This window comes from Salvelinus sp. IW2-2015, linkage group LG18 (assembly GCF_002910315.2).
Source record: "Salvelinus sp. IW2-2015 linkage group LG18, ASM291031v2, whole genome shotgun sequence".
NCBI lineage: Eukaryota > Metazoa > Chordata > Actinopteri > Salmoniformes > Salmonidae > Salvelinus > Salvelinus sp. IW2-2015.
The window spans coordinates 34,411,756-34,483,844 of record NC_036858.1 but is presented as its reverse complement, the minus strand read 5'-3'; the positions used below and the strand labels follow the sequence as shown (position 1 = coordinate 34,483,844).

The 72,089-nt window shown below is 42.1% G+C and overlaps 1 protein-coding gene across 1 annotated transcript; it reads left to right on the top strand.

The window, feature by feature from the left end:
- Window positions 1-15,015: 15,015 nt before the first annotated feature.
- Window positions 15,016-65,560, top strand: LOC111977816 (V-type proton ATPase subunit B, brain isoform). The gene is made up of 14 exons (XM_024007515.2): window positions 15,016-15,285; window positions 45,969-46,024; window positions 46,595-46,693; window positions 46,774-46,867; window positions 47,421-47,498; window positions 48,198-48,337; window positions 50,717-50,818; window positions 53,113-53,210; window positions 53,384-53,507; window positions 60,217-60,367; window positions 61,025-61,107; window positions 61,323-61,427; window positions 62,894-63,023; window positions 64,657-65,560. Exons 1-14 carry the CDS (start codon window positions 15,180-15,182, stop codon window positions 64,797-64,799), a joined length of 1,509 nt encoding a protein of 502 aa, XP_023863283.1. The 5' UTR covers window positions 15,016-15,179; the 3' UTR covers window positions 64,800-65,560.
- Window positions 65,561-72,089: the final 6,529 nt, after the last annotated feature.

Genomic DNA, 72,089 nt, shown 5'->3' with positions numbered 1-72,089 from the left:
TTGTGTTGGATAGTCATAGCCAGCTAGCTAACATTGCATCCCTCTGTTTGAGCCGGGTGTTTGAGTAACTAACCTATCCGTGCAAGGGTAGCATTCCAGAGAGACATCAGAGACTGTAACGTTCTTTGCTTCACGGAAACATGGCTCACTCGAGAGACGCTAACGGAGTCGGTGCAGCCAGCTGGTTTCTTCACGCATCGCGCCGACAGAAACAAGCATCTTTCTGGTAAGAAGAGGGGCGGGGGGGTATGCCTTATGATTAACGAGACGTGGTGTGATCATAACAACATACAGGAACTCAAGTCATTCTGTTCACCTGACTTAGAATTCCTCACAATCAAATGTCGACCGCATTATCTACCAAGGGAATTCTCTTTGATTATAATCACAGTCGTATATATTCCCCCCCAAGCAGACACATCGATGGCCCTAAACGAACTTTATCTGACTCTATGTAAACTGGAAACCACACATCCTGAGGCTGCATTCATTGTAGCTGGAGATTTTAACAAGGCTAATCTGAAAACAAAACTCCCTAAATTCTATCAGCATGTCGATTGTGCTACCAGGGCTGGTAAAACCCTGGATCATTGTTATTCTAACTTCCGCGACGCATATAAGGCCCTCCCCCGCCCTCCTTTCGGAAAAGCTGACCACGACTCCATTTTGTTGCTTCCAGCCTACAAACAGAAACTAAAACAAGAAGCTCCCGCGCTCAAGTCTGTTCAACGCTGGTCCGACCAATCTGATTCCATGCTTCAAGACTGCTTCGATCACGTGGATTGGGATATGTTCCGCATTGCGTCCAACAACAACATTGACGAATACGCTGATTCGGTGAGCGAGTTCATTAGAAAGTGCATCGGCGACGTTATACCCACAGCAACGATTAAAACATTCCCAAACCAGAAACCATGGATTGATGGCAGCATTCGCGCGAAACTGAAAGTGCGAACCACTGCTTTTAACCAGGGCAAGGTGACCGGAAACATGACCGAATACAAACAGTGTAGCTATTCCCTCCGCAAGGCAATCAAACAAGCTAAGTGCCAGTATAGAGACAAAGTAGAGTCGCAATTCAACAGCTCAGACACAAGAGGTATGTGGTAGGGTCTACAGTCAATCACGGATTACAAAAAGAAAACCAGCCCCGTCGCGGACCAGGATGTCTTGCTCCCAGACAGACGAAATAACTTTTTTGCTCGCTTTGAGGACAATACAGTGCCACTGACACGGCCCGCTACCAAAACCTGCGGCTCTCCTTAACACATTAAACTGGTTAACCCTCGCAAGGCTGCAGCCCAGACGGCATTCCAGCCGCGTCCTCAGAGCATGCGCAGACCAGCTGGCTGGTGTGTTTACGGACATATCAATCCTTATCCAGTCTGCTGTTCCCACATGCTTCAAGAGGCCACCATTGTTCCGTTCCCAAGAAAGCTAAGGAACTGAGCTAAACGATTACCGCCCCATAGCACTCACTTCCGTCATCATGAAGTGCTTTGAGAGACTAGTCAAGGACCATATCACCTCCACCCTACCTGACACCCTAGACCCACTCCAATTTGCTTACTGACCCAATAGGTCCACAGACGACGCAATCGCAACCACACTGCACACTCCCTAACCATCTGGACAAGAGAATACCTATGTGAGAATACTGTTCATCGACTACAGTTCAGCATTTAACCCATATACCCACAAACTCGTCATCAAGCTCGAGACCCTGGTCTCGAACCCCCCTGTGCAACTGGTACTGGACTTCCTGACGGGCCGCCCCCAGGTGTGAGGGTAGGTAACAACATCTCCACCCGCTGATCCTCAACACTGGGCCCCACAAGGGTGCGTTCTGAGCCCTCTCCTGTACTCCTGTTCCCCACACGCTCGTGCCAGCACGCCTCCAACTCAATCATCAAGTTTGCGGACGACACTACAGTGGTAGCGCTGATTACCAACAACGACGAGACGGCCACAGGGGAGGTGAGGGCCCTCGGAGTGTGTGTCGAGAAAATAACCTCACACTCAACGTCAACAAAAAACAAAAGATGATTGTGGACTTCAGGAAACAGCAGAGGAGCACCCCCTATCCACATCACGGGACTAGTAGGAGGAGGTAGTAAGTTTTAAGTTCCTCGGCATACACATCACGGACAAACTGAATTGTCCACCCACAGACAGCGTTGTGAAAGAAGGCGCAGCAGCGCCTCTTCAACCCAGGAGCTGAAGAAATTCGGCTTGTCACCAAAAGCACTCACAAACTTCTACAGATGCACAATCGAGAGCATCCTGTCGGGTTGTATCACCGCCTGGTACGCAACTGCTCCGCCCACAAACGTAAGGCTCTCCAGAGGGTAGTGAGGTCTGCACAACGCATCACCGGGGCAAACTACCTGCCCTCCAGGACACTACACCACCCGATGTCACAGGAAGGCCATAAGATCATCAAGGACAACACCACCCGAGCCACTGCTTGTCACCCCCTATCATCCAGAAGGCGAGGTCAGTACAGGTGCATCAAAGCAGGGACCGAGAGACTGAAAAACAGCTTCTATCTCAAGCCATCAGACTGTTAAACACCACCACTAACATTTAGTGCTGCTGCAACATACTGACTCAACTCCAGCCACTTTAATAATGGGAATTGATGAATGTATGTAAAAATGTATCACTAGCCACTTTAAACAATGCCACTTAATACACTGCTCCAAAAAAATAAAGGGAACACTTAAACAACACAATGTAACTCCAAGTCAATCACACTTCTGTGAAATCAAACTGTCCACTTAGGAAGCAACACTGATTGACAATAAATTTCACATGCTGTTGTGCAAAAGAATAGACAAAAGTGGAAATATAGGCAATTAGCAGACACCCCCAAAAAAGGAGTTATTCTGCAGGTGTGACCACAGACCACTTCTCTTCCTACTTCCTGCGGATGTTTTGGTCACTTTGAATGCTGGCGGTGCTTTCACTCTAGTGGTAGCAATGAACGGAGTCTACAACCCACACAAGTGGCTCAGGTAGTGCAGTCATCCCGGATGGCACATCAATGCGAGCTGTGCAAAAAGGTTTGCTGTGTCTGTCAGCGTAGTGTCCAGACATGGAGCCTACAAGAGACAGCCAGTACATCAGGAGACGTGAGGAGGCCGTAGGAGGGCAACAACCCAGCACAGACCGGCTACCTCGCCTTTGTGCAAGAGTCACTCCAGAGCCTGCAAAATGACCTCCAGCAGCCACAAATGTGCATGTGTCAGCATATGTCTCACAAGGTCTGAGATCATCATCTCGTACCTAATGCAGCAGTGCTACCTCTGGCGAGCACATGAGGGCTGTCGCCCCACAAAGAAATGCCACCCCACACCATGACTGACCCATCGCCAAACCGGTCATGCTGGAGGATGTTGCAGGCAGCAGAACGTTCTCCACGGCGTCTCCAGACTCTGTCACGTCTGTCACGTGCTCATGTGCTCAGTGTGAACCTGCTTTCATCTGTGAAGAGCACAGGGCGCCAGTGCGAATTTGCCAATCTTGTGTTCTCTGGCAAGCCAACGTCCTGCACGGTGTTGGCTGTAAGCACAACCCCCACCTGTGGACGTTGGCCCTCATACCACCCTCATGAGTCTGTTCTGACCGTTTGAGCAGACACATGCACATTTGTGGCCTGCTGGAGGTTCATTTGCAGGGCCTGGCAGTGCACCCCTTGCACAAAGCGAGTAGCGGTCCTGCTGCTGGTTTCCTGCCAACGCCTCCTCCACGTCTCCTGATGTACTGCCTGTCTCCTGGTACGCCTCCATACTCTGGACACTACCGTGACAAGACACAGCAAACCTTTTGCCACAGCTCGCATTGAGTGCCATCCGGATGAACTGCACTACCTGAGCCACTTGTGTGGGTTGTAGACTCCGTCTCATGCTACCACTAGAGTGAAAGCACCGCCAGCATTCAAAAGTGACCAAAACATCACAGCCAGAAGCATAGAACTGAGAAGTGTTGTGTCACCACCTGCAGAATCACTCCTTTTTTGGGGTTCTTGCTAAGCTATAATTTCCAACTTTTGTCTATTCTATTTGCACAACAGCATGTGAAATTTATTGTCAATCAGTGTTGCTTCCTAAGTGGACAGTTTGATTTCACAGAAGGTGTGATTGACTGGGATTACATTGTGTTGTTTAAGTGTCCCTTTATTTTTTGAGCAGTGTATAATGTTTACATACCCTACATTACTCATCTCATATGTATATGTATATACTGTACTCTATATCATCTACTGCATCTTGCCTATCCGTTCTGTACCATCACTCATTCATATATCTTTATGTACATATTCTTTATCCCTTTACACTTGTGTGTATAAGGTAGTAGTTGTGGAATTGTTAGGTTAGATTACTCGTTGGTTATTACTGCACGGTCGGAACTAGAAGCACAAGCATTTCGCTACACTCGCATTAACATCTGCTAACCATGTGTATGTGACAAATAAAATTTGATTTGATTTGATCCAGCTGCATTTACTGCTAAGTAAGTGAAACTGAAAGTGAAAAAAAAGTTACGAAATCTCTCTTGCTTCTCCTTCATTAAAAAAAAAATTGATTTGTTGAAAACTGTTAAACTATTGTGTTTCTCTCTCTTTGAGTGAACTACTCACCACATTTATGCACAGCTTATGCTTTAAGTACTAGATTCATTCTCCGATTCTTTGATTGGGTGGACAACATGGACGTCCTCCAGAAATTGTCATAATTACTGTTTAAGTCTATGGAAGGGGGTGAGAACCAAGAGCCTCCTAGGTTTTGTATTGAAGTCAATGTACCAAGAGGAGGACAGAAGCTACCTGTCTTCTGGCTACATCATGGTGCTACCCTACAGAGTGCTTTTGAGGCTACTGTAGACCTTCATTGCAAAACAGTGTGTTTTAATCAATTATTTGGTGGCGTGAATATATTTAGTATAGTTTTATTTAAAAAGGATATATTTTTCCAATGTTTCACAATTGACATTTTTATGAAATTCACTGAGGAGGATGGTCCTCCCCTTCGTCCTCTGAGGTGCCTCCACCGCCTTGGGGATAGTGTATACCCCAAAAAGTAGACTTCTAAATATTGTGATGTTGGTGAAATAAAGCAAATAACAGACGTTATGGACGTTACATGACATTTACATTTTTGGGGAGACTGAACATATTAGAAAATGTCTGTGAGTTTGTAAGTCTTAGGTAAAAACATGGATAACCATTACGAAGGAAAGGCTCGGCAGAACAATTTGTTGACATCTGGAACATTTGTAAGTGTCAGCAGAAGCCATAATACCTTAGAACTAAATAAAGGTAGCTTGAACTGCATACTGCATAGGCTAAAGCCAGGCACCACATCTGAATAGAGCATATTCACTTTTTCCATATTTTGTTACATTACAGCCTTATTCTAAAACGGATTAAACTTCTCTAGGATATGTGGGACGCTGCCGTCCCACTTGGCCAATAGCCAGGGAAAATGTAGAGCGCCAAATTAAAAAAAATGATATAAAATCAAACTTTCATTAAATCACACATGTAAGATACCAAATTAAAGCTACACTCGTTGTGAATCCAGCCACCATGTCAGATTTCAAAAGGGCTTTTCGGCGAAAGCATAAGATGCTATTATCTGATGATAGCACAATGTCAACAAAGAGAGAGTAGCATATTTCAACCCTGCCGGCGCAACTCAAAACACAGATATAAAATATAAAACATGCATTACCTTTGACGAGATTCTTTTGTTGGCACTCCAATATGTCCCATAAACATCACAAATGGTCCTTTTGTTCGATTAATGTTGTCCATATATATCCAAATTGTCCATTTATTTGGCGCGGTTGATCCAGAAAAAAACAGCTTCCAATTTGCGCAAAGTCACTACAAAATATCTAAAAAATTACCTCTAAACTTTGCCAAAACATTTCAAAGTACTTTTGTAATACAACTTAAGGTATTTGTAAACGTTAATAATCGATCAAATTGAAGACGGGTCTATCTGTTTTCAATACAGGAGATCAACAAACTAACGCTACTTTTTTTAGTCTTGTGCAACTCTCAAACAGTACACATGACGTTACACTGCTTCCTGATGGCCTTCTTCTTCATTGCACAAATTAATAACCTCAACCTATTTCCTAAGACTGGTGACATCCAGTGGAAGCAGTAGGAACTGAGAACAGAGTGATTAGAAATCTGGCTTCCCAATGAAATCTCATTGAACAGACAGTGACTTAAAAAAAATAAAAAAATGAATGGTTAGTCCTCGGGGTTTTGCCTGCTACATAAGTTCTGTTATACTTACAGATATGATTCAAACAGTTTTAGAAACTTCAGAGTGTTTTCTATCAAAATCTACTAATAATATGCATATCTTATATTCTGGGGATGAGTAGAAGGAAGTTGAAATTGGGCATTTATCCAATAGTGAATTTGCTGCCCCCTATCCTAGAGAAGTTGTTAAATAGTATTTTCCCCTCATCAGTCTACAAACAATATCACATAATGACAAAGCAAAAACAGGTTTTTAGACATTTTTGCAAATGTATTAAAATAATGAACTGAAATATTACATTTACATAATTAATCAGACCCTTTACGCGATACTTTGTTGAAGCACCTTTGGCAGCGATTACACAGCCTTGCTTCTTCTTGGGTATGACGCTACAAGCTTGGCACACCTGTATTTAGGGAGTTTCTCCCATTCTTCTCTGCAGATCCCTTCAAGCTCTGTCAGGTTGGATGGGGAGCGTTGCTGCACAGCTATTTTCAGGTGTCCCCAGAGATGTTCAATCAAGTTCAAGTCTGGGCTCTGGCTGGCCCACTCAAGAACATTTGGAGACTTGTCCCGAAGCCATTCCTCCATTGTCTTGGCTGTATGCTTAGGGTCATTGTTCTGTTGAAAGGTGAATCGTCTGAGGTTTTGAGCACTCTGGAGCAAGTTTTCATCAAGGATCTCTCTGTACTTTGCTCTGTTCATATTTCCCTCAATCCTGACTAGTCTCCCTTTCCTTGCCACTGAAAAACAACCCCACAGCATGATGCTGTCACCACCATGCTTCACCGTAGGAGCAGGTTTCATCAGACTAGAGAATATTGTTTCTCATGGTCTGAGAGTCTTTAGGTGCCTTTTGGTGAACTCCAAGCGGGCTGTCATGTTTCTTTTACTGAGGAATGACTTCCATCTGGCCACTCTACCAGAAAGGCCTGATGGTTGTCTTTTGCTGGTTCCAAACTTCTTCCACTTAAGAATGATGGAGGCCACTGTGTTCTTGGGGACCTTCAATGCTGCAGACATTTCTTGGTACCCTTCTCAAGATCTGTTCCTCGACACAACCCTGTCCCGGAGTTCTACAACAATTCCTTCAACCTCATGGCTTGGTTTTTGTTCTGACATGCACTGTCAACTGTGGGACCTTATAGAGACAGTTGTGTGCCTTTCCAAATAATTTCTAATCAATTGAATTAACCACAGGTGGACACCAATCAAGTTGTAGAAACATCTCAAGGATTATCAATGGAAACAGGATGCACCTGAGCTCAATTTTGAGTCTCATAGCAAAGGGTCTGAATACTTATGTAAATTTATGTTTTTATTTATTTGTAATACATTTGCAAAAATGTCTAAAAACCTGTTTTCACCTTGTCATTGTGGGGTATTGTTCCTTGAGGATAATTAGGAAAGTGGTTCCATTTTGATGAATCCCCAAAAAATCTCAGATTGACATGGAATTGCCCTAATACCTACATAGTTTGTTTAAAATGTTCTCAAATTTGGACAATTTGGACCAAAAGGTGACCACTGCATATATTCTTACATGGTGTCCCCCACACATCACACTTTGTAAGAAAGTTAGAACCACTGGGGTTGGCTATAAACAACGTTCGCTCTAAGCTGCGCAAGGGGAGAACACAGAAGAAATATCAGCCCGCACAGAGAAGAACGATTACTGACCTTCACTCAACTTATACCTTCCCTATATATGTCACTCCCTGTGGTTCCTTCTCCAGGCGTCATAGTTTCTGTTTCAGTTTCATGTGTGTGCGTTGTTCATGTTTCGTTTATTGATTAAATCACTCACTCCCTGAACTTGCTTCCCGACTCTCAGCGCACATCGTTACAGAATGATGCCTCACCTAAGGGAAGCATCAGGGAGTGTTTTTTTTCTTTTTTCGGTGGGGTCCGGGAGCCGCTACAGGCTCTCATGCCTCAGACAGATCGCCAGGCACCTCGGCCTCCGGCGGTTCGTCAGGCTCTCATGCCTCAGCCTGCTCGCCAGGCTCCCCTGCTCCCACAGGCTTGTCAGGCTCTCAAGCCTCAGTCGGATCGCCAGGCTCCCCTGCATCAGCAGGGGTGACCGGTCCGCCACTGATCCCCGGGATCGTCCCTTTGTTTGGCGTCCTGCGACGGGAGCCAAAAACGCCTGGGAGGGGGTACCATCATGTATGCTCTCTCTCTAGCCTCTAGGTCACCAGGCTACTCGTTATGGCGCACACCTGTCACCATCATTATGCGCACCTGCACATCGTCAGACTCACCTGGACTCCATCACTTCCCTGATTACCTTCCCTATATATGTCACTCCCTTTGGTTCCTTCCTCAGGCGTCATTGTTTCTCTTTCAGTTTCATGTCTGTGCATTAGTCGCACATCGTTACAGCTTTAAACATTTTCAAGGAATTCTGTGTATGTCAATTGGCCTTGAGGTACAAGATTATAGATATCTTTGTGTAGTCATATCAATACATATTAGTCAAATGAACTAATACAAGTGTGGTCACTAACAGCCATTATGCCTTTATTGTTTTATCCATTGCACATTTTTCATTCAGACTCATGGCAAAATGTGTAGAATATCAGGAAATTAGCTAAATTAAATAAAAAACATTTAGTGTTAGATTTAACATCAACTAACTCTAAAAGTTGTGATCTTATATATCAATTACCACAAAGTGTTGGTTTATCTAACACCAAATGTGCAGTGGCCTCGTCTTTAAAGTAACACAATAAGCCAGACAAAATATAACAGCACTATAATTGCATCTACAGTATGAAGATTCCAGGTAGCTTAGGTAGGTAATAAAGGTGTTTGCGTGAAATCATATCTGATAAATGAGGGCAGTGCTCCTGTGGGCGGGAGCCCTTCAGTAGTATTAATGTGCTATTTTTTGCATGCAGTCTAAAACTTTTGGATAGGCTCTCCAGGGACTACGGGAATGGGTTGTGTTGTCAGATTCCCCACTGTAAAGCTTACCCACTTCAATTTGTAGTGCTTTTTCTGCCATCAGAGAGCTGGAGTGAGTGAGTGAGAGTGTGTGTGGGGGGAGGTGGGCAGTTAAGAGCGCTGGGCCTGTAACCGAAAGATTGCTGGTTTGAATCCCTGACTCGACTAGGTGAAAAATCTGTTGATGTGCCCTTGAGCAAGGCACTTAACCCTAATTGCTCCTGTAAATCGCTCTGGATAAGAGTGTCTACTAAAATGTAAGTGTGTGTCGGTTGGGTAGGAAGCAGAGGTTCAAAACCAACTTCAAACGTTCACTTTTTAACCAATTGTGCTGGATGTGCTGCTTTAAGTGAAACAGGATCAGTGATGTTTTTACCTGGCACTCAAAATAAGTGATAACGCACTCACCAGGACAACGTGTCAGTGTGAGACACATGTGGTTTCAGAAATCTGGAGCAAATACTCAAGCTAAGGTCACAATGCACTAGCAGGTCACCGATTTTGATAGATCACTAACTCGTGTACGGTAACAATAGGTTATGTGGAATATACAGACAAAGCCTCTCACTTTTGCCATACATTATATCAAACTAAATTACAAGGTGAGAAGTCATGATTTTCATTCATGACTCATGAGATTCTAGTGGGCATTGCATTTTGCTGTTCTCTCATAATTTTCTAATATAGTACCTGAAAAAACAAAACATCATAGGGAAAAGCAAAAAAGTTCAAATAAAATAATTTTCACATGCCTAAGATATTAGACATTGAACGTTCAGTGAGGCTTTACTGCCACACTGGCGGTGAGAAGTCATCCAATTTGGGTATTTTGTAGCACTGTTTTAAAATGTAATTTTTAAATGTAACCTTTTATTTATCCAAGCAAGTCAATTAAGAACAAATTCTTATTTACAATGATGGCCTGGCCAGTGACGACTTGGAAGTGCGGTTCAAGAAAGGTGTTCAGGTATTCAAACTGAAGTAGCCTACTTTCAAGGACCTTTTAAACTATATGCACTCAATATACAAGTACCCTTGCCCGATCCTGGCCGTTCTACTGCTGTAGGCTAGGCAAAAAAAACGCCACTCTCCTATACCCTGCAAATCTACAATGGTCCCAGTAAGCAAAATGTCATTGAAAAGATGTCTAAAATATGTATTTTCCAGATGTTGAAGTTAGGTTCATTTTAGGGTCTGAATGAAAGGTGAAAAGACGTATTTTACAGACGTTTAAGACACAGTAACAGTCAAACGTTTGAACACACCTACTCAGGGTTTTTCTTTATTTTTACTATTTTCTACATTGTAGAATTATAGTGAATACATAAAAACTATGAAATAACACATATGGAATCATGTAGTAACCAAAAAAGTGTTAAACAAATACATTTTATATTTGAGATTCTTCAAAGTAGCCACCCTTTACCTTGATGACAGCTTTGGACACTCTTGGCATTCTCTTAAACAGCTTCATGAGGTAGTCACCTGGAATGCATTTCAATTTACAGGTGTACCTTGTTAGAAGTTAACAAACGTAATTTAATGCATTTGTGCCAATCAGTTGTGTTGTGTCAAGGTAGGGGTGGTATACAGAAGATATGTCACGCTCGTCATAAAGATTGGACCAAGGCGCAGCGTGGTATGTTTCCATCCTTTTATTTGGAATAGAAAACTCAAAGGGAAAAAACGAACAAACGAAACGTGAAGCTCAAAATAGTGCTCACAGGCAACTATACCTAGACAAGATCCCACAAAACAAAATGGGGAAATGGCTACCTAAATATGATCCCCAATCAGAGACAACGATAAACAGCTGCCTCTGATTGGGAATCACATCAGGCCAACATAGACATACAATTCCCCTAGATAACCCACCCTTAATCACACCCCGACCTAACCAACATAGAGAATAAACAGCTCTCTATGGTCAGAGCGTGACAAGACAGCTCTATTAGGTAAAAGACCAAGTCCATATTATGGCGTGAACAACTCAAATAAGCAAAGAGAAACGACAGTCCATCATTACTTTAAGACATGCAGGTCAGTCAATCCGGAATATGTCAAAAACTTTTAAAGTTTCTTCAAGTGCAGTTGCAAAAACCATCAAGTGCTATGATGGAACTGGCTCTCATGAGGACCGCCACAGGAAAGGAAGACCTATTGCTGCAAAGAAACCACTACTAAATGACACCAATAATAAGAGACTTGCTTGGGCCAAGAAACATGAGCAATGGACATTAGACCGGTGGACATTTGGAGAATTTGGTTCCAACTGCCGTGTCTTTGTGAGACGCAGAGTATTTGAACGGATGATCTCCACATATGTGGTTCTCACCGTGACGCACAGAAGAGGAGGTATGTTGGTGTGGGGGTGTTTTACTGGTGACACTGTCTGTGATTTATTTAGAATTCAAGGCACACCTAACCAGCATGGCCACCACAGGATTCTGCAGCGATACGCCATCCTATCTGGTTTACGCTTAGTGGGAGAATCATTTATTTTTCGACAGGACAATGACCCAACACACCTCCATGCTCCATGTAAGGGCTCCATAATCACCCGATCTCAACCCAATTGAGATGGTTTGGGATGAGTTTGACTGCAGAGTGAAGGAAAATCAGCCAACAAGTGCCCAGCATATGTGGGAACTCCTTCAAGACTGTTAGAAAAGCTTTCCTCATGAAGCTGGTTGAGATAATGCCAAGAGTGTGCAAAGCTGCCATCAAGGCAAAGGGTGGCTACTTTAAAGAATCTCAAATATAAAATATATTTTGATTTATTTAACACTTTTTTGCTTACTACATGATTCCATACGTGTTATTTCATAGTTTTGACATCTTCACTATTATTCTACAATGTAGAAAATAGTAAAAATAAAGAAAAACCCTTGAATGAGTAGGTGTGTCCAAACGTTTGATTGGTACTGTATGTATTTTTCGGACACTGAAATCAGATACATTTTAGATTCTGAATGAAAGAAGAAAACAGTTATTTTCCAGACATTGAAAATATGTATTTTCCCAGCGTTGAAATCAGGTTCAATTTCAGTTCTGAATTAAAGTAAGAAATAGGTAATTTGCAGATATACATTTTTGGACAAACTTAAAGCTGGTCCAGACCGGACCAAATCGGAACCAAACATTGACGTCTATGTTTGTGCCAATTCAAGGCTGATCCAGACAGGACCAAATCTGAACCAAACATAGACTTCTAAAATTGGATCAAGGCCGGTACAGACCGCACCAAAAAAAAGACAGCCTTTCTGGTCCGTGCTTACTGGGGTGTCGCCTACACTGTTGGCCACAATGGAATTTTATGAATGTTTATCCATGTGGTAGGGCAATGTTTGTAAAACACCAAAAAAGTAATCCGGACAGGACCAAAAAAAGATGTCCAAAAGACGTTAGCGTCAGTCCGTGCTTACTGGGGCGTAGCATTGAGTGTCAGCCCACAATAAATGCCCATCCATTTGGGAGGCCTACTGTTTGTAAAACAGGCAGTTGCATTGGCTTTATTAGTCATTATTTCTGTGACTAATCAATTTGGCTGTTTAAGCTTTTGAATATCAGCTACCCAACTTAACAGGAGTTATCCTGAGTCTATTTGCAATGTGTTTACGCAGTGGGAAATGCAGAAGTATTTTCTTTTTCGCTATGATCAGCCTGATACAAACTTTAAACCACGGATAATTCCTCTCACGGGGTAAAATTCCTGGACAGCCGTGAGTAGCCTGATTGTCCATTCCATATTGTCCATTTTACTCTGACCTGTTTTCATGAAATGGTGTTTGTTAACATGTCAGCACATTTTTTATGTGATCAGGCGCCATTTAGGTTACAGGCTGACTACACTGTTTGCTATTTTTGTTGAAATCTATATTATTCAATTATTTCACCCACACTGTTCGTGCGCTCCAACGAGCTTCTGCGTTGCCAAGGGTTAAAATAGATGTCAGTTCTATTTCTGACGCAGATTGCGATGCAAGTCCTGCCTCTCCAATCTCTTCATTGGTTATACCCACGTGGGTGACTGAAAGACGAATGAGGTCAGTGGCGGTAATGCACCTAATTTATGAAAGTTGCCAATCGCAATATAAAGTCAAGAGAAGAAAAAGCCTAGAAGGAGGAGAGATGACTAGAAACGATTAGGGTTGACCGTTTTATGTGTGGATTAATTGTCGGAGTAGAGGACCTTGTGCATTTCAGGTAAAATAGGTTGCTGGCACGTCTCTCCAACCTGGAGAGGCGCGCTGGGAATGGACAAGCGTTATTTTTCGCACCTGCTTAGAGGGCACTGCTTATCACAGGGCGGCTCAGCACTCACCTAAAAAGCCCAAATGCCACTGGTTGAAAGAAATGTTCATTGTTTTTGAGCAGAATTATGTGAGGTTTTATGTGTTGTTGGAGATGAGTATTGGTCAGTTTGGCTTGGAAAATGCCCCCCTCATCATAGGCGGCAGCCTAATCTTGTCTAATGGGCAGGTTGGCCCTGCAAGTACCAGTGGACTACTTTTGTGAAGAAAATGATAACAACAATACAATTAAAATAATAATAATTTCAGGGGGGTACTGCAGCACCCTGCGCATCCCTACTTCCCACGGCTATGGGCATGCTGGGTGTCACGCCCTGACCTTAGTTCCTTGTTTATGTCTCTATTTTGGTTTGGTCAGGGCGTGAGTTGGGGTGGGCATTCTATGTTTTGTTATATGTTTTGTAGTTCTATGTGTTTGGCCTGGTATGGTTCCCAATCAGAGGCAGCTGTCAATTGTTGTCTCTGATTGAGAACCATACTTAGGTAGCCTGTTCCCACCTGTGTTTGTGGGTAGTTGTTTTCTGTTTTGTCTGCACCAGACAGAACTGTTTCGTTTCGTTCACTCTCTTTGTTGTTTTTTGTTGTTTCAGTTTATTTATTAAATTAAAATGAACACTTACCACGCTGCATTTTGGTCTCCTCCCTTAGACGATCGTTACACTGGGAGAATGTAAATTTCTTGATACCATACCAAAATGTAATCCCCATAGGTGCTGGGAAAAACAACCTACACTGAACAAAAATATAAACGCAACATGTAAAGTGTTGATCCCATGTTTCATGAGCTAAAAAAATCCATATGCACAAAAATCATATTTTTCTCAAATTTTGTGCACAAATTTGTTTACATCCCTGTTAGTGATAATTTCTCCTTTGCCAAGATAATCCATCCTGACAGGTGTGGCATATCAAGAAGCTGATTAAACAGTATGATCATTACACAGGTGCACCTCGCACTCACATTTCTGTCTGTAATAAAGTGTTTTTGTGGGGAAAAAAGTGGCCACTGCTTATCACATGGCGGATCATTACTCACCTAAAAAGCCCATAGTGTTTTTGTGGGGAAGAACTCATTCTGATTGGTTGGGCCTGGCCTATGCCCGCCAAGGCCCACACATGGCTGCACCCCTGCCCAGTCGTGTGAAATCCATAGGTTAGGGACTAATGAATTAATTTCAGTTGACTGATTTCCTTATATGAGCTGTAACTCATAAAAGTTACATGAAATTGTTTCATGTTGCGTTTATATTTTGGTTCAGTACAGATCATCACATTTTAATTTGGAATTATAAAATCTATCAAGTGTGTGTGTGTAAAAATGTTCACTTTCCTCCAATTCTTCGGTTGAGAGTCGTGTTAATATCATTATTTAGTATAGGATCGGTCTGTATCCCATATTCACTATGTAGCGTATATTCAAAAAAATGTGCCTGTGATACAGAGGCGCGCGCAGGCAACCGCAACGATCATGTGAACGCGCCCTCTGTCGTGGCTTCCAATGTCATATGACTAGCCGCCGCAGTGTCATTTAATACCATACAGAAATAGCTAGCTTGTTACCAGTATCTTTGAGTTAATACCCTTAGCTACTAGCACACCAGCTATACTGTAGCTCAGGTAGAGGGTTTCGTTTATGGCAACCTTGGTGGGAAACAGAACAATGGACATCAACGGTCCTGCTGCGGCCAGGACACACACACAAGCTGTGACCAGAAACTACATCTCTCAACCAAGGCTGAGTACGTAGCTAGCTACCTAGCCAGATGCTTGATTCTCCATAGCTTGCTAACTACTGGATTGTTTGCGCGAAAACAAACTTAGTGTATGTGAAATATTCGATATAAAATGCATTACCATTGAACCGACTGTCACTGCAGCGACATAAGTAAAATGCTTAAAGGTGTGAAATGGCTAGCTTGCAAACTAATATTAGCAAGCTAACTAACCTGTGTGCGGAGCTGTTTTGCAACAGTCCATTTATAATCTTTGCTTGTATGTTATGTAAAAGTATAATCTACCAGTTTAATATTAGCGTACAATTATAAATATAGCTATGCATGTAACTATTTACTATATTTGTTAATCATCAAGCGTTGTGCGAACATTAGCTAGCTAGTTTAAGGTAAAGACAAAGTAAGCTAACTAGCTAGCATAGCCAAATCAGCTGACTGCTCCTGACAGAATGAATAACCGTGTGATAGCAAAATATAGCGTGTCACGCAATCAACACCTTTACTCTAATGTACAGAAGATTGATGCATGTCATGGAAATTGTAACTATGTAGCTAACTAATCGTATTGGTTTGTGGTGTGGAAATTATTGCTAGGAAGATATAGTTATAGACTGACAAATGGGTTGATTATCCCACTAAGACGTAATCACGTGAGGCTGAAGGCACAGAGAACAATGAGACCGATGTTTCACTGGATGTACAAATGTGACGCATCCGGTTGGCTTTTCTACTCACTACCAAATATGGTAGTGAGAGGAAGCCAACTGGCGTGCAGTGGGAGAAGATGGATTTTGGCCGATATTCAGCAAATCTATTCCTCAATTAAACATTTTAATCTCAATACAGTTCTGTTCCCCAAACTAGAATCTGTTATAAACAGAATGGACTAAGTTTTGTAGACTTCACCCGTTGCAAAATAAAAAAAAAAGTGCGCTGTTTGAGTGTGAAGGTGAACTGAGTTATTGCACACGGTCACCTCAGAGTAGGCGTTCCCTTACAGAATATGCAGATGTATACTAGAACGCGCCAATAGGATATAGTTATCGCTTGTTCTGCCCACTGACTAATTTGTTCCTATTGGAAATGACAAGCTGTGGTCTATCTTGGTCTAGTTATCGCTGTACATAGATTTTTTCCTATTGTGTTTTTGACTGTACGTTTATGTGTAACTCTGTTTTTGTCGCACTGCTTTGCTTTATCTTGGGCAGTTGTAAATGAGAACTTGTTCTCAACTGGCCTACCTAGTTAAATAAAGGTGAAATAAAAAAACATAATAAAAAAATCTTTGTAGTAGGCCTGCTGCTGGTAGTCATTAGATATCACGTTTTTGGTTTTTGCCCTAGCAGTACACAACTGACTCAAATAGCCAACTCATAATCAAGCTTTGATTATTTGAAATGACTTGTCATGCTAGGGCAAAAAACAAAAAGTGCACCCCTGGGTGGGTGGGGGCAGGACAGAGTTTGGGAAACCCTGATGTAGACCACCATGGCCAGTGAAATGCTACTTACGGCCTTTCCCAACAATGCATAGAATTTTAAAACACTTAATAAAAGATACAGTGAGTAATGATAACTTGGCTATATACAAGGAGTGCCAGTAATGAATCGATGTGCAGGGGTACGAGGTAATGGAGGTAGATAAAGTGCATTCGGAAATTCATACCCCTTGACTTCTACATTTTCCTACATTACAGCCTTATTCAAATTGATTAAATAGTTTCCCCTGATCAATATACACACAATACCCCATAATGACAAAGCAGAAACAGGTTTTAGAAATTTGAAAATGTATTAAATTAAACATCACATTTACATAAGTATTCAGACCATTTACTCAGTACTTTGTTGAAGCACCTTTGCAGCAATTCCAATCAAGGCTTCTTGGGTATGATGCTATAAGCTTGGCACACCTGTATTTGGGGAGTTTCTCCCATTCTCTGCAGATCTTCTCAAGCTCTGTCGGGTTGGATAAGGAGTGTCACTGCACTGCTGTTTTCAGGTCTCTCCAGAGATGTTAGATCGGGATCAAGTCCGTGCTCTGGCTGGGCCACTCAAGGAGATTCAGAGACTTGTCCCGAAGCCACTCCTGTGTTGTCTTGGCTGTGTGCTCAGGCTCGTTGTCCTGTTGGAAGGTGAACCTTCGCACCCCCAGTCTGAGATCCTGAGTGCTCTGGAGCAGGTTTTCATGAAGGATCTCTACTTTGCTCTGTTAATCTTTCCCTCAATCCTGACTAGTCTTCTAGTCCCTGCCGCTGAAAAACATCCCCACAGCATGATGTTGCCACCACCATGCTTCACCGTGGGGATGGTGCCAGGTTTCTTCCAGATGTGACACTTGGCATTCAGGCCAAAGAGTTCAATCTTGGTTTCATCAGACAATCTTGTTTCTCATGGTCTGAGAGTCCTTTAGATGCCTTTTGGCAAACTCTAAGCGGGCTGTCATGTGCCTTACCGAGGAGTGGCTTTCGCCTGGCCACTCTACCATAAAGGCATGATTGGTGGAGTGCTGCAGAGATGGTTGTCCTTCTGGAAGGTTCTCCCATCTCCATAGAGGAACTCTGGAGCTCAATCAGTGACCATTGCATTCTTGGTCACCTCCCTGACCAAGGTCCTTCTCCCCTGATTGCTCAGTTTGGCCGGGTGGCCAGCTCTAGAAAGAGTCTTGGTGTGTTCTTGGGGACTTTCAATGCTGCAAACATTTTTGGTACCCTTCACCAGATCTGTGCCTCGACGCAATCCGGTCTCGGAACTCTACTGACAATTCCTTCGACCTCATTACTTGGTTTTTGTTTTGACATGAACTGTGGGACCTTATATAGACAGGAGTGTGACTTTCCAAATCATGTCCAATCAATTGAATTTACCACAGGTGGACTCCAATCAAGTTGTAGAAACATCTCAAGGATGATTAATGGAAACAGGATGCACCTGAGCTCAATTTTGAGTCTCATAGCAAAGGGTCTAAATACTTATCTAAATTCATGTTTCTGTTTCTTGTTTAAAAAAAAAATACATTTTGTTAAAAATAAAACAATGTTTTTTGCTTTGTCATTATGGGGTATTGTGTGTAGGTTGAGAATTTGTATGTATTTAATACATTTTGGAATAAGGCTGTAACGTAACAAAATGTGGGAAAAGTCAGGGGCTCTGAACTTTCCCAATGCACTGTATGTACATATTTCTAGGAATAAAGTTAGATTGTTAACAGTAGCAGCAGCATATGATGAGTCAAAGTTTATACAAAAAGGGTCAATGAAGTTAGCGGACTTATGGCATGGGGGTATAAACTGTCCAGGGTCCTGTTGGTTGCAGACTTGCATCTGTTCTGCTTGCCATGCTTAAGCAGCGAGAACAGTCTATAACTTGGATGGCTGGAGTCTTTGACAATATTTAGGGCCTTCCTCTGACACTGCCTGGGCTGTCCACACTACCCTCTGTAGCGCTTTATAGTTGGATGCCAAGCAGTTGCAATACCAAGCGGTGATGCAGCAAGTCAAGATGCTCTCAATAGCACAACTGTATAACTTTTTGAGGATCTGAGGGCTCACTTCAATTAATTTCAGCCTCCTGAGGGGGAAGAGGTGTTGTCGTGCCCTCTTCATGACTGTTGGTGTGTTTGGACCATAATAGATCCTTAGTGATGTAGACAGAGGAACTTGAAGCTCTCGACCCGCTCAACTACAGCCCATCGACGGAGGGCCGAGCACGCCCCCATTCACGTTTCCTGTTGTCCATGATCAGCTGCTTTGTCTTGCTGACGTTGAGGGAGATGTTGTAGTCCTGCCACACCACGCTGCCAGGTCTCTGATCTCCTTTTACGCAGTCTCATTGTCGTCGGTGATCAGGCCTACCACGTCGTGTTGTTGGCAAACTTAATGTTGGTGTTGGAGTCATGCGTGGCCACACAATCGTGGGTGAACAGGGAGTACAGAAGGGTATTAAGCTCGCACCCCTGAGGGGGCCCAGTGTTTAGGGTCAGTGTGGTGGATGTGTTGCCTACATTCACCACCTGTGGGCATCCTGTCATGAAGTCCAGAATCCAGTTGCAGAGGGAGGTGTTCAGTCTCAGGGTCTTTAGGTTAATGATGAGCTTTGTGGGCACTATGGTGTTGAACGCTGAGCTGTAGTCAATGAACAGCATTCTCATTTTGGTGTTCTTTTTGTCCAAGTGGGAAAGTGCAATAGAGATTGCATCATCTGTTGGGGTGGTATGCTTATTGGAGTGGGTCCAGGGTGTCTGGGATGATGGTGTTGATGTGAGCCATGGCCAGCCTTTCAAAGCATTTTATGGCTAAAGATGTGAGTGCTACGGGGCAGATAGTCATTTAGACAGATTACCTTGGCGTTCTTGGGCACAGGGACTATGGTGGTCTGCTTAACGTAGGTATTTTTTTTTAAATTGCTCATTGTAAGCTCATTTACTTGTGTGGCTGCTAGCCAAATAGCATTACAATTCTGTCATCTGATGAAAAGGAAGCTATATTCAGCCGAATGTGTTACAGTAATATATTTTCTGTGAAGGAAAACTTTAGTTGCACGCCACTGATCACTATTGAAGCAAAAAAAAACACTGACTTTTAATATAAAACACAGGTGAAATGGATTAAAACACAGATGTTTGAAAATGCAGAATTCGGGACTCTAACGCGACCCCTGAGTATTAGACTGGGTCAGGGAGGTTGAAAAAGTCAGTGAAGACACTCGCCACTTAGACAGCGCATGCTCTGAGTACGCGTCCTGGAAACCCGTCTGGCCCTTTCCCTTTGTAATCCGTGATAGTTTGCAAGCACTACTATACCCAACAAGCATCAGAACCGGTGTAGTAGGATTCCATCTTAGTCTTGTGTTGACGCTTTGCATGTTTGATAGTTCGTCGGAGAGCAAAGCAGGATTTCTTATAAGTGTCCGGGTTAGTGTTCCGCTCCTTGAAAGGGGAAGCTCTAGCCTTTAAAAAAAATAAAACTGTAATCCTTGGCTTCTGGTTGGGATATGAACGTACGGTCACTGTCGGGATTATGTCATCGACGCACTATTTAATGAAGCTGGTGACTGATGTGTTAACCTCTTCAATGCCATCGGATGAATCACAGAACATATTCCAGTCTGCTAGCAAAACAGTCCTGTATCTTAGCATCCACTTCATCAGACCGTGTCCGTATTGAGCACGTCACTGGTACTTCCGGTTAGATTTTTTGCTTGTAAGCAGGAATCAGGAAGACCGTTATGGTCAGATTTGCCAAATGGAGGGCAAGGGAGAGCTTTGTGTGCGCGTTTGTGTGTGGAGTAAATGTGATCTACAGTTTTTATTTTTTTGTCTCTAGTTGCACAGGTAACATGCTGCTAGAAATAGGTAAGACGAATTGCCGTTTTCCTGTATTAAAATCACTGGCAGCATCGGTTTGCGGTGGTAAATATACAGCTATGAAAAATATATATCTAATTTCTTGGTAAATAGTATGGTCTACAGCTTATCATGATTCAAGCATTAAAAAGCAAATTCCTTCCCAAACCATACATTTTTCAACAAAACGTGATACTACATTCACTAAAACTGTCAAGTGCAATTTTAGGCGTTCTCTGGTCATTAGTTCTATTCGTATTAACTGCCATGTAAAGCAAAACTACCCAAGCGCTGGTTGATAGTTCCAGAACTTTGCAGGTTCTTATGGCAAACAAAAATGGTTATGGCAAACTATCTACGTTTCGTGTTACCTGTTTCTATTGGCATTGCTTTGTATATATCAATACAACTTATGCTGATTCAGTCTCATCCCGACACTTTAATTATTATGGGACACATTGTAGATCAAATGTCAATATTGCAACAGTGTTGCAAATGTCGGTGATGGTGTCTAGATGCTTTTTTTCAGTGGATATCAAGTTTATAAATTGCCTGGCTGGGTAGATGAGACAGTGGCTCTGTAGAAGTAACAGTTGCTAGGTAACGTTGTCAACAATGGCGCTTTTTAGGAATGTACTGGCCATGTGTATATGTTGTCTAGTATATTGTGTGCAGGATAGACTCTAACAATGGGAATTCCAAATCAGCCGTTGTTTAAATCAAGATGGTTTACCCAGAGGCGCAACCTCGCTAGACTTCCGGGAACACTTGTGAAACAGACCAAGCAGATCAGGCTTTGAGAAGTCAGAGGGAAGTGAACAATTCTTACTTAGTTCATTTTCTCAATCTAAAGGCACAACCTTGATTCGAGCCAATATCTTAAGTACTTCAACATGTTATTACTCCAGCCCTGTGAAAGTGACAAACTGACATGTTCTTCAAAAACAACTAATATCGAAGTAGTGCCTTTGATTTGACGGCCTGCGCAGTTAGGCTCAAGACGACAGTTAGACCCAATGACGTGTTCCTGCGCATAAGCTTAGCTAGCCATCGTTGCCATGACATCGCCCACAAGTGAGGTCTGGAATTTCTATTGGAGAAGCATTTTCTGTCCATCTTCATACGGTCTTTCGTTTACCATTGATTGAAAATAAAATTTGGCAGTTCCGGTCTACTGTACCAGGATGGGTCTCCCATAGACACCAATGCAATAGCAGCTTGGTCTGGTCTACTTAGTTAATTTACTTTAATTGAACCAGAAAAAAACAGCGGGTGGGGCATCTAGCTTCCTTTCAATCTCTGAATGTGTCATGCATTAATTTTTTCATTGATTCATTCCCTCTTGTATTGCCATCCTGTATATATATTTGTAAACATGTTTGACAATGACTTTGTCTACGACACTGCAAATATTAAAGCTAATCATCTAGCTGATGCCCCGTTCTAAAATATCCATTCAATGGTTGAAAAAGGCCCAAGATATAGCCTAGCCGACTGCAATTTAGGTGAATTGACTCATGTTAGCAGTAGGGCAATTCCATGGTAATGAAATTACGCTGACTCAGATTTTTCACTTTACAATGTATACCAGATGAACAATTGATTTAAAAGTTGAACAAACCATAGAAATCTATGCACTATGACTACTTTTAACAATTTCCACAGAAAATTGTACAACACATTTACAGGAAGAACTGTGCAGATACAAGGTTTGGTTTCTGTTACCTAACTGGAATTGCCCATTATCAAATTATGACTAGCTTTATCAATTGAACTGGAGCTTGCAAATCTTTTTTCTTGTCTGTACAAAAATATCTGTCTGCATTGTGTTGCTAAATAATCAATTTTTGCAGCTCAGCTTTTACTTACATTTTTATGAATCTTTTTGCCTAAAAATGGATAACATGTGGTTTTTGATGTGTTCTTAAGTAGTGGCCAAAATTTTATACTGGATTATATGAAAGAGAACAGAGAGAAATCACATCCCCATGTTATTATTTCATGGTACAGTTAATGGGGTCACCATCCATCTGTGATATGCCTCCATCTCGCAGGCCTTTTAGCAGTGATGTATTGGGAAAGGCTGCCTTTCAGAGATCTATTCTTCACCACAGTGTGAAAATAGGCCATCATCCTGCTGTCTCTGATTCCGTCTAAAGGCAGTACACAAACAACCTTAGAACCATATTAGGAACACAAGCATTTCTCTACACCTGCGATAACATCTGCTAAATATGTGTATGTGACCAATAAAATGATTTGATTTGATATTGTAGTCTCAATTCAGCCTTCTGCTCTTGGTGACCATATGCGACCTGTTTCAAAAAACTAGGCGTATTTCGCACGTCACTACTTCCCAGGAGAGGCATTTTAACGTTTTTTTGTAGTTGATCAAAATATGTTTGTTTTTTTGTCAAATTTCTTCAGGAACATGTTCATGTGCCTTAAACTTGTATGCCATCTGTTAATACGAATAAAATAGGTAAATAACAAGCCTAGTTGGTTTACCCACGGAAGAAATGCCAGCCATGATTGGCTGAGATAATGGATGCTTCTGTCTATAACATGAGCTGCTAAGTATGTGTGGATAATTCGGTCTACCGCAGCTTTTTTTGAAAGCTATCATGAAGAACTGAACGGTTTGCTACTGCTCTCTACACTGCTGCCCTGAAGTTAATAGCGCTATCGACAAAGCTCAGTGAGAAAAACGTTTGAGTACTTTCTAGAGGATGATCGTGCCATGCTTACTCTCATTGACTATGAAAATGAATCAGCAAATGAGGAAACCCCTGATTTAGTTAACATTTTTATTGAACCAGATGTTATAGTGTCTTCTGATGACAATGGTGGGGAAGGCTGGCTCGCTAGCTAACGATAGCTGGCTGGCTCGCTAGCTAACGATAGCTGGCTGGCTCGCTAGCTAATGTTTACGATCTGTGTAGGACCCCCCCCGAGTTCCCGAGTTGGATGACCGTTCAAATTGTATTAAAAAAATTCCCCCCAATCAGTTTTTTTTCTCTTGCGTTCCCAGTTATTTTCAGCGCAGTATTAGAGTTGGGATTATGGTTCATTGTTTAGCTAGCTAGCTAGCTAGCTAGCTAGCTAGCTACATGTCTTAACTTCTTTGATATAGGGGGCAGCATTTTCACTTTTGGATGAATTGCATGCCCATAGTGAACTGCCTCCTACTCTGTCCCAGATGCTAATATATGCATATTATTATTACTATTTGATAGAAAACACTCTGAAGTTTCTAAAACTGTTTGAATGATGTCTGTGAGTATAACATAACTCATATGGCAGGCAAAAACCTGAGAAAAATCCAAACAGGAAGTGAAAATTCTGAGTGGTCGTTGTTAAAGTCATCGCCTATTCAATTCCCTGTAATATATGGATCTGTTTGCACTTCATACGCCTTCCACTAGATGTCAACAGTCAGAACGTGGAAAGAAGCTTATGCTGTGTTGTGGGACCGGATGGGAGGGGAATGAGTCAGTGGTCTGGCAGATTGCCAGTTCTTGGTCACACGCGCTTTCCTCATGTTGTCGCCTTGCGTTCCATTACTTATACAGACATGAAAGAATGCTTCGGTTGGAACGTTATTGGATATAAATGATAACAACATCCTGAAGATTGTTTCTCTACTAAGTTTGACCAGTTTATTCGACCTGGAATATAACTTTTTGAAGTTTTCGTCCGACGTTTGCCTTCATCTGCGCGAGCGTTTGGACACGTGTACTACATATGCTAGCAAAATTAGCTAATTGGACATAAGTAATGGACATTATCGAACAAAACAACGATTTATTGTGGAACTAGGATTCCTGGCACTGCATTCTGATGAAGATAATCTAAGGGAATATTTCTGATGTAATTTCGTATTTCTGTTGACTCCAACATGGCGGAGAAATGTTGTTAAATCTGAGCGCCGTCTCAGATTATTGCATGGTGTACTTTTTACGTAAAGTTTTTATTAAATCTGACACAGCGGTTGCATTAAGAACAAGTGTATATTTTAATTATATGTAAAACATGTATCTTTCATCTAAGTTTATGATGAGTATTTCTGTTATTTGACGTGGCTCTCTGTAATTACTCCGGATATTTTGGAGGCATTTCTGAACATGGCGCCAATGTAAACCGAGATTTGTGGATATAAATATGCACATTATCGAACAAAACATAAATGTATTGTGTAACATGATGTCATCTGATGAAGATGTTGAAAGGTTAGTGATTCATTTTATCTCTATTTCTGGTTTTTGTTACTACTATCTTTTGCTGGGAAAATGGCTGTGTTTTTCTGTGGCTATGTACTGAGCTAACATAATTGTTTGGTGTGCTTTCCCCTTAAATCCTTTTTGAAATCAGACATGTTGGCTGGATTCACAACATGTGTAGCTTTAATTTGGTGTCTTTCATGTGTGATTTCATGAAAGATAGATTTTTATAGTAATATATTTGAATTTGGCACGCTACATTTTTTTCTGGATTTTGGCCAAGTGGGACGCTAACGTCCCACCTATCCTGGAGAAGTTAACAAAAGACTCCACTATGCAAGTAACAATTTCACTGTACTGTTTACACTTACTGTATCCTGTGCATGTGCGTTTAGGGATCCTGAGTGGCGCAGCGGTCTAAGGCACTTGATCACAGTACTCTAGGTGTCACTACAGACCTGGGTTCGATCCCGGGCTGTATCACAACCGGCCGTGATCGGCAGTCCCATGGGGCGGCACATAATTGGCCCAGCGTTGTCCGGGTTAGGGGAGGGTTTGGCCAGGATAGGCTGTCATTGTAAATAAGAATTTGTTCATAACTAACTTGCCTGTTTGAATAAATAAAAACGTGACAAACAGATTTTATTTTATATAGTATATGTTTACCAGAGACTGTAATGTGAAGAACAGCATTTTGTTGTTACATCCTGAATTTAATATTGATAAAATATTTTTTCCCTCACTCCTCTACACACAATACCCCATAATGACAATGAAGACATGTTTTAGCACACTTGGGAAACGTTCCGTGTTAGGGCCAGTCTGCACGTTCAAACTAAAACCATGTAACTAATAATGGCATCTTTATGCTTTCGTTAATAAAATAATCATAAAAATACTTTCAAAATGTGGATGTTTATTTAGTTATGGATCCATAACAAATTACTATGGGAATATATATCACTGAATTACAGAAATATCTTCTATGTAATTATTGGCAGAGTCACATTTTTCAATATACTGTAGGCCTACCGTAGGTGACATGAGTCTCAATAGTGTTGTGTAATGTGCTGTTAAAAGTGGTGTAGGTCTTATTTATTTAAAGAGCATATTGAAGGTAGAAGCAATAGGATTTAAAGCGATAGCCTACAACTATTTTAGCACTGTTTCGCGCTGCTCTGAGACAAGCATGGAAACTGGTCTTGATAAATCAATGAGATTTTTATTTTCACTGAATCTCCGTTTGGTTATTGGTTAGACTAGAATTAGAAAATTAGGGTATAGAAATGTTATGCTCTTAGTGTAACCTTTATTTAACTAGGCAAGTCAGTTAAGAACAAATTCTTATTTACAAGGACAGCCTACTCCTTCCTCTCCGTCGGGGAATTGAACCCTGGTGTCCCGCTTGCCTGCAGAACATGGGGATTCTTTAGCTAAATAGCCCAGTACTGTACTCTCGACCGTCACGTTGTACAGAGCCATATTTTCAGTTCCATCCTAACGGAAACCCAGAGGGTTTTTCTTGGAATCGAAACACTATATTAATTTAATTAAGAAATTAACAGTCAAAAGTTTGGACACCTACTCATTCCAGGGTTTTTCTATATTTTTACTATTTTCTACATTGTAGAATAATAGTGAAGACATCACAACTATGAAATAACTCATATGGAATCAGTTAAGAACAAATTCTTATTTACAAGGATAGCCTACTCCTTCCTCACCTTCGGGGAATTGAACCCCGGTCTCCCGCGTGCCCGCATTCTCTAGTACAGCCATTATTGAAGGCTATCAAATGCTTCTCAAAGATGTCCTCTGGTGGTAAAACTAGCATTACTGGTACCAGTGGTTCACACTTAAATAACGTGCCATAGAATTCTGCCGCACCATGCAAGCTGCGCCGCAGTACGCTGCAACTTTTAAAGGAGAAACCACTGTAGGCAGGTTACCAAGAGTGACGAAATGCTCCTCGTCCCAGCAAATGGCTCTAAACTGTTACTATGGTGTCATTGTTCTTTCGATTTATAGTAACTGCACCACTCTGCCACCTTTTGCAGAGGCTGTGGGTTTAACCAGCTGTCTCTTTGAATAGGTGTCTCCATCAGTATGCGCCCTGCCAGCAAAAATATCCCACAGATTAGTGTTGCCAGCCAATTCTACCCCGTTTTCAAGCCTGATTACCCATGTCCCAATCAATGCAGTCAGGTGGGGAGTCCTCCTTACATATTGGGTCCATCTACTTGCAGGGTTAAAAGCCTGCCCATTTGATTGGGTTGTCATCACTATAAGGAGCATTGTTAGAGGAGCCCAGCGTTAGAAACTTGAAAGAGCAAGGTAATGGCAAATTCGGCAGCATCCACATTTTTGGTGAATGCCTCAGACCTAGGCTATTCATTAATTAAACCTATTCATACTATTTGATTAATGTCTTAATCATTTGCACGCTTACATTTTTGTATGATGACTGTTGGAATATTTCAAGATGCTTAAAATTAAACCTCCTTTTCCTTTTTCCTCTCCATCCATCATACAAGGGTGGATGTTCTATTTGGCTTCTCAGAAACGTGATACTTTCTAGTTTGAGGTTCTGCCATTTCAAGAAATTAATCAACGTACCAATGCCTGTATGCAGGCTTTTATAGCCTTGAATGATTTTATGAAGCAGGCTGATTTAGGCTATTCAATGTCATATTCATTTAAATAATACTGCTATACTGTCCTTGTACCACAGGGGTGTCAAAGTCAAATGGACGGAGGGCCAAATAAAAAATTTAGCTACAAGCCGAGGGCCGGACTGTTCGAATGTTCATTGAAATTTTTTTAAATGACGCATATAGTCTAGTGAACCTAATTGAACCTACTGAAAACCTAACAAATATATTCCAATATGATCAGATAAATAAAGCAATATTTTCTTATGGCTCTGTCAGTAATCTTTAATTTTCAACAGACACAAAAGACAAATTTCCTTTATATAAAAATCCCCATAACATGAACATTAAATGAAAGAAACCGGTATTCAAGGCACCATCAGTAGCCTATATTTTCTATTTTAGCAAAAGTGGGCTAAATTTACTATAAGAAAGAACAATTAATAGAATTTTCTATCATCCACTCAACTGAAATATTTTTAAATATAATTGGATTGAAATACAATAAAAATAAGTGCAAAAATCTATTAATCAAAAACACCTTTGTTTAAGGAGAAGTAACATGCCAGTGAAAACAAATATTAACTTTACTTTTAAACTTGAACTGAGTAAAAACTCTAAATATGTGATTGCACAGTAATGTCACTTGTTTGAGGTTGAGGGTGATACTTGGTGGTTGTCCCATTTTTCCACAAGTTCATCAATGTTCGGGTAAGGCTCTGAGCTGAGGAAATCCTCAGAATTGAGTGGAGGTGTTCAGCAGTAAGTCGACTTCTGTGTGATGTTTTGTTCAGGTTCATCAAAGAAAACAGTTGTTCCACACAGGTATGTGCTGCCAAAACATAGACAACGTTTGAGCAGCCTGGATGCGCAGCTGGGGGCATTGTGTCGGGGGAGGAACGGCGAACTCCGCAGCACCCACTGCCGCATATTTTGCCCTCAGTGCATCATTGCATTGGAGGTCAATCAACTCCATTTGGAGGTTTGGTGGTGAGCTTTCCACGTCAACGCCAAATGGGTTACCGAGCAGTTCCAACCTGCTTTTTTGTGCTTCAAAGTCAGCAAATCGGCGTCGAAAGTCAGCGGCAAGCATACCTATTTTATCAGCCAACTGTGCGCTCGGGAACGCACTGGTAGAGAGCTTCTCTTTCATGGTCTGGCAGCTGGGAAAGTGGCTCAAATTTTCTTTCCGCATCTGCGTCTCCCACAGAGTCAGTTTGGGTTTTAAATGCCTTCACTGTACTGTATATCAGAGATGACATGATCCCGACCCTGCAGCTGCAAGTTCATTGCATTCAGATGACTCGTAATGTCATACCAGAAAAGCCATTTCACACAGAAACATTTCGTCTCGGATTGTTGTTGTGTCTTTCCCTTTGCTGTCAAGAACAGACAAATCTCCTTCACGAAGCTCGAAACATCTTTGAAGCATTTCCTGGGCTTAGCCATCGCACCTCTGGTGTGATAAGGCAATCACCATGCTCCGTTCTAACTCCGTCAGAATGCCTTGAACTGGCGTGATTCAACACTTTGGCTCTGATAAAGTTAACTGTGCGCGTGATGATGCTCATTACCTGCTCCATTTTCAAGGCTTTCCGCACAACGCTTTGGTGTATGATACAATGATAAGCTGTCAGCTCACCTGTCGGCGTTTTCCTCTTGCATCTTTTCCCGTATCTCGCACCAGTCCGCTCCCTGTGTCCACACATCGCAGGTGTCCGTGGTTGTCAAACCACAGAGTTTTTCCAAGGCAGCTCCATCTCATTTACACATCTTGAACCTCTTCATACAAATCATGCCCCGTTAGTTGTGCCATGCATAGGACGTAAAGCCAAAAACTCCTCTGTACGCTTAGGCTGGAGTCCACTCCGCGGATGAAAATTGACAACTGGGGCAATGTCAGAAATGTCGGTGCTCTCATCCACAGCCAAGGAATATGCAATGAAATCTTTTCCCTTTTTCACAAGCTGCTCTTTTAGATTGATGGACAACTGGTCTACTCTCTCGGCAATGGTGTTTCTGTCTCAGACTCAACATTTAAAAAGAGTTGCCTTTTTTTCTGGGCAAACTTCGTCCAAACTTTAATCATGCAGTTTTTGATGAAAATCCCCCTCCGTAAATGGCCGGGTGATTAGCGATCTCTTCTGCCAAAATAAAACTGGCCTTAGCGACCTGCCTTGTGATTTGGCTTTTTTGAACAGAGCCTGTCGAGATTTGAGGCCTCGTTTAATTCCTCTCGCCTTTTGTAGCCTTTGTTCCATGTCCATATTCTTGTTTTTGTCCGCCGTGTTTGTTTCATAATGTCGTCTCAGATTATACTCTTTCAGTACCGCCACACTTTCTCACAACAGAAGACACACAAGGTTTTCCAGCACCTCCGTGAAATATATCCGCCCATTGTTTGAAACCCCCGGTTCTCAGTGTCCACCTTCCGTTTTGCCATTTTTGATGGGTATCTGAAAGTTAATTTTACTGTGATGCTGACGACTGCTGTGCCAATAAATATTGAAATGAAGCAGCCTACTGCTCGGTGCGTCACCGTTGCATTGTGGGAAATGTAGTATTGGTGCGTGTAAAAGATCTGCGGGCTGCCGGCTTGCTGCGGTCTGCGGGCCGGTTCTAATAATAAATCAAGATCATCCCAGGGGCCGTAAAAAACCTTCTCGCGGGCCGGATGTGGCCCGCGGGCCTTGACTCTGACATATGTGTTGTACCATATAATATATTTTTATTAATTGGTTTTTGTTTGTGATCTCTCTTACACTGATTTTAACAGCCATTGAGATTTTACTGAAGGTTGCTTTAATTCAGTTTTGCAAGGTCTGTCTTGACTCTTGTCCAATGTTCCCTCTAAGCTGCCACTCATCTCCCCCAGGACTGCTGCTCAGAAATATAAGTCCACAGAGAGAAGCACGAGATTGAACTTCACTCAACTTTCTACAGCAATGATCACCAACCTGGACTGGTTGATCTCCAAAGCAATTCCTAGTCGGCAAACATTTCTGTAAAAAACCCAACGATTGGCCTCCCGGGTGGCGCAGTGGTCTAAGACACTGCATCGCAGTGCTAGCTGTGCCACCAGAGACTCTGGGTTCGAGCCCAGGCTCTGTCGCAGCCGGAAGCGACCGGGAGGTCCATGGGGCGACGCACAATTGGCCTAGCGTTGTCCGGGTTAGGGAGGGTTTGGCCGGTAGGGATATCCTTGTCTCATCGTGGACTAGCGACTCCTGTGGCGGGCCGGGCGCAGTGCGCGCTGACCAAGTCGCTAGGTGTACCGTGTTTCCTCCGACACATTGGTGCGGCTGGCCTCCGGGTTGGATTCGCGCTGTGTTAAGAAGCAGTGCGGCTTTGTTGGGTTGTGTTTCGGAGGACGCATGGCTCTCGACCTTCGTCTCTCCCGAGCTCGTACGGGAGTTGTAGCGATGAGACAAGACAATAACTACTAACAATTGAAATACCATGAAATTGAATAATACATTATTTTTTTTAAATTAAAAACCCAACGATAAAGCCTTGTTCCTATTTTTTGGTGTTCTTCTCGGGCTGTTAGCGCACGATTCAGCTGACCAGCACGACGGGTAGGCGGACTGTTTCCATTTTGAGACATTTCATGTCTCTGAAGGTACAAACTCCCTCTTCCCGGTGGGCCCAGAGCAAATCAAGTGCACCATACGCCTACCGCTGGCCAAACGGATGGCTCAGATGAATGCGTCTGCAGTAACGTAGCAGGCATAAAAGAAAGCGACAGCAAAGTTGATACTGTGAGATTTGAAAAAGTTCTTTAAACCATTACTAGAGAGAGACTCAACGAGTTCGTTTAAGTTCTAACTCAGCACTGTCAACTTTTATAAGCCATAAAATGTACGTTCTTCCTATTTCCACTCAGCGCTACAACAAGCACTGCAGAAGTAATGAATTAGTAGGAAAGTGTATCTATAGGCTTGCGTTGTTATTATTAGTAGAGGAAGAGAGGAATATTTCACTTTCTCTGTTCATAGGAGTAACTCGAGTTTTGCATCTGGAAGATGTCCCTTTTTGGTCAGTGTCAGTGGAGGAAAGGGAGAGCGAGGGATGTTGAGAGGCAGACCCTCAGTCTGCTACTCTCTCTGTCAGCTGATACTGACCATCAGATGCAGGCACCATCAGCCCAGTAAAATAAAAAGCATTTTAATAATAACATAATCACTCAGCTGTGCTTCACAAGTAATGTAACAAGTCTATTACCGGTGTGATCATATCGCCTGTCTCAAATCTTTTAATATATATATATTTTTAAAGGCCTGACAACAGTACATTAGCAGGGTAATTGAAGCAAAGCCCATATGTGGTCTTAATGTATTGGGCCTATAGCTTACTGCAAAAATTGGTTAATGTTGCATAGGCTTAATGTTTAAAGAGTCATACCCCCCCCCCAACAAAAAATACATGAAAAATAAATAAAATATATAAAATATAACACTTAACCTGCACTTTACCCCCCCCTTCTAGCTCTGACTCTACTGATAGCTACATTATTTAGGAAACATTTACTTTCTATGCCTGTTAAGATGAATGCACTAACTGCAAGTCACTCTGGATAAGAGCAACCAGCTAAATGACTAAAATGTGTTTTTGTTTTTAAATACAAATAATAATCTGAGCGGTAGATCTTAGCTTGCATTTTGACTCAGTAATCTTGACTCAGAAAATGTTGGAGACCACTGTTCTAGTGTTTTCCCTGTTAGGACTATCAACGTCTCCCTTTACTGTGGAAATTGTGATCAAATCCAACAATATTAGCCACTTTCAATGCAACATACCGAAACAAAACGAACTATGCAAGAGATCTTTTTGTAGGCAGAGCGCATCAGCGTAGGATTCTATTGCATTGACACGCACTAATCAGCCCGGACTCTACACAGACCAGTGCAGCATAAGCAATCAGAGCTGCAGTAGGCCTTTATGCAAATAGACCACTTCCATATATGGATCTGTGCCATTTACTTTGAACTGGACTGTGTTTACTGCATGAGCGGTCGTGAGTAGATGCCTTGTTTTGAGATCAAAGCGAAAGCTGTATGTAGCCACACGTGCACATTTTGTTTATATCCTTTGCTAGTTAGAGTTATTAGCCGAATTCATAGATCATTTGTAGTCAGCGATAAGGGAGTGATTGTTAAGAGCACAAAACGTGTACATTTCTAGACATCTTTGACGTTACATCTTTTTTTTGTCTTCCTGACATTTAGTCCTAGTAAAAATTCCCTGTCTTAGGTCAGTTAGAATGACCACTTTATTTTAAGAATGTGAAATGTCAGAATAATAGTAGAGAGTATGATTTATTTCAGCTTTTATTTCTTTCATCACATTCCCAGTGGGTCAGAAGTTTACAAACTAATTTCGTGAAACTTTGGTCAAACTTTTCAGGTAGCCTTCCACAAGCTTCCCACAATAAGTTGGGTGAGTTTTGGCCCATTCCTCCTAACAGAGCTGGTGTAACGGAGTCAGGTTTGTAGGCCTCCTTTCTCGCACACTCCTTTTCAGTTCTGCCCACAAATTTTCTATGGGATTGAGGTCAGGGCTTTGTGATGGCCACTCCAATACCTTGACTTTGTTGTACTTAAGCCATTTTGCCAGAACTTTGGAAGTATGCTTGGGGTCATTGTCCATTTGGAATACCCATTTGCGACCAAGCTTCAACTTCCTGACTGATGTCTTGAGATGTTTCGCATTTTGTGAAGTGCACCAGTCCCTCCTGCAGCAAAGCACCCCCACATCATCAAATCAAATGTATTTATATAGCCCTTCTTACATCAGCTAATATCTCAGTGCTGTACAGAAACCCAGCCTAAAACTTCAAACAGCAAGCAATGCAGGTGTAGAAGCTCGGTGGCTAGGAAAAACTCCATAGAAAGTCCAAAACCTATAGGAACCAGGCTATGAGGGGTGGCCAGTCCTCTTCTGGCTGTGCCGGGTGGAGATTATAACAGAACATGGCCAAGATGTTCAAATGTTCATAAATGACCAGCATGGTCAAATAATAATCACAGTAGTTGTCGAGGGTGCAACAGGTCAGCACCTCAGGAGTAAATGTCAGTTGGCTTTTCATAGCCGATCATTGAGAGTGTCTCTACTGCTCCTGCTGTCTCTAGAGAGTTGAAAACAGCAGGTATGGGACAGGTAGCACGTCCAGTGAACAGGTCAGGGTTCCATAGCCGCAGGCAGAACAGTTAAAACTGGAGCAGCAGCACGGCCAGGTGGACTGGGGACAGCAAGCAGTCATCATGCAGGTAGTCCTGAGGCATGGTCCTAGGGCTCAGGTCCTCCGAGAGAGAGAATTAGAGAGAGCATACTTAATTTCACACAGGGCACCGGATAAGACAGGAGAAATACTCCAGATATAACAGACTGACCCTAGCCCCCCGACACATAAACTACTGCAGCATAAATACTGGCGGATGAGACAGGAGTGGTCAGGAGAAACTGTGGCTCCATCCAATAATACCCCCAGACAGGGCCAAACAGGCAGGATATAACCCCACCCACTTTGCCAAAGCACAGCCCCCACACCACTAGAGGGATATCTTCAACCAACTTACCATCCTGAGACAATGCCGAGTGTAGCCCACAAAGATCTCCGCCACGGCACAACCCAAGGGGGGGCGCCAACCCATACAGGAAGACCACGTCAGTGACTCAACCCACTCAATTGACGCACCCCTCCTAGGGACGGCATGGAAGAGCGCCAGTGACTCAGCCCCTGTATTAGGGTTAGAGGCAGAGAATCCCAGTGGAGAGAGAGGAACCGGCCAGGCAAAGAAAGCAAGGGCGGTTCGTTGCTCCAGTGCCTTTCCGTTCACCTTCACACTCCTGGGCCAGACTACACTCAATCATAGGACCTACTGAAGAGATGAGTCTTCAATAAAGACTTAACCTCACTAGGGTATGTGGGACGGTAGCGTCCCACCTCGTCAACAGCCAGTGAAACTGCAGGGCGCCAAATTCAAAACAGAAATCCAATAATTAAAATTCCTTTAACATACATGTATTTTACACCATTTTAAAGATACACTTGTTGTAAATCTAGCCACAGTGTCCGATTTCAAAAAGGCTTTATGACGAAAGCAAACCAAACAATTATGTTAGGTCAGAGCCAAGTCACAGAAAAACACAGCCATTTTTCCAGCCAAAGAGAGGATTCACTAAAAGCAGAAATATAGATAAAATTAATCACTAACCTTTGATCTTCATCAGATGACACTCATAGGACTTCATGCTACACAATACATGTATGTTTTGTTCGGTAAAGTTCATATTTATATCCCAAAATTATATCCCAAAAAAATTATATCCAATTATATCCAATTATATCCAAAAATCTCAGTTTACATTGCCACGCGGCAATGTAAACTGTGCAGTAATGTTTTGATTCCAAAACATCCGGTGATCTTGCAGATAGCCACAGAAATCCCAGAAATACTCAAGTGTTTTTCACAGAATTAAAGATAGACTTCTCCTTAACTTAACCGCTGTGTCAGATTTCTTTTTAAATGTACGGAAAAAGCATAATCTGAGTACGGCACTGAGCCCAATCCAATCCAAATCCAGCCAAAGAAATTTCCGCCATGTTGGAGTCAACAGAAGTTAGAAATAACATGATAAATATTCACTTACCTTTGATCTTCATCAGAATGCACTCCCAGGAATCCCAGTTCGACAATAAATGACTGATTTGTTCCATAAAGTCCATAATTTATGTCCAAATAGCCACTAGTTGTTAGACTGTTCAGCCCAGTAATCCATCTTCGTGAGCACTAGGTCCAGACAAAAACTCAAAGTTCCTTTACAGGTCGTAGAAACATATCAAACGAAGTATGGAATCAATCTTTAGGATGTTTTTAACATAAATCATCAATAATGTTCCAACCAGAGAATTCCATCGTCTGTAGCAAAGCACTGGAACGAGAGGTAACTCTGTCGGGAGCGCGCGTCACGAGCCTGAGACACTCTGTCAGACCACAGACTCAAACAGGTCTCACGAGCCCCTCCTTTATAGCAGAAGCCTGAAACAAGTTTCTAAAGACGGTTGACATCTAGTGGAAGCCTTAGGAAGTGCAACTTAACCCCATAGACCCTGTGTATTCGGTAGGCCAAGCTTTGAAAAACTACAAACCTCAGATTTCCCACTTCCTGGTTGGATTTTTCTCAGGTTTTCACCTGCCATATGAGTTCTGTTATACTCACAGACATCATTCAAACAGTTTTAGAAACTTCCAAGTGTTTTTTTTATCCAATACTACTAATAATATGCATATATTAGCATCTGGGACAGAGTAGCAGGCAGTTTACTCTGGGCATGCATTTCATGCAAAAGTGAAAATGCTGCCCCCTATCCCAAACAGGTTAACTGCCTTGTTCAGGGGCAGAACGACAGATTTTTACCTTGTCAGCACGGGGATTAGATTTTGCAACCTTTCGGTGACTAGTCCAACGCTCTAACCACTAGGCTACCTGCCGCCCAGGCACATGGCCAGGAATCAGATTTGTATCAGACTTCAAACCACCTATGTAGGTGATTTGAATGTGGCTTGAAATATCAGATTACATGTGGTTTTTGGCTGTTCAGAATGCAGGAAAAATAACCAATTGGATTTTGATTCACTTCAAACTACCAACGTGAACACTGCTTAAGAACCCTGTCTTGGTGAATTACTTTCAAGTTTCAAGTGCTTTGAGATTCTTTGCTTGTTGCTTCATGATTATTGGACAATTTAACAATTTGTTGCATGCTCCGTGATTTGTAGTTGCACAAACATGAAAGGCTCTGAGTTTGAACATTTCTGGGGGTGTGCTTCCTTGAATCCTTTTGTCCTGTAAATGATCATTGAAAGTCTAGGAATATACACTTTTATTTACCATCAAGGACATCAAAATTGAGTTGAAATTGCCTCCCTATTACAAATTGATTGATGCTCTTGGTCCATTTGTCTCCTTTGCCTTGGATTTTGCTCCATTGAAGATTCACCAAAGATCCAACACATCCATCTCAGAGTAGCATATCTGTCCAACTTGAGTAAGCCAGAGAATTGTTTGGCAATGGGCAGGCCTTTAATTTGCCTAAAGATAGTAGGGATGTTTTGATTCCAACATCCAATAAGCCTATTCTGATACTATACAGGATTTGTACTGTTTGTTTTAAATGCTGCCATATTTATTCTGATGAGTGGCAACAAGGAGGTTGTTAGGTTTAGGCTGATCTAAGCAAATTTTTTTGGTTGAGTGTGTTTGTTGGCTAAGAGTTGCATGTTTGAGTTAAGGAGGTTCCCTGGTTTCAGGCTTGGGCCAATTAGCATTCCCATCTCCTGGTGGCCTGTGAGAAGCCTCCTGCTTGTGGTCGGGTAGAACTTGATTGTGAGCCGCATGTCACTGTTACCACTGCTTTGTACCATGTATTCAGCGTTCGAATGATGCTGCGCCCCATCCCAGCACCCACAGAGCCCCCTCTTTTTAGCTGGGAAATTCAATTGTGTTGGAATGCTCTGTGCCTCTTTTCTCTGGTACTTGAATGGGCCCTTTAGTATTTCACACCAAGGTGTCCTTCAGGGTGTGAGGTCAGGCTACCAAAACAGCTTCTAGTGGTGGATTAGGACCAATTAACATCTTTGTACACAAAGGGCTCTGGCAGCTGAACAGGCCGGAGGGTGACCCACACTGCCGTTGCATGCCAAGCCAGGGGGCTGCTGCACTTGAGCTCAAGTAGCAAAAGAGGGGTGGGGAAAGTTTTTCAAACCTAATGAGAAATGTTGCTACTTCACATCATATGAATGTGTAGCGCATTGATTAATCATGATCTTGTGTAATGAGTGGGTACTATATTTCTTTTAGCTGTGTGCAACTGTCTCAGAGGATATCTCTGAGTTGTTTTTTTTCATTATTAGGGAAGTTCTGGTGGGCCTAGTCTAAACCATCATTTCAACAATGTGTCAGTGCAATGCACCACAACATTTTATTTGCTTTCTTGGAAGTACTTATTGTGTTCTAAAAGGGTACCATCCACCAGAGGCAACTATGGTCATTTTTTCACACAATAAATATGAAGATGGTCTCTGAAAATAGGGCTATCTTGAAATTGGGCTTATGTTCCCATTTTCTGTTTTCAAATATTTTCCATTAGAGCTTTGTGGACTTGTGGAAAGATCTTAAGAGGTTGATGTACAATTGTACAGCCACAATTTTCTTGCATCATAATTATTATAACCCTTCAGTAAGTAGCCATATGTATCTCCTTTGAGCCATATATGGATAATTTGTAGGGTAAGTGTAGCTATTAAGTCCATAACAGGTCTAACACGACCAACCAACGTACATTCTGCAATTTGTCTGAGGAGAAAGGGGCAAACAAAAAAACTGTACAACACATACATTAACCCGCTTTTTTAAAGGGGGTATTTGGATGCAAGATCTGTCAGAGGCGAAAGTATAATCATGTCAATCATGAGGCTAATCTTTTATTTAATTGACTGTTGAGCTTGTGGGCCAATAGGAGATAAGGGTGTGCTGATGACTAGGAGTATGTCACACATTTTTGATGGCCTGCACTACTCGTTATTTGGGATATTGACGGTGCTTCTGCATATTTCTGCAGTTACGTTTTCGTATTTTTAGTTTTGGGAACAAATTCAAGTGGGAACTCAAGAGCTTTAGGCTAAGTAGAAGTCCATCTGAGATGAGGTTGAATTTTTCCAGATTTTAGATGCAAGGTTATTTGCAAGGTTTGAATGCAACGTTTTCAGTCTGAGAAAAACTAGTCAATTGGCACCTAACCTTAAGTAAATAAAAATGATAAAGATTTGCCTATATTTTTATCGACCGGGTAGTTATAACCAAAACTCAAATGCTAGGCTGTATTATGGTTAATAATTCAATATGTCAAGATATCATCTAGGCTAGCCTACATCATGATTATCACCACTGCATTCTTATATTTAATTCATATAGGCCTACTTGCAGATTTTTTTGTTGTGCCAAGTTATGAAATAGAGCTAACCAGTATTCATAGCTCATTAGGAGATCATTTCAAATAAAACAGTTTTGAGACGGGGATCGTGGTCTCGCACTGAGACTTAGCAATGTTAATTATCCTAGACTACTCATTAGCCTACGTTCAAGGCCTGTGCCGTAGGGTAGAGGGAGGCCAAACGGAATTAATCAATGGCTTTACTTTCTTTTTCACTGGTAGGCGCTATGTTTCTATCAGGATGAGATGCTGCATAATTGTATTGTAGATTTTGGAATCTTTAAGTCTCTTTACGCCTCTACAAATGTCTTTACTCCCAGTGCAGAGAGTTGATAGAGTAGTCCGAGCAGAGGCAGTTTATTTGGAGAAGGAAGGGAAACTAGTGCCCCTCTGTTGGGGTGGTCCTTTTATCACACTTGAGCACTCCCTTTGTCTCTCACACTCTGTCTCACTCTCTCTCACTCTTCCCCATCTCTCTCTTACAGCCTGTCTGGGTAATAGGGGTTGAAATGCAGGTGTGTGTGTGTGTGGGAAATGGCTATAGCGCTATAGTGCATTGACAGGTTATTTGTTGGCCACTGCCTAATTAGTGGCAAAGTGGATGCACCCCGCCAGGCTTTAGTGCTCTGTGTTAGAACCAGTCTGCTCTAATTTCCTTGCAGCTTTGATATTGGCCAAGAGATTGACGGTTCACACAAAAAAAGAAACACAAGGGCATGATGGAAGACCTGGTGAAAACAATGCCCCCGTACTCCCCTTCACTTCGCCTCCTCGGGCTATAGCTGTGCGAGGAGAAGCAGACGGAGGCCCCCGGTTTTTGCAGACACTACCAAATTGGCTCTAATGTCAGCAGAGCTAATGTTTTCCCAAAGAATGTAAGAGGACAAAGTTTTGGACCACACCTATGCTCTTCTGTTTCTCCATACTTGGGCCTTTAAAGGGGGGCCTGAACTTCCTGATTTTGGCCTAGTTTTTCGTCTTGGTCATTAAGCAATGCAGCGGCCATGACTGAAGCCAAACAAGAGTTGGTGGTTTCAAATCAAATCAAAGCACCTTACAGATGAAATGCTTACTTACTTGCCCTTACCAACAATGCAGTAAAAAAATTATAATATATGAATAAGAAATAAAAGTAACATTAAAGAGCAGCAGTAAAATAACAATAGCGAGGCTATATACAGGGGGTACCGGTACAGAGTCAATGAGCAGGGGCACCGGTTAGTCGAGGTAATTGAGGTAATATGTACATGTAGGTAAAGTTATTAAAGTGACTATGCATAGATAATAACAGACAGTAGCAGCAGTGTAAAAGGGGGAGGGGGGGGCAATGCAAATAGTCTGGGTAGCCATTTGATTAGATGTTCAGGAGTCTTATGCCTTGGGGTTAGAAGCTGTTTAGAAGCCTTTTTGGACCTAGACTTGGCGCTCCGGTGCCGCTTGCCATGCGGTAGCAGAGAGAACAGTCAATGGTGGTTGGAGGCTTTGACAATTTTTAGGGCCTTCCTCTGACACCGCCTGGTATAGAGGTCCTGGATGGCAGGAAGATTGGCCCCGGTGATGTACTGGGCCGTACGCACTACCCTCTGTAGTGCCTTGTGGTCGACGATCAAACAGTTGCCATACCAAGTGGTGATGCAACCAGTCAGGATGCTCTCAATGGTGCAACTGTAGAACCTTTTGAGGATCTGAGGCCCCATGCTAAATCTTTTCAGTCTCCTGAGGGGGAATAGGTTTTGTCGTGCCCTCTTCACAACTTTCTTGGTGCGCTTGGGCCAAGTTAGTTTGTTGATGTGGACACCAAGGAACGTGAAGCTCTCAACCTGCTCCACTACAGCCCCGTTGATGAGAATTGGGTCATGCTCGGTCCTCCTTTTCCTCTAGTCCACGATCATCTCCTTTGTCTTGATCACGTTGAGGGAGAGGTTGTTGTCCTGGCACCACACAGCCAGGTCTCTGACCACCTCCCTATAGGCTGTCTCATTGTTGTCAGTGATCAGGCCTACCACCGTTGTGTCATTTGAATGTGTGTGTCTCTTGTGTGTGTTCGCACGTAGCAAAAGTTTGTACATTCACTCTGCCAAAACAGTACACAGTTAGTCACTCACTCTTCTCGATAACTTGAAACAGTCTAACCAGGCCTTGTCTTGAAGTCTCCTAGGCTAGCTAGTGCTAGCCAATTTACAGTTAGTTATGGACCGTCAATAAATTACACAATGTAAATGGGACAATCTTTTCATGTTTAGTTGTCTCATGAAATTATTTCAATAGTTGTATATTCATTTCTATAAACAATAGTTGGTTTGAGATTAAGTCATTGAAATTTGGCGCTATTTACATTTTACAATATTGTCCCATGTAATTAACCGACGGTCCCTAACTAGCCCCTTAGGGAAATCAAATGTCAAAGCAAATTGACCATGGGAATTACAATTGGGTCGCACCCAATTTATGATTACTTACTTACAGCTGCCAGCTGTGGGCAGGATCGAAATAAACCCAACCTAAGGAAAACTGTTAGAGGACATCAAATCAAATCAAATTTTATTAGTCACATACACATGGTTAGCAGATGTTAATGCGAGTGTAGCGAAATGCTTGTGCTTCTAGTTCCGACAATGCAGTAATAACCAACAAGTAATCTAACCTAACAATTCCACAACTACTACCTTATACACACACAAGTGTAAAGGGATAAAGAATATGTATAGTTATGAATGAGTGGTGGTACAGAACGGCATAGGCAAGATGCAGTAGATGGTATAGAGTACGGTATATACATATGAGATGAGTACTGTAGGGTATGTAAACATAAAGTGGCATAGTTTAAAGTGGCTAGTGGTACATGTATTACTATAAGATGGCAAGATGCAGTAGATGATATAGAGTACAGTATATACATATGAGATGGGTAATGTAGGGTATGTAAACATTATATTAAGTGGCATTGTTTAAAGTGGCTAGTGGTACATTTTTACATAATTTCCGTCAATTCCCATTTTTAAAGTGGCTGGAGTTGAGTCAGTATGTTGCAGCGGCCGCTAAATGTTAGTGGTGGCTGTTTAACAGTCTGATGGCCTTGAGATAGAAGCTGTTTTTCAGTCTCTCGGTCCGCTTTGATGCACCTGTACTGACCTCGCCTTCTGGATGATAGCGGGGTGAACAGGCAGTGGTTGGGTGGTTGTTGTCCTTGATGATCTTTATGGCCTTCCTGTGACATCGGGTGGTGTAGGTGTCCTGGAGGGCAGGTAGTTTGCCCCCGGTGATGCGTTCTGCAGACTCACTACCTCTGGAGAGCCTTACGGTTGTGGGCGGAGCAGTTGCCGTACCAGGCGGTGATACAGCCCGACAGGATGCTCTCGATTGTGCATCTGTAGAAGTTTGTGAGTGCTTTTGGTGACAAGCCGAATTTCTTCAGCCTCCTGAGGTTGGAGAGGCGCTGCTGCGCCTTCTTCACGACGCTGTCTGTGTGGGTGGACCAATTCAGTTTGTCCGTGATGTGTAACCGAGGAACTTAAAACTTTCACTCTCTCACTACTGACCCGTCGATGTGGATAGGGGGGTGCTCCCTCTGCTGTTTCCTGAAGTCCACAATCATCTCCTTTGTTTTGTTGACGTTGAGTGTGAGGTTTTTTCCTGACACCACACTCCGAGGGCCCTCACCTCTCCCTGTAGGCCGTCTCGTCGTTGTTGGTAATCAAGCCTACCACTGTAGTGTCATCCGCAAACTTGATGATTGAGTTTGGAGGCGTGCATGGCCACGCAGTCGTGGGTAACAGGGAGTACAGGAGAGGGCTCAGAACACACCCTTGTGGGGCCCCAGTGTTGAGGATCAGCGGGGTGGAGATGTTGTTACCTACCCTCACCACCTGGGGGCGGCCCGTCAGGAAGTCCAGGACCCAGTTGCACAGGGCGGGGTCGAGACCAGGGTCTCGAGCTTGATGACGATTTGGAGGGTACTATGGTGTTAAATGCTGAGCTGTAATCGATGAACAGCATTCTCACATGGGTATTCCTCTTGTCCAGATGGGTTAGGGCAGTGTGCAGTGTGGTTGCGATTGCGTCGTCTGTGGACCTATTGGGTCGGTAAGCAAATTGGAGTGGGTCTAGGGTGTCCGGTAGGTGGGAGGTGAATGGTCCTTGACTAGTCTCTCAAAGCACTTCATGATGACGGAAGTGAGTGCTACGGGGCGGTAGTCGTTTAGCTCAGTTACCTTAGCTTTCTTGGGAACGAACAATGGTGGCCCTCTTGAAGCATGTGGGAACAGCAGACTGGGATAAGGATTGATTGAATATGTCCGTAAACACACCAGCCAGCTGGTCTGCGCATGCTCTGAGGACGCGGCTGGGAATGCCATCTGGGCCTGCAGCCTTGCGAGGGTTAACACGTTTAAATGTTTTACTCACCTCGGCTGCAGTGAAGGAGAGCCCGCAGGTTTTGGTAGGGGGCCGTGTCAGGGCACTGTATTGTCCTCAAGCGGGCAAAAAAGTTGTTTAGCCTGTCTGGGAGCAAGACATCCTGGTCCGCGACGGGGCTGGTTTTCTTTTTGTAATCCGTGATTGACTGTAGACCTGCACAATACCTCTTGTGTCTGAGCTGTTTGAATTGCGACTCGATTTTGTCTCTGTACTGCGACTTAGCCTGTTTGATTGCTCTTGCGGAGAGAATAGCTACACTGTTTGTATTCGGTCATGCTTCCGGTCACCTTGCCCTGGTTAAAAGCAGTGGTTCGCGCTTTCAGTTTCACGCGAATGCTGCCGTCAATCCACGGTTTCTGGTTTGGGAATGTTTTAATCGTTGCTGTGGGTACGACATCGTCAATGCACTTCCTAATGAACTCGCTCACCGAATCAGCATATTCGTCAATATTGTTGTTGGACGCAATGCGGAACATATCCAATCCGCGTGATCGAAGCAGTCTTGAAGCGTGGAATCAGATTGGTCGGACCAGCGTTGAACAGACCTGAGCGCGGAAGCTTGTTGTTTTAGTTTCTGTTTGTAGGCTGGAATCACACAAAATGGAGTCGTGGTCAGCTTTTCCGAAAGGGGGGCGGGGGAGGGCCTTATATGAGTCGCGGAAATTAGTATAACAATGATCTAGGGTTTTTCCAGCCCTGGTAGCACAATCGATATGCTGATAGAATTTAGGGAGTTTTGTTTTTAGATTAGCCTTGTTAAAATCCCCAGCTACGATGAATGCAGCCTCAGGGTGTGTGGTTTCCAGTTTACAAAGAGTCAGATAAAGTTTGTTCAGGGCCATCGATGTGTCTGCTTGGGGGGGAATATATACGGCTGTGATTATGATTGAAGAGAATTCCCTTGGTAGATAATGCGGTCGACATTTTATTGTGAGGAGTTCTAGATCAGGTGAACAGAATGACTTGAGTTCCTGTGTGTTGTTATGATGATCACACCACGTCTCGTTAATCATAAGGCATACCCCCCCGCCCCTCTTCTTACCAGAAAGTTGTTTGTTTCTGTCGGCGCGATGCATGAAGAAACCAGCTGGCTGCACCGACTCCGTTAGCGTCTCTTGAGTTAGCCATGTTTCCGTGAAGCAGAGCACGTTGCAATCCCTGATGTCCTGGAATGCTACCCGTGCTCGGATTTCATCAACCTTATTGTCAAGAGACTGGACATTGGCGAGTAGTATGCTAGGGAGTGGAGCGCGATGTGCCCGTCTCCGAAGCCTGGCAGGAGACGCGCCTTCGTTTGCCCCTTTTACGGCGTCGCACAGGGTCGCCGGCTGGGATCAGATCCATTGTATTGGGTGGAAGGCAAAACACTGGATCCGTTTCGGGAAAGTCATATTCCTGGTAGGAACGATGATGAGTTGACGTTAATCGTATATTCAGTAGTTCCTCCCGACTGTATGTAATGAAACCTAAGATTACCTGGGGTACCGATGTAAGAAATAACACATAAAAAAACAAAATACTGCATATTTTCCAAGGAACGCGAAGCGAGGCGGCCATCTCGTTTCGGCGCCGGACATGAGTGTTTCAGCATGATATAGATAATGTTTAATGGGGTAGGGGAGGGTTTTTTGGGGGAGGGTGTGGTGGAAATTAGTAGGGATTTATTAGGTTTATATTTTATTATTGTGGTAGTACAGAATTGGGCAGATCATGATTGATCGTACATTCCAACACAGTAAGTGGCGGCATGCACTTAAACGGTTGTTTGCGGACCGCCATGATATCATAGAAGAAGTAGAAAACTGTTATGGTACCCTTCATTGCGTGACAGTTTTTTTCTGGCATCTTGCAAACTTCTGTTTTGGACAAGATTAACTTTATGACAAATTATCCTATTTACACTTTGTAGTCAATTTTGACACTAGATTAAGTGTTTGACTCATTGATGCCACATAGGCTGTTTTCAAAATGAGAAGTTGCTTTTTAGGGGCAGTCGCTCTTTAATCATAGCCTCCTGGCCCGCCTCCATCTATTCCTCCACCTGCATATTTTCCCTTGACCGTGACGGCTTCGGCTCCTTAATACCCAGCGTGGTGAATTTGGTTAGTTAAAAGTCCTATTTCAGATGAAATGATTCAGCAAACATTATTATTATTATTGGGTGTTCTGTAAAAAAATGCATGATCGTCTAGTTTGCCCTGCATTGGTTGGCAAAGAGATGGTTTTGATGGGGAGAGCCGGTGTTTGTGTTTTGGAAGCAGGAAATAAACAAAAGAGAACCAAAGCGGCACACCCGTGCTGTAGTAGAAAGTCGGTTATCTACCATACCATGTGTGTTTGGGAGGGCTCTGATCACTGGCGTGGTGTTGGGCTCCTAGCCCGTCCTTAAGGGAGGGATGTGGCCCTTCAGGTGGTAAGTGTTCTAATATGCGTATTTACAAAGGGGTTAGGATCACGGAACCAATTGAACACGAGGGCTGAATTCTCCTTGATACATCTAAAACGGATGTTATGGAGTTGGATAAAATACATTTTAAAGATTGAGTATTAGGCTAATCATTAATTGTTTTATTGCACAGACAAAAGAGATGGTGGGAGCCATAAAACCTAACATACTAGCCAAATCCGAGACACTGGGGTGAATCTTTGAGTACAGGGAATGAATTATGGATTGTGTTTAGGCAGGCCTAACTTATAATCATACAAAATTCCCAGTAATTAAGTAACATTCACCACTACGTGTCTGGCGTATTGTTTAATAAATTGTAAACTTTGGCCTATGTAAATTCCATTTTATCCCATATGTTCAAAGTGCATCATGTTTTCCTTGATATTTTCCTGGTCTTGACATTTGGCCATGAAATGCATGAAAAGGATTTAAACCCCTTTTACGAAAGTATAGTTTTAATTGTTTTTTAAATGTTTTTCATGTTTTTTCCCCTATTCTGATGGTCATTGTTTTGATCTTGTTTAAAAAAAAAAAAAAGGTTTTTAAATATATGATCGATTTTTAATTTTTTAAATTTATTTATTATTTATTTTTACTGTTATTCTCTATTTCAGCATATTCTACTGTGTCTGGAGTGAATGGCCCCCTGGTGATTCTGGATAATGTGAAGGTGACTAAAGATTTAAAATGACTTTTCTATTAGGGCTCAGACACACCAATAGCATTTCCTGAATGAGTACTTAGCACCTCGATCAGCAGACCCACGCTAGATCCACATTCGGTGCGATGTGTGCAAGCCTTTAATCTCTTGTGGAGAGACGCACATAACATGAATGGTATTGTAGCTTCTGTCAACAGACTGGGATGCGACGACTAAGGAGGAACTTTTTTCCGGTATGCAGATTTTTTGTCGCTGATCATTTAGAACGAATCACAATTTCTCAATGCTCGCATAATTTCAATTTTGAAAGGGAATGGAACATTTGGCCATAGACTTGCGTGAAACTTGCAGAGTTTTCTTTAAGGAGGGTGGAGACTTTGCAAATCACGTTTGTATCTTTCCCTTGTGATGCAATTATGCAAGATTTTTGTTCTGTGGCTCTGGCTTGCTTAGTGAAATTGATAGTGTTATTTCCTGCAGGGTAAGCCTAATTGCTGGTCATGTATGTTTTCGGTTTTGAAAGACCCGAAATAAACATGTTTGTTAAATGGAGTTTTCCAACCTTTTTTTATGTGGCAGTTTCCCAGGTATGCTGAGATTGTGCATCTGACTTTACCTGATGGCACCAGGAGGAGTGGCCAGGTGCTGGAGGTGATTGGCACCAAGGCCGTCGTACAGGTGAGCCCCACCCCGCACACACACAAACGCGCGTACACACCACAAACAACTGAAAGTTCCTGTTTTAATGTCATTTTCAGGTGTTTGAGGGGACATCTGGTATTGATGCCAAGAAGACGGCCTGTGAGTTCACCGGTGACATCTTGCGCACACCTGTGTCTGAGGACATGCTGGGTAAGATGAGCCTTTCACGACGAGCGGAGTGGCATCCGGTGGGCGCTAGGCAGGAGGAAGCATGAAATCCACCACTGATTAAGACTAATGTTTTCATCACTCTGTATAACTGTTTCCGCCCACCCTCCTTCTCACACAGAAGAAAATACCCTGCAGGCTTTACTCTCTTGTTGTGCTAAATACAATTGTTCTGTTCCATTTTTACCTCGCCTCTGTTAATGCCTCAATTTGAGTCCTGCATTGAGTCTTCTCCGTGAGCAAATTAGGGGAACAAAACATTGAAGAGAATCTTTGAGGCTTGTATGACTTTTTGTAAATCTCCCAGTCATACCACCTCAGTGGGACTCAAGGTTAGGTGTATTTGAATAGTTGAGTGAACTATCTGTTGCTAGTATCATTTAATAATGGACCTAAATTAATTGGAAATATAAAATGCAGCATCTCTACTATTGTCTGAAACCTGAAGTAATTGCTCATATTCTTTAACGAATCAGAGGTAGAGATAATTATGTGGATAGCAAATTAAACTAAAAGAGAATGTCTTTCATTTCAGGACGTGTTTTCAATGGCTCAGGCAAGCCCATTGACCGTGGCCCCACTGTGCTGGCTGAAGACTACTTGGACATCATGGGTAGGACGGAGCTATGATTCAGTTCATTCAGGAAGCAAAAGATATTCTTAGATAACATTGTCTGTTTTGAAATGCAATTGACCCTGATGTGCAAAAATAGAAACATGGTACCTGGGCTATATTCTTAGTATACTGAGCTTACAACGATCAACACCATCTTTACTCTGCTAGTGGACTTAGATGTGAAGCTATACATTAGCTTGTATAGTGTGAGTTCAGTCTTTAGTTGTATCTCACTGCTACAAGGCCAAACACTGTCTTTTATATTGACTGTTGATCCCATCCCTGAATCCCTTTCACGTGTAGCATACCATTGTGTAGGCATGGCATCCCAATGAATAGATGACTTGAAGAGGGTCATGAGTCTTCCATCTTAAGGGCAATAAGGTCTTTGATCCTGACCTCTGGTCTGACCATTTGTTCCATCTCGGGACCATGTATGGATGTATAACCTTTTGGGGATTTCATGCATCTCCTACAAGTGTACTTACTTCATTTTCTTTTCTAAACCATAGTTTATGTGTATGTATGTGTGAAACTGCACATACAGTGTAAATGGCTGAATTGAAACTATTACAAGGCCAACTCTACCATTTATATCCCTAATATGACTACTACCTGGGCAATACCTGGGTTGAAAGTGGCTAACCCTCTGGTATGTGTTTCTGAACCTCTGCTGTGACCGCTGCCCTGTCCCAGGCCAGCCCATCAACCCTCAGTGCCGTATCTACCCTGAAGAGATGATCCAGACCGGTATCTCTGCCATCGATGGGATGAACAGCATCGCCCGAGGTCAGAAGATTCCCATCTTCTCTGCAGCCGGCCTGCCCCACAACGAGGTACGATGGAGACGCTTGCTCTGCGAAGGCTGGGACACCCAAACGCATAAGCTATATGTGCCTTAGGCTGCATTTTGCCATATTATAGCCTCAGTCAATAGCATTGGAGATGGGTTTTCTAACATTACCAGTGGACTAATCTGATCTGAAACCTGAGGCAGTCCATTCTGTTAGACACCTCAGCCATTCGTAATATCGCAGCCAAGTTGATTCTAATTTAGTGTTGTCTGTTTTGGTATGTTGTAATCTATTCTTCTGTGCTTAATTTATTTGTCAAACACCCCTTTGTGTGTGTGTGTGACCAGCAAATTGAAAGTATTTGTGCTAATAGATGGAAAATATTTAATTGTTTTGTTCCTGTGGTGCAGGAGCTGGCAGAAACGGCAAAGTGGGTCTGGAGGACATCTCAGAAATCCACTGACATTTTACTGATTGTGGAGGGTGTTTTCTTATTTCACAGAGAGCTTCGCCCTGTCTATCGTCACACACAGCATTCCAGAAATTAACACACATCTACTAATTTTACTCACTCCATATGCCTTGTAGTGTTTGTTCAATCACGCACCTGTCATATTTGATAGTCTGTATCAGACACACTGTTAACTAGATGCTTATTTTCCATTTCATTTTAGGCTCATATATTAACAGCCTATTTAGTTACAATGGTGTGAACACATTGCATTAAACCTACTAAAGAGAAACCTGAAGGTAGCTTATAACATTATTCTACGGCACTGCTATTAGTTGCCAACCTGCCTCTAAACATGAGTCAGATCCATGTCTCTCTGTGTCAGTGTGTTAGCTATGGGCACATGGCAGCCGTCTGGACTTCACTTCCTGTCTCTCCGCCTAAAAAATAGGATGGACCAACCAAACCACTGGTGTCAAAGTATTTAATTTGGATTTGGAGAACAGAGTTGAACATATTTGCTTATCGCAGACAGTCATTTAAAATTGGATTCATTGGAGAAGTTTACTTTTTGTGGAAAGTGCCACAGTTAACTTACTTGGTGTGAACTCAAGTGAAGAGGACATTCGTCAACTCTTGGAGGACAGTCGAAGTTGGTAAAAGTGCTTATTTATTGTTGAAAGTAAAACCAACATGTTTCTGTCAGGGTTTTACCTTTGACTGAACTTGGAATGGGGTGAAAAATAATCTCTTGTCATTGCCAGCTTGACTGTTGTTCATCTGACTCAATCTTGGGAGTTATGGCACATCACAGGTGCAAGGTGCTGGGCACTGTTAAGGAAGTCAGAATCATTCTCAATTCCAACATGTTCTTATTACAAGCCTCATTTTGTGTTAGTTTTATCAGTCTCCATGAGCACTTGAAATCTCAGGGAAAAGATAAGAAATATCAATGCTAAAGGACTAACCAAACTATTGCACAAAACAAAGCAAGGTTATGAGTTTCAATAGTTCATATTGTCATATCAGACCGTGTCCATGGTTTCCCATGACTGAAGAGAGGCTATTTTCTGATGCCTTGGGGAGAGAGCGTGATGGCTCCCGAGGCCTCCTGGTTGAACTGGTAATCTAATTAAACTAATAAGACAATGGTGGCGAGAGGAGATTAGGCGATCGTGTGAATAGCACTGATTTAATGTAGGATTGGTAGCCCAGCCATGAGGTCGTTAACGCTTGAGGTGGCTGTCCTCTCACCAGTCGTCACTGTTTGTAAACAGCCTCATTATGACCTTATGACCGTCAGGGCACACTGCCAAACTAAAGCATGCACGATCAAATTCCACCGGAGGGGGAGCCTCAAACAAATGCATAGAATCCCACTGAAGCAACGGAATAACAGTGATTTTGGGCAGTGTAAATAAATAAAGAAGATAATCTGGTCGCTTGATTAGCAACTTTGTTTTGGATGTGAATAAAATAATCAAAAGGGGGTGGTTGACTGGAGCGCCCACTGTAGAATCCTACTGTACTAAAAACAGTGAACAGGGTACGCCTTGTCTGACTAATGATGCTGGTCGACTTCTCGTGTCACTGGAATGGTATAAAACGCTTCTCGTTTCATTAAACAGATGTCATGGGTTCATTTGTGCCGCGGATCTCAATGGGCCAGGTGTCTCAGCTCAGGGTGCACTGAGAGGTCAACCCTGATTTAACAGACAGCAACCATTTTAAGTGATAAGCGTGAAATTCCTCCCCTCTACATTCCTAATCACTGAGTTTTTATCCAACTATGCACCTCCGACACAAGCATAGTTGGTCACACACGCATGCCGACACACACAGAAGACTCCAGTAACTAGCTGGCTGGACGGGGCGCTCGCTGATGTCCAAACATTTGAATAGACTGGCTGTTTTATCAACGTATATGTTTCAAGACCTCGTCATTTTTAATCCTGTGTTTTGGTTCTCAGATTGCTGCCCAGATTTGTCGTCAGGCTGGCCTGGTGAAGAAATCCAAGGATGTGATGGACTACAGCGACGATAACTTTGCCATCGTCTTTGCTGCCATGGGGGTGAGCTGAGCGGCACCAGATAGACAAACTTTTTATTTATTTTTATCTCTAGTGTGTGGCTAATTCTTCCTCTTAACTCCAACGTGACACTGCCCGGCTCCTTTTCTCACTCTCATTCACCAGGTGACTTAGCGTTTAACTTCTTATGGCTGCAGCCCGACACCGGTACACCTATGACAACATCCAGCTCAAGTGCAGGGCGCGAAATTCAAAATCTATTTAAAAAAAATTTTTTTTTAACTTTCACACATTAACAAGTCCAATACAGCATTTGAAAGATAAACATCTTGTGAATCCAGCCAACATGTCCGATTTTTTTAAATGTTTTACAGAGAAAACACCACATATATATTTATGTTAGCTCACCACCAAATAAAAAAGAGGACAGACATTTTTCACAGCACAAGTAGGATGCAAGTAGCATGCACAAGCCAACCTAACTAACCTAGAACCAACCTAAATAACCTAGAAAAAACTACCTCAGATGACAGTCCTATAACATGTTACACAATAAATCTATGTTTTGTTCMAAAAATGTGCATATTTTAGCTATAAATCAGTTTTACATTACTGCTACCATCATAGCTACAGTCAGAAATCGCACGGGAGTAGCCAGAGAAAATACAGACACCAAYGTCAACTACTAATTACACATCATAAAACATTTCAGAAAAATATATGGTGGATAGCTAATGAAAGACAAAGATCTTGTGAATACATCCAATATTTCCGATTTTTGAAGTGTTTTACAGCGAAAACACAATATATCGTTATATTAGCTTACTACAATAGCTAGCACACAGCAGCATTGATTCTAGTCAAACGGTAGCGATAGCACAGTTCGACAGATATATGAAAAAGCATCCCAAATTGGGTCCTTATCTTTGTTGATCTTCCATCAGAATGTTCTCCAAGGGGTCCTTTGTTCAGAACCGTCTTTATTTGGATCCAGAACGAACGATTTCCCTCTTGAATTAGCAAGCACACTGGCCGTGCGGCGCTAACCTCTCCTTCTTGACAAAATTCTTGCGTCGCATCACGTCTAAAGTCCAGAATAAATTTCAATAATATAATTAAACTATATTGAAAAAACATACTTTAGGATGATATTGTGACATGTATCAAATAAAATCGAAGCCAGAGATCATATTCACCTTTAACGAGGGTTTTCCAGGAGCCGAGTCCAGGTCCAACTTCGCGCCCAGGAAAAAAAATAAAGTGCGCACATCTCACTCCAAGAGGTTGTGTTCAATCCCAGGACGAGATAATCAAGTCATTTCTGCTCTCACTTCCGCATGACACCCAGGGGAAGGCGTATGACGTATTTCTACAGTCCTAAGTGACATGCCCTTTTATAGACAATCTCTTGAAGAGAGACATCGATTTTGGAAATCTCACTTCCGGATAGGAAATGGGCTGTAAAAAGAGTTCTGTTCCACTTAGAGAAATAACTCAAACTGTTTTAGAAACTAGAGACTGTTTTCTATCCAATAGTAATAATAATATGCATATTGTACGAGCAAGAATTGAGTAAGAGGCCGTTTGAAAATGGGCACCTTTTTCCAGTTTTTCAATACGCCCCCTGCAGCCATAACAGGTTTAAGTCCCCTGTTACGTCTGCTCCTTTGAGCAGGTTCTGGCCACCTCGACAGGTTATTATTCAGCAGTCTTGAACACATTCAGCCGGCCAGTATCAAGTTCTCTCTAGTTCAGCTGCTCTGCTCATGACTATTTAACACCGGGTGGGGAATCTTCTGTGACCTGTGGCAGAGATGTTAGTGACCCCCACCTCTGCTCCTCTGGGCCCCTTTATCCTCTCCCTGCTGATGGCTAATTCACACACCATTGAGGGCCTTGTAACATAAGCACAAACTCTGTAACAGGGTAGCGGAAATGCAATGCATAGGGGCAGACTGGTATGAAAAGGGATTAGGACATTTTGAAGCATATGTAAAAGAGATTCCAATTTAGGAAAAGGACACTGTGTAAAGGACAGTGTATTAACACTTAACCCTGTTTTCACATATCAGAACATATTAAGTTACCTTGAGTTGAAAACTGTTGAACCAGTAAGCTGCAGAATAATTTGCACTACATTGCCCTCTGTATAGTATTTGGGAAGAATTTACCCAAATTTGTTGTGACATTTGAAAACAGGAGCTCCTTTTTCTGATATGCATGTTTTTTTTTTCTTACGCATGGGTGACTAATATATTCCTGCTTTTGTTGAAGAATGTTCAAGGCCTTCTACTATAAACTTGGTGTGTCATCTCAAACCGAAACTATCTTTTCAGGTGAACATGGAAACTGCTCGCTTCTTCAAGTCCGATTTTGAGGAGAATGGATCCATGGACAATGTTTGCCTGTTCTTGAACCTAGCCAACGACCCCACGTGAGTTCATTTGCATAAGCTCTGTGCCAAATCAGTAATGCACTAGCTCCCTCCTATAATAAATGATCTATGGAATCATGGATTCACGGCAATAAAGTGTCTGTATAATATTGCTACCTTTTTTTATTATGTTAATTAAAATGGAATTCCTTCCTTCTTCTTTCCTTTCTCAGTATTGAGCGCATTATCACCCCTCGCCTGGCTCTGACCTCAGCTGAGTACCTGGCCTACCAGTGTGAGAAGCATGTCCTGGTCATCCTGACTGACATGAGCTCATACGCCGAAGCTCTGAGAGAGGTGGGCAACCAAACTAACTCAATGAAGTCTGCTGTTTACTCCTGGGGAAAAAAGAACTCATACTTTATTTTTGTGACGTGTCAGACTTGCACATTAATTCTGTCAAAGTTTGAGAGCCTTAACTTTTCTTTTGAATATGGGTAGAAAATTCAATATGCTGGGTAAAGTTTGGTCAGTACAGGCTACATGGTTGTGATATTGAAAACCTCCACAAATCAAATAAAATGTTATTGGTCGTATACACATATTTAGCAGATGTTATTGCAAGTGTAGCGAAATGCTTGTGTTCCTAGCTCCAACAGTGCAGTAATATCCAACAATACACGCATCTGAAAGTAAAAGAATGGAATAAAGAAATACAGAGATGTTAAGATGAGCAATGACGGAGTCCGGTGTGTGTACAGTGCATTTGGAAAGTATTCAGAGCTCTTGACTTTTTCCACAATTTGTTACGTTAGTCTCATTTTAAGATGGATCAAATAATTTTTTTCCCTCATCAATTTACACACAATACCCCATAATGACAAAGCGAAAACAGGTTTTTAGAAATGTTTGCTAATTTAATAAAAATACAAACTGAAATACCTTATTTACAATCGTTAAGAATCCAACCACCCAAGCCATAGACTGTTCGTTCTGCTTCTGCACGGCAGGTGGTTCCGGTGCATCAACTCTGGCACCAACAGGCTCTTGAACAGCTTCTATCCCCAAGCAATAAGACTGATAAATAGCTACACAGACTATCGGAGGTAACCTTGTATCCTCATTGACTTATTTATTTTTGTATCTATTCACACTCACAGGGCCCTACACACTCACACATTCACCCCATCATCATCTGCTCACTCACATAACATCTGTCGTGGAAATTCTCACACAGGGGACACTTGAAGTCAATCTTAAATGAATCATCCTTTATTTGTCAGCGCGCTGGAGAGTTTCCAACCAACTAAATGCACCATAGTACACATGTTAATCAGGAGCTCTGCCTGTGGGCAGTCCCAGCAGTTGTCTTATATACGGCTATGCACAGACAAGTTAGATTTGCATGATTTAGCATAATTAATTAATCATTACCGTTTTGTTTCATTCATGTGACCGACCAATACCTCACGAGACTTCTCTCTAAGCTGAGACCTTGAAACTGAGATCTTTCATTCGTACTCAAAACAAGGTCTGGGCGTACTGCCAAATTGCAGCTACTGATAGTGAGGATTTGTACAGTCAGCCACTTGCATGAACACAGACATTGGTTTATAGAACAGCGCATGAATAGAACACAAATTAGTTATAAGAAAGGCACAAACATAAACATTTCCATTACACATCCACATACATTGCCTTTGGAAAGTATTCAGACCCCTTGACTTTTTCCACATTTTGTTACATTACAGCCTTCTTCTTAAATGAATTTAAAAAACAGCGCAAACGACACAATACCCCATAATGACAAAGCGAAAACACAAATACCTTATTTACATAAGTATTCAGACCCTTTGCTATGAGACTCATAATTGTGTCCAGGTGCATCCTGTTTCCATTGATCATCCTTGAGATGTTTCTACAACTTGATTGATTGGACATGATTTGGAAAGGCACACACCTGTTTATATAAAGTCCCACAGTTGACAGTGAATGTCAGAGCAAAAACCAAGCCATGAAGTCGAAGGAATTCTCCGTAGAGCTCGGAGACAGGATTGTGTCGAGGCACAGATCTGGGAAGGGAACCCAAAACATTTCTGCAGCATTGAAGGTCCCCAAGAACCCAGTGGCCTCAATCATTCTTAAATGGAAGAAGTTTGGAACAACCAAGACTCTTCCTAGAGCTGGCCTCCCGGCCAAATTGAGCAATCAGGGAGGTGTGCAGGAGGTGACCAAGAACCCGATGGTCACTGACAGAGCTTTGGAGAACCTTCCAGATGGACAACCATCTCTGCAGCTTGACTGGGATGTGGATTTTAAACGTATTTACATACTGTTTTACCCATTTCATATGTACAGTGCATTCGGAAAGAATGATGGAGGCCACTGTGTTCTTGGATCTTCAATGCTGCAGAACTGCTTTGGTACCCTTCCCCAGATCTGTGCCTCGACACAATCCTGTCTCCGAGCTCTACGGAGAATTACTTCGACCTCATGGCTTGGTTTTTGCTCTGACATGCACTGTCAACTGTGGGACCTTATATAGACAGATGTGTGCCTTTCCAAATCATGTCCAATCAATTGAATTTACCACAGGTGGACTCCAATGAAGTTGTAGAAACATCTCAATGATGATCAATAGAAACCGGATGCACCTGAGATCAATTTTCGAGTTTCATATCATAGGGTCTGAATACTTATATAAATAAGGTATTTCTATTTTTGCCTTGTCATCATGGGGTATTGTGTGTCGATTGCTCAGGATTCTTATTTTTTTGAATCCATTTTAGAATAAGGCCGTAACATAACAATGTGGAAAAAGTCGAGGAGTCTGAATACTTCCCGAAGGCACTGTAAATGTATGTGGATGTTGTGTGAGTGAGCAGATGAAGTGAGTGTGTAGGGCCCTGTGTGTGCAATAAAAAGGTCAATGAGGATACAAGGTTAACTCCGATACTCCATGTAGCTATTTTGTTAGTTATTTAGCTGTCTTTATTGCTTGGGATAGAAGCTGTTCAAGAGCCTGTTGGTGCCAGAGTTGATGCACTGGAACCGCCCGCCGTGCCGAAGCAGAAAGAATAGTCTATGGCTTGGGTGGTTGGATTCTTTAACAATTTCCAGGCCTTCCTACCACACCGCCTGTAGATGTCCTGGATGGCAGGAAGCTCGGCCCCAGTGAGCTCGGCCCCAGTGATGTACTAGGCTGTCCGAACCCACTCTTTGTAGCGCCATGCGATCGAGGGCGGTGCTATTGCTATACCAGACAGTGAGGCAGCCAGTCAAATTGCTCTCAATGGTATAGCTGTAGAACTTTTTGAGGATTTGAGGGCCCATTACAAATCCTTTCAACCTCCTGAGGGAGACGAGACGCTGTCGCGCCTTCTTCACGATTGTGTGAGTTTGGACCATTAAGTCTTTAATAATTTGGACACCGAGGAACTTGAAGCTATCGACCTGCTCCACTGCGGCCCCGTCGATGTGGTTGGGAGCGTGCTCGCCCGCTCCGTTTCCTGTAGTCCACTATCAGCTCCTTGGTTTTACTGACATTGAGAGAGCGGTTGTTGTTCTGGCACCACACTGCCAGGTCACTGACCTCCTCCATGTAGGCTGACTCGTCGCCGGTGATAAGGCCTACCACCGTCGTGTTGTCAGTAACTTGATGATGGTGTTGGAGTTGAGCATGACCACACAGTCGTGGGTGAACAGGGAGTACAGGAGGGGACTAAGCACACACCCCAGAGCGGCTCCCGTGTTGAGGATCAGTGTGGCAGATGTGAAACTGACAGTGTTCACTACTTTTGCAGATATGAAACAAACTATCAAAAAAATATCAGTCAACAATATCAAATTCCTAGTTTATGCTACAAAACCAACTTTATAAGATGTTTTAAAAATGGGTTCTATTTGACTCAACATTCCATGATGTCCACTAAGGCATTGTTGGCAGAATAGATGGATGCAGTTCAATGCATGATTAATATAATTCACCAATACTTCCTTGGGAGTCCCAAAAATATTGCTATTAGGTTGTAAATCACAGCTGGCCTGGTACATTGTTTGCTGCCTCGATTCAGGATGCACTGTTTCAGTTTCAATGACTCAATATTTTGGACAAAAACAGACGAATATAACTAAGGCTGGGAATGTCATTACAATCCAACTAGCAAGGGCAATGTCAGTCATAATGTGGCTAATATGCTAGCATATCTATATGTAGCAAACTAAAAACACAGAGCCTAACAATAGCTAGGAGGACGTCATGTCATTGGAGGAGTTGGTGAGTGACTGACTTCCCCCCCGTATCGTTTTTCGGTGGCTACACAGCTAGAGATGCACATGTCATTTGGTTAGCTAGTAAGAAATGACTTATCCATTTAGCATATCTCTTGCGTTTGCAAATTCACTCTGGCTAGCCATCTAGGCAAAACGTAGGCAAAATAAGTAAGTTAGTCACGAACACTCTATAAAACATGTCAACAGCCTAACCAGCTCTGCTAGAGTGAGTGAAATGGTCAGTGAGGTGTTCTCATGTGTGTCTGGAAGTAGCTAGCTACTAAGCTAGCCAACTTTAGCCAGTTAGCTTGGGTGCTTGGTTGGGACAACGCGTGCATTGGCAGGCAAGTTGCAGAAGGACGAGCAGGCTATTCCCCATTTGTTTATCAGTGCAATTTTGACGATCATCTAGCTTTAAAGGTTTGAGAGGGTTTATCTAATGTTCCTTCGTTAGATTTTTGCTCATCTTGCTCTGACTGGCATTAGTTGTTGATCTTGTTGTTGAAGTGCATATAGGGAGAGATGGTCTACCTTTTTATGGTTGTTTAATCGGTAGCACTGTAATATTCCCAAATGTAAGAGGACTCTTGTGGTATTTAGCTACGTATTTGCAGAAATCCATTCAAGTGTGTTTTTTTTGGCTTTTGACGAATGCATTTTAATGATCTAAGGTCGCACTGTTGCAATTGCATGTAAACACAGTCCAATTCAAAGTGAATGATGGCAGGCCCTTGTGGAAAACTGCTTATTTGCACATAGGACTACTGTACCGCTGATTGGCAATGGCGCACTAGTCTGCATACTCCGGTCCTGGATGACTCCGGTCCTGGATGAGACGGATGTTTTTATTAGGTTTGATTAACTGAGGTGTCTTAATTGTCCAAACGCATGACGCTTTCCCACTCTATATTGCTATAGAATTTTCACAAATGCCTTAGTATACGTAATTCCTAAACTTTCTAACAACTTATGAAAATGACAATGTCTAAGCGCTTGCTTGTCAGAATTTTTTAAGTGTAATTCTTCCTGGGAGTGTACAGTTGAAGTTGGAAGTTTAAATACACCTTAGCCAAATACATTTCAACTCAGTTTTTCACAATTCCTGACATTTAATCCTAGTAAAAATTCCCTGTCTTAGGTCAGTAAGGATCACCACTTTATTTTAAGAATGTGTAATGTCAGAATAAGAGTAGAGAGATTGATTTATTTCAGCTTTTATTTCTTTCATCAAATTCCCAGTGGGTCAGAAGTTTACATACACTCAATTAGTATTTGGTAGCATTGCCTTGAAGTTGTTTAACTTGCGTCAAACATTTCAGGTAGTCTTCCACAAGCTTCCCACAATAAGTTGGGTGAATTTTGGCCCATTCCTCCTGACAGAGCTGGTGTAACAGTCAGGTTTGTAGGCCTCCTTGCTCGCACACACTTTTTCAGTTCTGCCCACAAATTTTCTATATGATTGAGGTCAGCGTTTTGTGATGGCCACTCCAATACCTTGACTTTGTTGTCCTTAAGCCATTTTGCCAGAACTTTGGAAGTATGCTTGGGGTCATTCCGGACTGATGTCTTGATGTTGCTTCAAAATATCCACATAATTTTCCTGCCTCGTGATGCCATCTATTTTGTGAAGTGCACCAGCCCCTCCTGCAGCAAAGCACCACCACAACATGATGCTGCCACCCCCGTGCTTCAGTTGAGATGGTGTTCTTCGGCTTGCAAGTCTCCCCCTTTTCCCTCCAAACATAACGATGGTCATTATGGCCAAACAGTTCTATTTTTGTTCCATCAGACCAGAGGACATTTCTCCAAAAAGTACGATCTTTGGCCTCATGTGCAGTTGCAAACCGTAGTCTGGCTTTTTTATGGCGGTTTTGGAGCAGTGGCTTCTTCCTTGCTGAGCGGCCTTTCAGGTTATGTCGATATAGGACTCATTTTACTGTGGATATAGATATTTTTGTACCTGTTTCCTCCAACATTTTCACAAGGTCCTTTGCTGTTGTTCTGGGATTGATTTGCACTTTTTGCACCAAAGTACGGTCATCTCTAGGAGACAGAACGCATCTCCTTCCTGAGCGGTATGACGGCTGAGTGGTCCCATGGTGTTTATACTTGCGTACTGTTGTTTGTACAGATGAACGTGGTACCTTCAGGTGTTTGGAAATTGCTCCCAAGGATGAACCAGACTTGTGGAGGTCTACAATTTTTTTTCTGGGGTCTTGGCTGATTTCTTTTGATTTTCCCATGATGTCAAGCAAAGAGGCACTGAATTTGAAAGTAGGCCTTGAAATACATCCACAGGTACACCTCCAATTGACTCAAATGATGTCAATTAGCCTATCTGAAGATTCTAAAGCGATGACATAATTTTCTGGAATTTTCCAGGCTGTTTAAAGGCACAGTAAACTTAGTGTATGTAAACTTCTGACCCACTGGAATTGTGATACAGTGAATTATAAGTGAAATAATCTGTCTGTAAACAATTGTTGGGAAAAATACTTGTCATGCACAACGTAGATGTCCTGACCGACTTGCCAAAACTATAGTTTGTTAACAAGACATTTGTGGAGTGGTTGAAAAACGAGTTTTAATGACTCCAATCTAAGTGTATGTGAACTTACGACTTGAACAGATTTGAATAAGATTTCATGTTGCTAAACTGCTGTCCATTCCACTTTAAATCTTTGACTCAATCACATGCTCTGACAATGAAATGTTCAGTAGTTTGTGTTCAGGGTCCCATTTCCTATTACCTGGTTCCACCTATGGCTCACTGCTTTGTCCCATGTCTCTTCAGGTGTCTGCTGCCAGAGAGGAGGTCCCTGGTCGTCGTGGTTTCCCTGGTTACATGTACACTGATCTGGCCACCATCTACGAGCGTGCTGGGAGAGTGGAGGGCAGGAACGGCTCCATCACTCAGATCCCCATCCTCACCATGCCCAACGATGGTGAGTCATGCTGGCTTTTCTCAGAGAAAAACAACCTAGATTTATTTAGAAAATAATGTATTTATATAATGTATTATTTTATTTATTTACTTGTCACATTAGCAACATTGGCCGGTGTAGGCCGTCAATGTAACTGACTTGCTTAGTTAAATAAAGGTTAAATAAAAAAATAATTGTTTATTCTCCGGTTTCGTCTCTGAAGAGCTGTGTTTTTTTTGGTTGTTGACAGGGAACAAATTGTTGCTTGTCTTTACTATAGTAACCTCTTGATGGGCCTCCAATCTGTATTTGAATGGGAGTCCCCCCCCCTTTTAACGTCAAAGAGAATTTGAGCAAGCATATTTTAGATCACTATCCTCCCAAGATGTGGATCAAAACACTCATTGTCCTTAAACTGGGAAATGCTGTAAACTTTACATTGGATCTGCATTCCAGTATCTATATGCATTATACTCTTAAGTTGTAGAAATTTTAAAGTGTATGCCTGGTTCAATGACAGTTATTTGGGGGAAAGTGATTTACGAGCGTGCTCAGTGCATGCTTTATCAAACATACGCACGCATATACTGTACATTCAAAGGCCACTTGATTTATCGTGACTTGAACCCTGGATATTATCTCTCGATGTTGACCTCCAATGTTAACTGTGTTTCCCAGATATCACCCATCCCATTCCTGATCTCACAGGGTACATCACTGAGGGACAGGTCTATGTGGACAGACAGCTGCACAACAGACAGGTACAGACATACTCACTGATGATAGACATGTATTCACATTCTCACTAATATGTCTCAAACCCACCCTTTGTACCTGACTATTGAGGAGTATCTTGAGTACTATAGTTCTCTCCTGACAATTGTCCAATTGTTGCCCAATGATCATTTGTTTACTACTTCTTTGTTGAACATTGAATTGACTATTATTGTTCTATTATTTCATGCTTTCCTTTCAGATTTACCCACCCATCAATGTGCTGCCCTCTCTGTCTCGATTGATGAAGTCTGCCATCGGTGAAGGAATGACCCGTAAAGACCATGCTGATGTCTCCAATCAGTTGGTAGTTGTCTATCTTCTATAATGAAGCCTAATTTCTAATGAACTACAATACACATTAATCGTTTGTTGCATTCAGCCCCTTTAATTCAATGACCTCCCTCCACGCTTCTCTCTCAATGGCTCACATCAACACCATCATCCCAGAAACCCTAGACCCACTCCAATTGGCATACAGATCCACAGATGACGCAATCTCTATTCCACTCAACACTGCCCTTTCCCACCTGGACAAAAGGAACACCTACGTGAGAATGCTGTTCATTGACTACAGCTTAGCATTCACCTCCCTCTGCAACTGGATCCTGAACTTCCTGATGGGCCACCCCCAGGTGGTAAGGGTAAGCAGCAACACATCTGCCATGCTGATCCTCAACACGGGGGCCCCTCAGGGGTGTGTGCTTAGTCCCCTCCTGTACTCCCTGTTCACCCGTGACTGTGTGACCAAGCACAACTCCAACACCACCATTAAGTTTGCCGACGACACAACAGTGGTAGGTCTGATCACCGACAACGTTGAGGGCGCCTATAGGGAGGAGGTCGGAGACCTGGCAACAACCTCTCCCTCAACGTGACCAAGACAAAGGAGATGATCGTGGACTACAGGAAAAGGAGGGCCAAGCACGCCCCCATTCTCATCGACAGGGCTGTAGTGGAGCAGGTTGAGAGCTTCAAGTTCCTTGGTGTCCACATCACCAAGAAACTATCATGGTCCAAACACACCAAGACAGTCGTGATGAGGGCACGACAACACCTATTCCCCTCAGGAGACTGAAAAGATTTGGCATGGGTCCTCAGATCCTCAAAGTTCTACAGCTGCACCATCGAGAGCATCCTGACTGGTTGTATCACCGCCTGGTATGGCAACTGCTTGGCCTCCGACCACAAGGCACTACAGAGGGTAGTGCGTACGGCCCAGTACAGCACTGGGGCCAAGCTTCCTGCCATCCAGGACCTCTATACCAGGCGGTGTCAGAGGAAGGCCCTAAAAATTGTCAGACTCAAGCCACCCTCGCCGTCATAGACTGTTCTCTCTGCTACAGCACGGCAAGCGCTACCAGAGCGCCAAGTCTAGGTCCAAGAGGCGTCTTAACAGCTTTTACCCCAAGCCGTAAGACTCTTGAACATCTAATCAAATTGCTACTCAGACTATTTGCATTGACTCTGTTTTGATCTATGCATAGTCACTTTACCCCTACCTACATGTACATATTACCTCGACTAACCTGTATCCCCGCACGTTGACTCTGTACCGGTACCCCCTGTATATAGCCTCGTTATTGTTATTTTGTTTTTGTGTATTTCAGTTTATTTAGTAAATATATTTTTTGACTGCATTGTTGGTTAAGGGCTTGTTAGTAAGCATTTCACGTACTACACCTGTTGTATTCGGCTTATGTGACAAATAGAATTTGATTTGAATCTCCATGTCTTGATCTACCTCTTTTCCCATGCCGTTGTCCCCCTCAGTATGCCTGCTATGCCATTGGTAAGGACGTGCAGGCCATGAAGGCCGTGGTGGGAGAGGAGGCCCTCACCTCCGATGATCTGCTGTACCTGGAGTTCCTGCAGAAGTTTGAGAAGAACTTCATCGCTCAGGGTGAGACAGATGAGACTCAATTTATGACCGTAGCACCACAACCAGAGAGCATGCCTAGTAAAAATCTAGTTGTATGGCATGATTAAATCAAAAGGTGAAAACGGTGGCATGGCATTCTCCCGGGGTCCAGTATTTGGTAACAGAATGAATGGGTGTTTTGGCAGGCTTTTCACACCGTTAAGTGAGACATTATGCTTGGCCAGGTCATTGACACTCCTGCTCAGCGATCTTGTCTGGAGATTTTATTTACATGTTGCATTAAATATGAGATATTATACATTTGCCACCATGGCTTCTCCTGTATCTTATGTTTGTCTTACCTTTATTCCACATTCTTTTAAATCATTGACTGGTCATGTGTCGCCTGAGGTCTTTAACCTTATTACCCCAAAATTCTGCCTGCATAGCGGTATCATTCAAGTGTGATATTAAAATGGAGATTGATTTTGCCCAATGACTGAGAAATATTGTAGTTTTATTGGATTAATAATATTTTGTTTGCATGTTGAATCACATTTCAGCTATTTAAGGTTTGTTAGATGTTTCTTAATAAACCATTTTGTTTTGCATGTCATTAATTGCCGATATTATCATAAAATGTTGCATCGCTGGGTTTTGAAATAAATTTTACTGAGATCTGCCAGCTCTTGGCTCTAGCAAAGGACCTATGAATGCTGGACCTGTTCATTCTTCTTTCCTTCAGGTCTTTGTTAGTAAAAGTAAATTTTCAATGCCTTCAGGCATTATCATTTTTATCAGCAGAGGGAAACAAAAACCAATGGCAAACTTCATGTCAGATACATTTTTTCCCCTCAACACCTTGGTGACATTCAGCGATAATGTGTGCATGTCGTCAAAGCATTATGCCAAACCTATTCTCACACTTGTCCTTGGATTGATGAGATTGCTAAAGGAAGGATTTATGAGCAAATCTATCCAGCTGAGTGTGTAGTGAGCCTGAATTCCTTTTTTAACATGAGTCCAAGCCTAATGCGATCCGTTAAAATGAGAATCTCATTAGTATCGAGTCTACTGACGTGAATTGAAACCTCAAATCGAAAACCTCGCTCCGTAGAAGTAATATGAAATGCAAGTATTATGTCAGACTTTTGCGTCTTCTCTCTCAGCTGAAACAGACAAATGGGGACCGTCTTTTGGGCGAAAAACAAGTGCCTGCCGTTCAGTCTTGTCCTTCAGATAATGAGATTACAAAACAGGGATTGCACTATTGTAGGCGATGTTTCACAGGGACCTGATGCTTGAAATCCTGTTGTGACACGATATGATTATTGACTTAATATCTAGCCTATAAATGATCTCTTTCCGACAGAGTAAGCTGTGATGTATTGTGTGTGGGGGGGGGGGGGGGGSATTTCAGACATGACATTTCAGACATGTCAGGGCATTTCAGACATGTCAGGGCATTTCAGACATGTTAGCTCCATGACCTGACATTGACCATGGCGCCCACAAGTGTTCTGAAATATCACTGAATCACTGGGGAATATTGTTGTATTCATACTCTTAATAAAGCCTCTGAATAAAATATTAAATTGGCAATTAGTCATCACATGGAATATTGTCAAATTGTCATAGCATTCAATATCTAAAACAATGTAACTTCACCCCTCAGGCCCTTATGACAACAGGACTGTGTATGAGACCCTGGACATTGGCTGGCAGCTGCTCCGAATCTTTCCCAAAGAAATGCTGAAGCGGATTCCCCAGAGCACCCTGGCTGAGTTCTACCCCAGGGAGTCTGCAGCTCGTCACTGAGCGCCCCTCAACTCAGAGATCAGAGCAATAATCTCAGCTCCCTCTGTAATGTATTGTACTGTATCTGTGTCCAGAATCCCATATGGATTGTCTGATTTATCTCATTTTATTTAGAGATTTAAGCTTACCCTTAAATCAAAGAATGATCCTGTTATTTATTGGGGTATGTTACTGTTGGATTTTGTTCATTGAATGTTGTCCCCGCCTAAAGTAAATGAAACTTTCCAAAAAGGTGAAACATCCTATACATTTAGATCTCAAAGGAAGCTGTGTGTTCTCTTTCACATTTCAATGGTTTAAATTTGTCCAATATGTTTGTTACTGTCACCCTGAAGATAGCACTTCAATCACTTATTTCAGATGGTGTGGCAATTACTGTCAAATTGTAGGACTTCATCAGGTCCTACAATTTGAAAGTGACATCACATAGTTTAATTAATTACACTGAACCTCATTGGTACTTAAATGTTTACTTGTGTAGGCTTCAGGTAAGGGTTTCGATATTGGACAAATTTTTGGGCTACTTGAAATTGATTTATATTGTAGATGTCGAACTTTGTAGACTGTAATTGCTTATTTATTGGCCTCTAATTACTATTGAAATAATTGTTTACATGGTTTGTTATTGCTATATGTATGTGCTGTAAAAAGGATACTAAACATTCCCCTGTTTCGTTGTTAATTCTCTTGTTCGTTTGCCGAAATCATCTCTGTTATGGTTCTTCTGTTTTCCTGTCCATAAATAAATTGTATTAGAACTATGAAGGATATGACATGTTTGTAATCCCACCTGACATTGCATGCAAAATCGATGTTATTTAAAGGGGCAATCTGCAGTTCAAACAGCCGCTACGCTACCACTGATTTGGTAAATAGCTTAGGCATGGGGCTTTAGAAATGTGAACACTGTCAAATTCATAGATGGAGCTATGGTTGCAAGGGCGGGCTGTCCATCCATGATAATACAATTATAGTCTAAACCATGTTTTGAGGCTATACGGTGTTTGTTTAAAAATAGGATGGGTTAAGACCAATTAACGAAGCTCATGAGGCATTTATAAGTCATACCTTTCGAGAAACAATGGGTATAAATGAATTTAAGAATCCCAAAATGGATATAGCAACAGCAGATTGACCCTTTTAAGGTTGATGGGTCTCGCACACTTGTAGTAGGGCTTAGTAATGACTGTCAGCAAAAAAGCCCAATCGTAATCCAAACTCGAATAAAACATTTTTACATTAAGTGTCTGAGTCATAGACCGTAATATAGGCCCAAGTTAACAAAACATGCATTTGTATCCTAGATCAGACCTGAGGTTGTAAAATATGGCCAAAGGTGAGTCTTGTACATAGGCAGAAAGGGAGAGGCCTAGCGAGAGGGTCCACTCCCATTAAAATCTGTCCACATGGAAATACAGCTATAAGCAGAACACCTGCCTTACTGTGTTTGGGACAATGACTCCCATTGCGGAGACGAGACCATCTCGCCATTATATACAGTATATCTGGCACAGGTTTGTCAAGGTATCAATTTCCTGTTGCACGTGCCAGTAATGTGTAGCCTACTCACTGTACTGTAATTTTAGAATTTCTCGCAATAGTGACCCCAGAGGAACTAAATCAAATAAAACTATACTGAACAAAAATATAAACGCAATATGTAAAGTGTTAGTCTGTTTCATAGAGCTGAAATAAAAGATCCCCCAAATTTTTGCGCAAAAAAAGCTTATCTCAAATTTTGTGCACAAATTTGTTAATCATTGATAAGCATTCCACCTGACAGGTGTGGCATATCAAGTAGCTGATTAAACAGCATGATCATTACACAGGTGCCCCTTGTGCTGGGGACAATAATAGGCCACTCTAAAATGTCCAGTTTTGTCCCACAACACAATGCCACAGATGTCTCAAGTTTTGAGGGAGTGTGCAATTGGCATGCTGACTACAGGAATGTCCACCAGATCTGTTGCCAGAGAATTTAATGTTAATTTCTTTACCAAAAACCACATCCTACCGGCCTCACAACAGCAGACAACCTGTAACCACGCCAGCCCAGGACCTCCAGCTTCTTCACCTGCTGGATCGTCTGAGACCAGCCACCCGGACAGCTGATGAAACTGGGTTTGCACAACCGAAGAATTTCTCCACAAACTGTCAGAAATCATCTCAGGGATTCTCACCTGCCTGCTTGTGATCTTCACCAGGGTCTTGACCTGACTACAGTTCGATGTCGTAACCAACTTCAGTGGGCAAATGTTCACCTTTGATGGATACTGGCACGCTGGTGAAGTGTGTTCTTCACAGATTAATCCCTGTTTCAACTGTATGGCGTCCAGTGGGTGAGCGGTTTGCTGATGTCAACATTGTGAACAGAGTGCTTTGTGGTGGTGCAGTTATGGTATGTGTAGGCATAATCTACGGACAACGAACACAATTGCATTTTATTGATGGCAATTTCAATGCACAGAGAAACTGTGATGAGATCCTGAGGCATTGTCGTGCCGTTCATCCACCGCCATCACCTCATGTTTCAGCATGATAATGCATGGCCCCATTTCCCAAGGATCTGTACACAATTCCTGGAAGCTGAAAATGTCCCAGTTTTTCCATGGCCTGCATACTCACCAGACCCATTGAGCATGTTTGGGATGCTCTGGATTGACGTGTACAACAGCGTGTTTTCCAGTTCCCACCAATATCCGGCAACTTCGCACAGCCATCGAAGAGGAGTGGGACAACATTCCACATCTTTCAGAACTAACCTGCTCCGGGGTAGGCTAACTCCACTTACCCTGAATGAAATTACTGAGCCATTACTGAGCCGTGAGGACCAATGAAATCAGATTCCCTCCATCTTGCAAAGATTGCGTCATCATCCCCTTAATTTGAGGAAGGCGACTGGTTAAATATTGTATTAATTATATTGTATATTGTATATACACATACATACTAGCTACTACTTTGAAATATTTTTACCCTAACTGAACGTATGATGTCAATGTAGTCTGTCTGAGGTGTCCTCTGAATCACCTATTTGGAACACCGTGAATGCACATTATTCACTCCATTATTCACCCACTCAACCCCAAATTCCAGCTCCTTCTCTCTGGCTGCAGCTACAAACTACCTAAGGTTAAAAAAAATAGGGCCAAGTATTATTTTATTCCGAATGCAATTCTGCACTTTAGCGCTTGTACTTTAACTATGAAATTGCACTTACACAGCCTACTGCTTGTTTTATTATGATTTTTTATATGTTTTATGACTGCTGCAAAATGAATTGCCTCTGAGGACATTAAAGTTTTCTGAATCTGAATTAAGTGTGAAATCCCAGCAAAAATGAATCACTGCATTCAGAGATAGGATGCGTTTGGGGGTAGGGTGCTAGCCAGCATGATGTGTTAGAGCAGCAGTGTTGAGTAAGCACATGTGACCTGAATGTTGTACCCTAAAGGAAATAGTACTTGACCTGGTTTGTAGATTGAAATATGACTTCACAGTGCCTCACAGTAGGGTACCTACTAAGCAACCAATGCTGATTATGTTACATGTAAGTCAGAGTTATCCTCAACTGCAATTAGTACTAAAGGTACAGTAGTAGACTTATCATACCACTGTGTAGAAATATCACACTGGGCGCTCGTGCTAGTGAGTGAGAGAAAGATGCTTTATTGTGGCGGGGTTTAGAATTGTGGCAGACATGGCTTGGGAGACCAGGGGGCAAATTCAACCAGTGTCATTTCCCTACAATTCTCCGGATTGTGGTTGATTTAGCATGGCAGACAAAACAAGCAAACATGAACTGCCCTGGACATATGATACTTGTCAGGACTCACTGAACTAACTCGATTATCCACTGCCAGGCTGGTCACATATCTCTTACTTTTAAGAGGGAAAATAGAACATTCATTGTACTATCATATCAAATTAAACTACTGTTGTGATGAAATCTCAATCTCATGCAGTACACGCTTAGAAAAAAATACTTCCACAAGGGTTCTTCGGCTGTTCCCATAGGAGAACCCTTTTTGCTTCCAGGTAGAACCCTTTTTGCTTCCAGTTAGAACCATTTTGGATTCCATGTAGAACCCTCTATAGAAAGGGTTCTACCTGGAACCAAAAGGGTTCTTTCTACCTGCAGCCAAAAAGGGTTATTCAAATGGTTCTCCTACGGGGACATCTGACGAACCCTTTAAGTTTCCTGAAAGCACCTTTTTTTCTAAGAGCGTATGCATTGTGCCTTAGGACCATCAATGTAGTCTGACTTTGGATGTTTTTGCTTTTCTCATTTCACTTTAAAGCTATATGGCAGCGGTTTATATAGCACTTGTTAAGGTTCACATAAGGTTCATTCATATTGGGAAGCTTTATTACATCGCCCATCATCCTCATGACCTCAGCTTCTCTCCCTCTGAATATCTAACTCAGATTGAGTTTAAGTGGAGTCTGATCTTGCATTGACTGGCTCAGTGAAAGTAGGCCACTAATGAAAATGAAAAAGAGACATTGTCAAAGTGTTTTGTTCTCTTCTGTGCTTTTGGTCATATCAGTGTCAACGTTTACCTTTGGTAAAAAGCACACCCTAGCAGAGATTTATTTACTCTTGCTGCCCCTTCTGTCAATGCAAAATGTATTCATCTTTAGTTTAATAGAGAAACATACAGTAATTGGATTTTCTTTTGTGAATGCTAGTGTTCAGAATGCAAAATGACACCTAAAGCATCTCTGCCACTTCTCCTCTTTTACTTTTTCACATACACATACAAATGTGCTTGAAATACAATGTATTTCTGTGTTATTTTGCAGGGACAGTTTTTCTTAAAACCAAAAAATGCATCACTCAAGCCAGTGATTTTGATCTCTGGAATTTAAAAAAAATATCTAAGATATTTGAAATAGTTCTTTGTAATCGTTGCAGTCGAGGGATTTTTATCTGAATAAATGTGGCCTTTGCTCATACATCCAGTGTTTCTCCAGTCAAAAAACACACATTGTGTTTGACTTCCACTTTAAGAGGCTTCCTTGCTATGCCAAGCAGCTGCATATTAGGACCTATTACGTGATTTCATAGCTCTTAGAAAATTGCTCCTATTCACGACGAAACACCGGGGCTACAGAGGGAGAGAGAAAAAAAGCCCCCCAACACACAATCATGTCTTTTCAATTGACGATGGCAAGGTTGATGACAACATGACCATTGTGCTATAATGATAACACCACAAAGGCATCTGCCCCCTCATCAAGGCTTCCGTACGGCTGCAGATACAATTTAATTCACTTCTCTGTCTGCGCTGATACCATTATGTAGCACGTCGGCACAGGGGTAATCACTGTCTTCCCCGATAGGAGGGAAAAGAGGGGAGAAAAAAAGATGGACTGATGATGGTGAGGCCGAAACTTACAATTAAGACGGCCAAATCTGACGTGTCAGAACCCCTGTCACCCCGCACTTGTACACTTCCAGGCCTGTTTATTTACCATGTCGACCAGCAATTATAATTAACGTGTAATTTAGTTCAAGACGTCCTTTTCTGGTGTTGAGTGAGTTGGGCATTATGGAATCTGTGAAAGAGAAGAGCAAGAGAGAGGCTGGGATGAAACTGGCAGTTAAGTGCTGTTGAATGAATGACGTGGAGAGGGTGCAGGAGGAACTTTGATATCGCAGGCACAGACGTTCATCAAGTTTTAATTAGGTGTCATTGGGAAGGGAACGGCCTGTGTTAACGGCATTAATTCCTATTTTTCCCCTTCGACCACAATGTTTAATTAGTTAAGTGGCAGTAAGACTCTTTCACTGGGGTTTGTGATTACGCCTGCACATTATGTCAATGTTTATAGTATTAAGTGTGTCTCTGAATGTTTCTGTTTTTATAACAACTCTAACTGGCTAAAGTCAGATTTTATACTTCAATGTTTAAAAAGTCTAACATCAGGGGCTAAAAAATAACTTTAATAATTCATCATAGCTTCAATCTCATGTCCTTTGTTTCCATCAACAATTTATAACCACTCTGGTGATAAGATCTATTATGTTTCTATAATAATTTGCCTTTCTGACCTTGATCACACAATGACATGAATTACATTGTAATAAAATGCACCCATTGTTGCAGGGTGATTATTTTCTTTGACCTTTGTATAGTGGTCTCAAGTAGCCTCAAATGTGTTTCAGTAGTTCCACTGATGTTGTGGTTTTCCCAGAAAGCAGAATAGTTAGCACCTCAGTCGCAGTGGTAATATTAGTTCACCTTTTAAATTGAAAAGAGAACAAATGTGGTTCATGGCAAAGCTTTGACATAACAGAAAACGCAAACATACATACTTATATTGTCAAGATGTCAAGTAGATTTCTTAGTAAAGTTTCCGATTTCACAGTAAGCGAGTCTACAGAAATGCTCATGTTTCTGCTTGTTTTGTAAAGAGCTCATAAGAAGTGCACAAAGCGTCAAAGTCCTAGTCGTCTCATCCTCCAGCGTTACCTCTGTCCTTGAGATGTAAAGCTAATTGTGAAAGCAACTGAACATGACCAACCAAAGACAGGTAAAAAAATAAATGAATCTGTATGATATTCAAGATTGAAACATAAAGAGATGAGTTCCAATAAGGTGAACCTTAGGATCAGACAACATGGCAACATTTGTGTTGTCTACAGTATGCCAACAACAAAGCTACTGTAGGCCTACCTCTCTAGTGTAACTCTGCTATTGATCAAAATAAAAAATAGATGTAGTACTTGGGCTCCAATTCAATCAAATTGTTCTCGTCACATGCTTCGTAAACAACAGGTATGTTCATGAACAGTGAAATGCTTACTTACGGGCACTTCCCAACAATGCAAAGAGATAGAAAATAGAGAAATAATAGATAAGTAAAACTCGTAATAATAAATACATAATGAGTAATGAGAACTTGGCTATATACAGTACCAGTCAAAAGTTTGGACACACCTTCAAGGGTTTTCTTTATTTTGACTATTTTCTACATTGTAGAATAATAGTGAAGACATCAAAACAATGAAATAACACATATGGAATCATGTAGTAACCAAAAAAGTGTTAAACAAATACAAGTATAATTTATATTTGAGATTCTTCAAAGTAGCCACCCTTTGCCTTGATGACAGCTTTGCACGCTCTTGGCATTCTCTCAACCAGCTTCATGAGGTGAACTGGAATAGATGTCAATTAACAGGTGTGCCTTGTTAAAAATACATTTGTGGAATTTCTTTCCTTCTTAATGCGTTTGAGCCAATCAGTTGTGTTGTGACAAGGTAGGGGTGGTATACTGAAG

Excerpts from the sequence above, each read along its gene's own strand:
- LOC111977816 (XM_024007515.2), top strand. The coding sequence starts at position 15,180 with ATGGCAACCTTGGTGGGAAACAGAACAATGGACATCAACGGTCCTGCT. Across the intron at positions 60,368-61,024 it reads CCTCACCATGCCCAACGATG|ATATCACCCATCCCATTCCT; the intron begins GTGAGTCATGCT and ends TGTGTTTCCCAG. Across the intron at positions 63,024-64,656 it reads GAAGAACTTCATCGCTCAGG|GCCCTTATGACAACAGGACT; the intron begins GTGAGACAGATG and ends TTCACCCCTCAG.